This window comes from Pan paniscus, chromosome 2 (assembly GCF_029289425.2).
Source record: "Pan paniscus chromosome 2, NHGRI_mPanPan1-v2.0_pri, whole genome shotgun sequence".
NCBI lineage: Eukaryota > Metazoa > Chordata > Mammalia > Primates > Hominidae > Pan > Pan paniscus.
The window spans coordinates 46,732,118-46,800,618 of NC_085926.1; the positions used below are offsets into that span (position 1 = coordinate 46,732,118).

Here is a 68,501-nt window from a genome sequence, read left to right on the forward strand (position 1 = left end):
GTTGAAGCAAGAGGATCTCCTGAGTCCAGGAGTTTGAGGTTATAGTGAGCTATAATCACACCACTGTACTCCAGCCTTGGTGATAGAGCAAAACTCTATCTCAAAAAGCAAAACAAAACAAAACAAAAAAACAAATTAGGCATAGAAGGAATGTACCGCAACATAATAGAGTCCATATATGACAAGTTAACATCATACTCAACAGTGAAAAGCTGTCTTATTCCTCTGGGATCAGGAATAAGACAAGATTGCCCACTCTTGCCACTTCTATTTAACATAGTACTGGAAGTCTTAGCTGGAGCAATTAGGCAAGAAAAAGGAATAGAAGGCATCCAAATTGGAAAGGGGGTAATTAATTTTCTATGTTGGAAAAGAAATAATCTTACATATAGAAAACCCTAAAGATGCCACAAGAAAATGATTAGAACCAATAAAGGAATTCAGTAAAGTTGAAGGATACAAAATCAACATGCAAAAATCAGTTATTTTTCTACACTCTAACAACAAGCTATCCAAAAAAGAAATTAAGAAAACAATCCAGCCAGGCGTGGTGACTCACGCCTGTAATCCCAGCACTTTGGGAGGCTGAGGCAGGTGGATCACAAGGTCAGGAGATCGAAACCATCCTGGCTAACATGGTGAAACCCCATCTCTACTAAAAATACAAAAAATTAGCCAGGCATGGTGGCGGACACCTGTAGTCCCAGCTACTTGGGAGGCTGAGGCAGGAGAATGGTGTGAACCCAGGAGGCGGAGCTTGCAGTGAGCCGAGATCACGCCAATGCACTCCAGCCTGGGCGACAGAGCAAGACTCCATCTCAAAAAAAAAAGAAAGAAAGAAAACAATCCCACTTACAATAGCACCAAAAATAATAAAACACTTGGGAACAAATTAACAAAGTAAAAGATCTATATATGGAAAATTATAGATAAAAGAAAACATTGATAAAAGAAATTGGAAAAGACATAAATAAATTGAAAGATATTCTGTGTTCATGGATTGGAAAAAATAGTATTGTTGAAATGTCCGTACTACCCAAAGTGATCTACAGATTCAGTGCAATCCCTATCAAAATTCCAATGTCATTTTTTTCAAAGCAATAGAAAAAGCAATCTGAAAAGTCATGTGAACCACAAAAGACATTGAATAACCAAAGCAATCAAGAGAAAGAAAAAACAAAGCTGGAGGCATCACACATCCTTATTTCAGACTATATTACAAAGCTATAGTAATCAAAACAGTTTGGTACTGGCATAAAAACAAACACATAGACAAACGGAAAAGAACAGAGAGCCAAGATATAAACCCACTCATATAGAGTCAACTAATCTTTGACCAGGATGCCAAGAACACTCAATGGGAAAAGGATAGTGTCTTTGATAAATTGTGTTGGGAAAACTGGGTGTTGACATGCAAAAGAATAAAATTAGACCTTTATCTTAAATCATATACAAAAATCAACTAGAAATTGATTAAAGACTTAAATGTAAGACCTGAAACCATAAACTCCTAAGAAAAAAAATTAGGGAAAAAGCTCCTTGACACTGGTCTTGGCAATGATTTTTTGCATATGACAACAAAAGCACAGGCAACAAAAGCAAAAATAAACAAGTAGGACTACATCAAACTAAAAAGCTTTTGCACAGCAAAGGAAATAATCACTATATGAAAAGGCAACCTGTGGAATGGGAGAAAATACGTGCAAACCATATATCTGATAAGGGGTTAATATCCAAAATATATAAGGAACTCATAAAACTACACAGTTTAAAAAATAACCCAATTTTAAAAATCAGCAAAACCAGGTGCAGTGGCTCATGCCTGTAATCCCAGTACTTTGGGAGGCCAAGGCAGGGGGATCGCTTGAGGATAGGAGTTTGAGACAAGCCTGGGCAACATAGGAAGACCCTATCTCTATTTTAATAATAATAATAATACAATTTAAAATAGTCAAACTCATAGAGGCAGAAAGTACAATGGCAATTGCCAGGGGCCGAGGGTTGGGGAAATGTTAGTTAAAAGACCTGAGCAGATATGTTTCCACATGGCCAATAAGGAAATGAAAAGGTGTTAAGCATCACTGCTCATCAGGAAGTTGCAAGTCAAAACCACAATGAGCTATTACTCCATACCCGTTAGGCTGGCTATTATCAAAAGAATAAGAGATAACAGGTGTTGGCAAGGGAGCTGAGGAAAAGACACCCTAGGACACTGTTGGTGGGAATGTAAACTGGTACAGCCATACGAAAGAGTATGGAGGCTCCTCAAAAAATTAAAGCTAGAACTACCATGTGATTTAGCAATCCTAATTCTAAACATACATCAGAAAGAAATGAAATCAGTACCTTGAAGAGATATTTGCAGTCCCATGTTCACTGCAGCATTATTTGCAACAGTCAAGATATGAAAACAATCTAAGTGTACATCAATGGATGAATGGATAAAGAAAATGTATTATTCACACACCCACACAAACATACACACATATACACATTTTACATATTACATATATTATATTTATACGTTATATGTGTATATTTTATAGGCCCATATATACATTGAAATACACACAGACTCATATGCAATGGAGTATTATTCAGTCATAAAAAAGAAGGAAATACATGGCCAAGCATGGTGGCTCACACTGTAATCTCAGCACTTTGGGAAGATTGCTTGAGTCCAGGAGTTCAAGCCCAGCCTGGGCAACATGGTGAAACCCTGTCTCTATAAAAAATTTAAAAATTAGCTGAAGGTGGTGGTGCATGCCTGTGATCCCAGCTACTTGGGAGGCTGAGGTGGGAGGATTGTTTGAGCCCAGGAGGATGAGGCTGCCATAAGCTGTGATCACACCACTGCACTCCAGCCTGGGTGACAGAGTACTATCCTATCAAAAAAATAAATAAATAAGGAAATCCTGTCCTTTGTGACAACATGGATAAACCTGGAAGACATTATGCTATGAAATAAGCCAGGCACAGAAAGACAAATATTGTATAATCTCACTCATATGTGGAATCTGAAAAAGTCAAACTCATAGAGGCAGAAAGTACAATGGTAATTGCCAGGGGCTGAAGGTGCCCCAGATAAATGAGAAGACGTTGGTTAAAATTTCAGTTATAAGGTTTATAAGCTCTGTAGATCTAATGTACAGCATGGTGACTATAGTTAATAATACTCTATTGTTTACTTAAAATTTAGTAAGAAAGAGTTGTCACTACACACATACCCAAAATGGTAATTATGTGTATAGATGTGTTAATTAATTTGATTGTGGCATTCATTTTACAATTTATATGTACATCAAATCATTATGTTGTACACCTTGGATATATACAATTTTTTTTGTCAGTTATCTCTCAATAAAGCTGACAGCAAAAAAAAAAAGAAAAGAAAAAGAAACACAAGGGACTCAGAACAACCAAAACAATTTTGAAAAAGAATAACAAAATTGGAGGCCTCACTGTTTTTGAGACTTCATATCCAGAATACATAATATATAATAAATATTAGAAGTCAAAAATAAGTCCTTTGCTGCTTAGAAATGTCTTCTATGAGATTGCTATTTCATCACTCTTACATTCAGCTTTCCACAAAGCTCAAGGGCATGGACACAATGCAGCCAGGTTTTTTGCTACTATATAACAAGGGTGGCCTTTACTCAAGTTTCCAGTAAGCTATTCTACATTTCCATCAAAGAACTCATCAGAATGGCTTTTACTGGTCATATTTCTATCAGCATTCTGGTCATGACCACTTAACCAATATCTAGAAAGTTCCCAACTTTCCTTAGTCTCATTTCCCATTTACTGGACCCTCACCAAAAAATCACCCTTAGTACTCCATTCATGAGAATACAGGCTTTTTCTAGCCTGTTCCTCCTAATTCTTCCAGCTACAACCCATTACCCAGTTTCAAAGCTGCTTTCACGTTTTCAGGTATCTGTATAGTAACACTCCAGTCTCAGTACTAATTTCCTGTCTTAGTCCATTTTCTGTTGCTATAACAAAATATCTGAGAGTGGGTAATGTATAAAGGAAAGAGGTTTATTTAGCTTACAATTCTGGAGGCTAGAAGGTCCAAGATTGGGCAGCCCCATCTGGACAGCCTCTGTGAGGGCCTCATGCTGAATCATAATATGGCGGAGAAGCAGGAGTGTGCAAAGTGGGCAAAACATGAGAGGCAACCTCGCTTTATAACAACCTACTCTCATGGGAGCTAATCCATTCCCAAGAGAACTAACACAGTGTTATGAGAAACACATCAAACCATCTTAATGACCTAATCACCTCTTAAAGGAACCACCTCCCCACACTGCCATATTGGGCAGCCTCAACCAAGCCTCAACAGGAGTTTTGGTGGGAACAAATCATATTTTAACCATAGCTCTGTTAAATAAATTTAATAAAAAAGTAATAAACTTCCAAAATAGCATCAGGCCCAGATGGGTTAATAAGATAATTTTACCAAATACTTAAGGAAGAAATTAAACCAACTGTAACTGGTATAATCTCTCCTAGAAAATAGAAACAGAGGGAATACTCCCTAACCCATTCTATGAGGCCAGCATTACCCTAATATCCAAACCAAAGACATTATAAGAAAGGAAAACTACAGACCAATATCTCTCATGAACATAGATGCAAAAATAATCAACAGATATTAGCAAACCTAATATAATAATGTGGACAAAGATGATACACCATGACTACGTGGGATTTATCCCAGGTATGAAAAATCAGAAAATCAGTTAATGTAATCCATCACATCGACAGGCTAAAGAAGAAAAATCTCATAGTTATGTCACTAGATGTAGGAAAGTCGTTTGACAAAATCTAATATTCATTTATGATTTTAAGTTTCTCAGAAAGCTGGGAATAGAAGAGATTCTTATTCAACTTGATAAGGAACATCTATTTTTTAAAAGACCTACAGCAAACATCATATTTAATGGTGACAAACTAGATGCTTTCCCACTAAGATCAAGAATGAGTCAAAGAGGTCCACTCTCACCATTCTTATTAAACATCCCTCTGGGAGTCCCGGTAAATGCAACAAGAAAAGAAATGACATGAAAAATATACAAATTGGGAAGGAAGAAATAAAACTGTCTTTGTTCACGGATGTCATGAATGTCTGTAATGGAAATCCCAAAATATCAACAAAAAAGCTCCTGAACTATAGCAAGGTTGCAGGATATAAGGCTAATAAACAAAAGTCATACTCATGTCTCTTTGGGCCTGAAAAAAGACCCAAAGAAATGAAAAAAGAAATTTTTTAAAAGTCAATTTCTTTCTTTTATACCAGCCATAAACAATTGGAATTTGAATTTTTTTTTTTTTTTTGAGATGGAGTCTCACTCTTGACGTCCAGGCTGGAGTGCAATGGCGCAATCTTGGCTCACTGCAACCTCCGCCACCTGGGTTCAAGTGATTCTCCTGGTTCAGCCTCCCAAGTAGCTGGGATTATAGGTGCCCGCTGCCACACTCGACTGATTTTTTATTTTTAGTAGAGACGGGGTTTCACCATGTTGGCCCAGCTGGTCTCAAACTCCTGACCTCAGGCAATCTGCCCACCTCGGCCTCCCAAAGTGCTAAGATTATAGGTGTGAGCCACCACGCCCGGCCAAAATTTGAAATTTAAAATGTAATACCATTTACATTAGCACCCCCAAAAATCAAATACTTAAGTATAAATCTAACACAATATCTACAAGATGCATATGAGGAAAACGACAAAACTTTGATGAAAGAAATACATGTTAAAAACAAAGATCTAAAAACAGAGAGATGCTCCATGTATATATATGAATTGTACATTGTCAAGAAGTCAGTTCTTCTCAACTTGACCTACAGATTTGATGCAATTCCAACCAAAATCCTTGCAAGTTATTTTGTAGTGGCAAACTGATTCTAAAATTTATATGGAGAGTCACAAGACCCAGAATGTCCAACACGATATTGAAGTAGATCAAAGTCAGGATCAACACCACTCAACTTCAAAACTTACTACAAAGCTACATCAGTCAAGACAGTGTGATGCTGGTGAATGAATAGACAAATAGATCAATAAAGCAGAATAGTAAGCCCAGAAATAGACTCATACAAATAATATAATCAACAGATTTTTAACAAAGGAACAAAGGCAATTCAAGTAAGAAAGGATAGTCTTTTCAATAAATAGTGCTGGAATCCATATCCACGTGCCAACACAAGGAGAACATGGGGGAGGGCAGAATCCAGTCACAGACCTTGCATCTTTCACAAAAATTAGCTCAAAATGTATCACAGATGCAAAATTATAAAACTCCTAGAAGATAACATAGGAAAAAATCTAGGGACCTTGGGTTTGACAATGACTTTTTAGATACACCAAAAGCATGACCCCATGAAAGAAAAAAAATATGGTAAGTTGGATCTCATTAAAATGAAAAATGTTTGCTCTGCAAAACACACTGTTCAGAGAATGAAAAGACAAGAAGCCATAGACTTGAAGAAAATATTTGCAAAGCTCATATCTGATAAAGGACTGGCATCCAAAATATACAAAGAACTCTTAAAACTCAACAATAAGAAAACAACTAGATTTACAATTTTTAAGTAGATTTCAAAACAGACAAAAGATCTGAACACACACCTCACCAAGGAAAATGCACAAATAGAAAATAAATATATGAAAAGATGCTCCATATCATATATCATCAGAGAAATGCAAATTAAAACAATAATGAGATACCACTATACACCTATTAGAATGGCTAAAATCCAAAATACAACACCAAATACTGTTAAAGATGTAGAACAGCAAGAAGCTTCATTTATTAATGGTGTGAACACAAACTGGTATAACCACTTTGGAAGACAGTTTGGCAGTTTCTTATAAAACTAAATATATTTTGCCATATGATCTGGCAATTGCACTCAGTCTTTTTAATCAGGTGAGTTGGAAGCTTATGTCCAAACAAAAACCTACACACACATGTTTATAGCATTTTTTTAATAATTGACAAAACTTGGAAGGAACCAAGATATACTTCAATAGGTAAATAAATAAGCAAACTGTAGGATAGCCATACAACAGAATATTATTCAGCAATTTTAAAAAGAGCTATCAAGCCATGAAAAGACATGGAGGAACTTTAAATGCACATTGCTAAGTTAAAGACACCAATCTGAAAAGGCTACATACTGCATGATTCCTACCGTATGACATTCTGGAAAGGGCAAAACTATGAAGACAATAAAAAAGATCAGTTGTTGTCAGGATTCGGGGAGTGGGGAAGAGGGAAGGTGAGATGGATAGGGAAGACAGGGTATTTTTAAGGCAGTGAAACTATACAACATGATACTCTAATTGTGGATACATTTTATTATACATATGTCTAAAGTTATAGAATATACCAAACAAAGAGTAAACTCTATGAGCTTAGTCAATAATGTGTCAATATTCACTCATCAATCGTAACAAATGTACCACACTAATGCAAAATGTTAATAAAAGGGGAAAGTGGATGGGGAGGTTAAAAGAATATATGTGAACTCTGTACTTTCACTCATTTTTTCTGAAAAACTAAAACTGCCCAAATATAGAGTCTGCTAATTTTTAAAAGATAGAAATGAAAAATAGGTCAGTAGTTTCCAGGGGTTGGTGGCTATGTGTGGTTGACTATAAAAAAGGATGGCATAGGGAAATTTTTAGAGTGATAACACTGTGCTACATGGTACAGGGTGTTTGATACACAGGCTCTACGCATAGAACTGTACATCCACAAAGAACAAATTTGAAAGTGGGAATATTTTAAAATTCAACCAAGAAGTCAGGAGGTCTTGGTCTGAAACACAGACTGTGATGAAATAATCTAACTATATTACAAATGTTGACATAATCTTACTGAAGGGGATGTGGGAAAAGGTAACCGACTTAAGTAAGTTTGGAAAAATGGTATTTGACTGGAATCTCTACAGAGTTAACACTAGTTTGTAAAGTTTTTCTCACAGAGGTACAGGTTACAATTCTGAAACTGCTTTACATGTACAGTGGAGTAGAAAAAATGAATACTGTCATGTACTGCAGAGCAACCATTTGGTCAAGGATGGACCATATATATGACAGTGATCCCATAAAATTATAATAGAGCTGAAAAATTCCTATTGCCTAGTGATGTCATAGCCATCGTAACATCATAGCGCAATGCATAACTCACCCGTTCGTATTAATGCTGGTGTAAATAAAACTACTGCGCTGCCAGCTTCAGCAGACTTAAACATTCCTGCCTGCCAGCTCTGAGAGCAGCAGATCTCCCAGCACAGCTCTTGAGCTCTGTTAATGGATAGACTGCCTCCTCAAGTGGGTCCCTGACCCCCATGCCTCCTGACTGGGAGTCACCTCCCAGCAGGGGTCGACAGACACCTCATACAGGAGAGCTCTGGCTGGCATCTGGTGGGTGTCCCTCTGGGATGAAGCTTCCAGAGGAAAAAGCAGGCAACAATCTTTGCTGTTCTGCAGCCTCCGCTGGTGATACCCAGGCAAACAGGGTCTAGAGTGGACTTCCAGCAAACTCCAGCAGAACTGCAGAAGAGGGGCCTGACTGTTAGAAGGAAAGCTAACAAACAGAAGCAATAGCATCAACATCAACAAAAAGGATGCCCACTCAAAAACCCCATCCGAAGGTCACCAACATCAAAGACCAAAGGTAGATAAATCTACAAAGATGAGGAAAAACCAGCACAAAAAGGCTGAAAATTCCAAAAACAAGAATGCCTCTTCTCCTCCAAAGTATCACAACTCCTCGCCAGCAAGGGAACAAAACTGGACGGAGAATGAGTTTGACGAATTGACAGAAGTAGGCTTCAGAAGGTGGGTAATAACAAACTCCTTCAAGCTAAAGGAGCATGTTCTAACCCAATGCAAGGAAGTGAAGAACTTGAAAAAAGGTTACAGGAACTGCTAACTAGAATAACCAGTTTAGAAAGAACATAAATCACCTGATGGAGCTGAAAAACACAGCACGAGAACTTCGTGAAGCATACACAAGTTTCAATAGCTGAATCGATCAAGCAGAAGAAAGGATATCAGAGATTGAAGAGCAACTTAATGAAATAAAGTGTGAAGACAAGATTAGAGAAAAAAGAATGAAAAGGAACGAACAAAGCCTCTAAGAAAAATGAGACTATGTTAAAAAGACCAAACCTACATTTGATTGACGTAATTGAAAGTGATGGGGAGAAGGGAACCAGTTGGAAAACGCACTTTAGGATATTATCCAGGAGAATTTCCCCAACCTAGCAAGACAGGCTGACATTCAAACTCAGGAAATACAGACAACAACACAAAGACACTCCTTGAGAAGAGGAACCCCAAGACACATAATCTTCAGATTCACCAAGGTTGAAATGAAGGAAAAAATGTTAAGGGCAGCCAGAGAGAAAGGTCAGGTTACCCACAAAGGGAAGTCCATCAAACTAACAGTGGATCTCTCGGCAGAAACTCTACAAGCCAGAAGAGAGTCGGGGCCAATGTTCGACATTCTTAAAGAATAGAATTTTCAAGCCAGAATTTCATATCCAGCCAAACTAAGCTTCATAAGCTAAGGAGAAATAAAATCCTTTACAGACAAGCAAATGCTGAGGGATTTTGTCACCACCAGGCCTGCCTTACAAGAGCTCCTGAAGGAAGCACTAAATATGGAAAGGAAAAACCAGTACCAGCCACTGCAAAAACATACCAAAATGTAAAGACCGTCGACACTACGAAGAAACTGCATCAACTAACGGGCAAAATAACCAGCTAGCATCATAATGACAGGATCGAATTCACACTTAAACAATATTAACCTTAAATGTAAATGGGCTAAATGCCCCAATTAAAAGACACAGACTGGCAAATTGGATAAAGAGTCAACACCCATTGGTGTGCTGTATTCAGGAGACGCATCTCACGTGCAAAGACATGCATAGGCTCAAAAATAAAGGGATGGAGGAATATTTACCAAGCAAATGGAAAGCAAAAAAAAGAAAGGATTTCAATCCTAGTCTCTGATAAAACAGACTTTAAACCAACAAAGATCAAAAAAGAAAAAGAAGGGCATTACATAATGGTAAAAGGATCAATACAACAAGAAGAGCTAACTATCCTAAATATATATGCACCCAATACAGGAGCACCCAGATTCATAAAGCAAGTTCTTAGAGACCTATAAAGAGACTTAGACTCCCACACAATAATAGTGGGAGACTTTAACACCCCACTGTCAATATTAGACAGATCAATGAGAGAAAATTAACAAGGATATTCAGGACTTGAACTCAGCTCTGGACCAAGCAGACCTAATAGACATCTACAGAACTCTCCACCCCAAATCAATAAAATACACATTCTTCTCAGCACCACATAGCACTTATTCTAAAATTGACCACATAGTTGGAAGTAAAACACTCCTCAGCAAATGCAAAAGAATGGAAATCATAACAAACAGTCTCTCAAACCACAATGCAATCAAATTAGAACTTAGGATTAAGAAACTCACTCAAAACCGCACAACTACATGGAAACTGAACAACCTGCTCCTAAATGACTACTGGGTACATCACAAAATTAAGGCAGAAATAAATAAGTTCTTTAAAACCAATGAGAACAAAGACACAATGTACCAGAATCTCTGGGACACAGCTAAAGGAGTGTTTAGAGGGAAATTCAAAGCACTAAAATGCCCACATGAGAAAGCGGGGAAAGATCTAAAATCAACACCCTAACATCACAATTAAAAGAACTAGAGAAGCAAGAACAAACACATTCAAAAACTAGCAGAAGACAAGAAATAACTAAAATCAGAGCAGAACTGAAGGAGATAGAGATACGAAAAATTCTTCAAAAAATCAATGAATCCAGGAGCTGGTTTTTTGAAAAGATTAACAAAATAGATAGACCATTAGCCAGACTAATAAAGAAGAAAATAGAGAAGAATCAAATACACACAATAAAAATAATAAAGGGGATATCACCACTGATCCCACATAAACACCTCTATGCAAATAAACTAGAAAATCTAGAAGAAGTGGATAAATTCCTGGACACATGCACCTTCCCAAGACTAAACCAGGAAGAAGTAGAATCCCTGAATAAACCAATAACAAGTTCTGAAATTGAGGCAGTAATTAATAGCCCACCAACAAAAAAAAAAGGCCAGGACCAGATGGATTCACAGTCAAATTCTACCAGAGGTACAAAGAGGAACTGGTACCATTCTTTCTGAAACTATTCCTAACAATAGAAAAAGAGGGACTCCACCCTAACTCATTTTATGAGGCCAGCATCATCCTGATACCAAAACCTGGCAGAGACACAACAAGAAAAGAAAATTTCAGGCCAATATCCCTGATGAACGTCAATGTGAAAATCCTAAATAAAATACTGGCAAACCAAATCCAGCAGCACAATAAAATCTTATCCACCACAATCAAGTGGCTTCATCCCTGGGATGCAAAGCTGGTTCAACATATGCAAATCAGTAAACGTAATCCATCACATAAACAGAACCAATGACAAAAACCACATAGTTATCTCAATAGATGCAGAAAAGGCCTTTGATAAAATTCAACATACTTTCATGCTAAAAAAAAAAACACTCAATAAACTAGGTATTATGGAACACATCTCAAAATAATAAAAGCTATTTATGACAAACCCATAGTCAATATCATACTGAATGGGCAAAAGCTGGACGCATTCCCTTTGAAAACTGGCACAAGACAAGGATGCCTTCTCTCACCACTCCTATTCAACATAGTATTGGAAGTTCTTGCCAGGGCAATCAGTCAAGAGAAAGAAATAAAGTGATTCAAATAGGAAGAGAGGAAGTCAAATTGTCTCTGTTTGCAGATGACATGATTGTCTATTTAAAAAACCCTATCGTCTCAGCCCCAAAACTCCTTAACCTGATAAGCAACTTCAGCAAAATCTCGGGATACAAAATTAATGTGCAAAAATCACAAGCATTCCTATACACCAATAATAGACAAACAGAAAGCCAAATCATGAGTGAACTCCCATTCACAATTGCTACAGAGAAAATAAAATACCTAGGAATACAACTTACAAGGGATGTGAAGGACCTCTTCAAGGAGAACTACAAAACACTGCTCAAGGAAATCAGAGAGGACACAAATGGAAAAACATCCCATGCTCATGGATAGGAAGAATCAATATAACAAAAATGGCCATACTGCCCAAAGTAATTTATAGATTCAATGCTATTCCCATCAAGCTACCATGACCTTCTTCACAGAATTAGAAAAAACTACTTTAAATTTCATATGGAACCAAAAAAGGGCCCATATAGCCAAGACAATCTGAAGCAAAAAGAACAAAGCTGGAGGCATCATACCACCTGACTTCAAACTATACTACAAGGCTATAGTAACCAAAACAGCATGGTACTGGTACCAAAACAGATACATAACCAATGGAACAGAACAGAGGCCTCAGAAATAATGCCACACATCTACAACCATCTGAACTTTGACAAACCTGACAAAAACAACCAATGGAGAAAGGATTCCCTATTTAACAAATGGTGTTGGGAAAACTGGCTAAGCCATATGCAAAAAACTGAAACTGCACCCCTTGCTTACACTTTATACAAAAATTAACCCAAGATGGATTAAAAACTTAAACGTAAGACCTAAAACCATAAAAACTCTAGGAGAAAACCTAGGCAATACCATTCAGGACATAGGCATGGGCAAAGATTTCATGATTAAAACATCAAAAGCAACTGCAACAAAAGCCAAAATTGACAAATGGGATCTAATTAAACTAAAGAGCTTCTGCACAGCAAAAGAAACTATCATCAGAGTGAACAGACAACCTACAGAAAGAGAGAAAATGTTTGCAATCTATCCATCTAACAAAGGGCCAATATCCAGAATCTACAGGGAACTTAAACAAATTTACAAGAAAAAAACAACCCCATCAAAAAGTGGGCAAAGGATATGAACAGACACTTTTCAAAAGAAGACATTTATGCAGCCAACAAACATATTTAAAAAACTCATCATCACCGGTCATTAGAGAAATGCAAATCAAAACCACAATGAGATACCATCTCACGTCAGTTAGAATGGTGATCATTAAAAAGTCAGGAAACAACAGATGCTGGAGAGGATGAGGCAAATTAGAACACTTTTACACTGTTGGTGGGAGTGTAAATTAGTTCAACCATTGTGGAAGACAGTGTGGCAATTCCTCAAGGATCTAGAACCAGAAATACGGTTTGACCCAGCAATCCCATTGCTGGGTATATACCCCAAGGATTATAAATTATTCTACTGTAAAGACACATGCACACATATGTTTATTGCAGCACTATTCACAATAGCAAAGACTTGGAACCAACCAAAATGCCCATCAATTATAGACTGGATAAAGAAAATGTGGCACATATACACCATGGAATACCATGCAGCCATAAAAAAGGATGAGTTCATGTCCTTTGCAGGGACGTGGATGAAGCTGGAAACCATCATTCTCAGCAAACTAACACAGGAACAGAAAGCCAAACACTGCATGTTCTCACTCATAAGTGGGAGTTGAACAATGAGGACATATGGGCACAGGGAGGGGAACATCACACACCAGGGCCTGTCGGGGGGTTGGGGCAAGGGGAGGGATAACATTAGAACAAATACCTAATCTAGATGACTAGTTGATGGGTGCAGCAAACAACCATGGCACATGTATACCTATGTAACAAACCTGCATGTTCTGCACATGTATCCCAGAACTTAAAGTATAATAAAAAATAAAAATTTAAAAAAAAACTACTGCACTGCCAGTCATATAAAAATATAGTTCATACAATTATGTACAGTACATAATACTTGATAATGATAATAAACAATGATGTTACTGGTCTATGTATTTACAATACTATACTTTTAATCATTATTTTAGAGCATACTCCTTCCACTTATTTTTTTTTAAGTTAACTGTAAAACAGTTTCCGTTAGGTCCTTCAGGAGGTATCTAGAAGAAGGCATTGTTATCATAGGTGATGGTTCCATGCGTGTTATTGCCCCAGTGGAACAAAATGTGGAGGGAGAAGACGGTGATATTGAAGATCTTGACCCTGTGTAGACCTAGGCTAATGTAAGTGTTTGTGTCTTAGTTTTTAACAACAACAACAACAAAAGCTTAAAAAGTAATAAAGAAATTAGCCAGGCGTTGTGGCTCATGCCTGTAGTCCAACACTTTGGGAGGCTGAGGCGGGTGGATCATGTAAGCCTAGGAGTTTGAGACCAGCCTGAGCAACATGGCTAAACCCTGTCTCTACAAAAAAATACAAAAAAGTTAGCTGGGCACAGTGGTGGCACTTGTGGTCCCAGGTAATTGAGAGGCTGAGGTGGGAGGATCGCTTGAGCCTGGGAGGTAGAGGGTGCAGTGAGCTGAGATGGCACCATGGCACTCCAGCCTGGGTGACAGAGTAAGACCCTGTCCAAAAAAGATAAAAAATAAAAATAAATTTAAAGTAAATGAATAATTTTTAAAATAGAAAAAAGTTTGTAGAATAAGGATGTAAAGAAAGAAAATATTTTTGTATAGCTGTACAATGTGTTTGTGTTTTAAGCTAAGTGTTATTACAAAAGAACCAAGTTTTTAAAAATTTAAAAGTGTACAAAGTTAAAAAGTTATGTAAGCTTGCCAGGCACAGTGGCTCACGCCTGTAATCCCAACACTTTGGGAGGCCGAGGTGGGCGGATCACCTGAGGTCAGGAGTTCAAAACCAGCCTGGCCAACATGGTGAGACCCCCGTCTCTACTAAGAATAGAAAAATTAGCTGGGCATGATGGCAGGTGCCTGTAATCCCAGCTACTTGGGAGGCTGAGGCAGGAGAATCGCTTGAACTCAGTAGGCAGTGGTTGCAGTGAGCCAAGATTGCACCACTGCACTCCAGCCTGGATGGCAGAGCAAGACCCTGTCTCAAAAAAAGAAAAAAAAAAGTTACAGTAAGCTACGGCTAATTTATTATTGAACAAAATATTTTTATATATTTAGTATAGCCTAAATGTACAGTGTTTATAAAGTCTACAAGAGTGTACGGTAATGTCCTCAGCCCTCACATTCACCCACCACTCACTCACTGACTCACCCATAGCAACTTCCAGTCCTACAAGCTCCACTCATGGTAAGGGCCCTATACAGGTTTTCCATTTTTTATCTTTTATACCATATTTTACTGTACCTTTTCTATATTAGATAGGTTTAAATATACAAATATTTATCATTGTGTTATAATTGCCTACAGTATTCAGTACAGTAATATGCTGCACAGATTTGCAGCCTAGGAGCCATAGGCTACACCAGATAGCCTAGGTGTATAGCAGGTTTGTGAAAGCACACTATGATGCTTACACAATGACTAAATTGCCTAATGATGCATTCCTCAGAATGTTTCCCCATCATTAAGCAGCACATGACTGTATATAGATAAATACAGAAATGATAATATGTATGTGTGTTTACTTGGGTTAGTATATATATCCTAGCTCTGTCTGCTGAAAGGTCTAATTTCCCCACTCACTTTAGTGTTGGCAAGACTTAGTAACTTGCTTCCAAAGAATTGGATATTGAAAGAGTTTTTTTATATGTAGAAATGTAACTTTAAAGTACAGAAACCTGGCAAATATAATCTTAACCAAAGACAAAAGTTAAGATCACCAGTGATGCCATGCTGATAGGATGTAACCTCTGATACAATGTGACAAGAAGGGTACTTCATCTCTGTGGTATTTTCCCCCAAAACCCATAACTCCAGGCTAATCATAACAAAAACATTAGGACAGTGGACATCCAAGACTCCAAGATGGTGTCAGTTCTACCAGTTTAGGAAAAGAATTGTACTCAATGGATGTCAAAATAGAGGGATGACACGCTGGATACTGATGTGGGATTTCATCCCTAAAGGCACTGTTGGGGCATTTCAATACAGCCACAACTGGTATTACAAGTATGTCAAAGTGAAGAAAGGGAGCACTCTCAGGGTTTCTATGCTGTTGGCAGCTTACATGTTTTTCAACTACTGCCTTTCTTACAAGGAGCTCAAACTTAAAGGTTATACAAGTACTACTGAAGTGGAAGCCAATGCAAAGGACATACACTGCATTTCTTACTGTGACTTTCTTTGCCCCGGCATCATTCCTTGAGGAATACAGTTGTTATTGAAACTTTTCCTATCTTAATTGAGAATTTATGCCTATGATGATAAATTGTATGTGTCAGCTTGACTGGGTTAAGGGATATCCACATAGCTGGTGAAACATTATTTCTATTGATGGTGTTTTTGGAAGAGATCAGTATTTGAATCAGTAGACTGAGTAAAGATCTGCCCTTGCCAATGTGAGTGGCATCATCCAATCCAATTAGGGCTCAGACAGAACAAAAATGTGGAGGAAGGTCAAATTCTCTCTCTGTCTCCTTGAGCTGGGACATCCATTTTCTCCTGCTTTTGGACATCAGATCTCCTGGGTCTCTGGCCTTCAGAGTCCAGGACTTATTCCAATGCACCACTGGCATAAGAACTTATTTCTCACCCCCAGGTTCTCAGGCATTTGAACTCTGAATGAATTACACCATCAGCTTTCCTGTTCTCCAGCTTATAGATAGCATTTCATGGGACTTTTTGACCTCCATAATTGTACAAGCCAATTCCCATAAGTATCCTGTTACATATACTTAATATATCCTATTGGTTCTGTTTCTCTGGAGAATCCTGACTAATATAATGCCCAACAAAAAATAACCAGTATATATATTTTTTTAAAAATCAGACAAACCCAAGTTGAAGGACATTCTACCAAATATTTCATCAGAAGTCCTCAAAACTGTCAAAGTCATCAAAATAAGGTAGGACTGAGAAGACCAGAGGAGACTGAGGAAGAATTGTGACTAAATACCATGTGTATCCTGAACTGGATCTTAGAACAGAAAAAGAACATTGTGAGAAAAACTAGTAAAATTTGAACACAGTCTGAAGTTTAATTAATATTAAGGTACCAGTGTTGATTTCTTAGTTTTGACAAACATACCATGGTAATATAAGTTGTTAACATTAGGGAAACCTGATGAGAAGTATACAGGAACCTCCCTGTACTATCTTTGCAACATTTCTGTAAATCTAAAATTATTCCAAAGTAAAGCTTTTATTTTAAAAAATGCATGAAGCAAAAACTGATAGAAGATGAAGAAGAAATAGCCAATCCACAATTATAGTCAGATATTTCAAGACTCCTCTATCAATAATTGATAAAACAGGTAGAAAAAAGCCAGTGGAGAAAGGGAAGATTTGAACAATATTATCAACAAGTGACATTTATAGAATATGCCACTCAACAGCAGAATACACATCCTTTTCAAGTTTTCATAGAACTTTTACCAAGAAGGGTCATATTTGGAGTAAATTCATAAAAAATCTGTCATCTCATCACAGTGGAATTAAATTTGAAATAAATAACAGAATAATATTTGGGAAATCTCCGATATTTGGAAACTATATAACACAATTCCAAACAACTGATGGGTCAAAGAATCAAAGGGAAAATTACAAAGTATTTTTAAGTGAATAAAAATGAAACCACAACATATCAAAATTTGTGGGATGCCTCTAAAGAAGTACACAGACAATTACAAAACATTGCTTAAAAAAATTAAAGGAGACCTAAATAAATGAAGAGATAGATCAAGTTCATGGGTTGAAAAATATCAATATTGTAAGGTGTCAATTCTTCCCAAATTGATGTACTACAGATCCAATGCAATCCCAGTAAAAATTCCAGCATACTTTTTTTGTAGAAATCAGTAAACTTATTCTGAGGTTCATATGAAAATGCAAAGAACCTAGAATGCTTAAGCAATTTTGAAAAAGAACACAGTTGGAGGACTAATACTACCTCACTTCAAGACATATTATAAAGCTACAGTAATCAAGTTGTTGTGGTATTATCATAAAAACTGACAAATTGATAAATAGAACAGAATAGAGAAAGAGTCCAGAAATAGACCCACACATATAGGGACAGCTACTTTTTGACAAAAGTGTAAAGACAATTCAATGGCAAAAGGATAGTATTTTCAACAAATGGTGCTGGAACATTTAGATATTCATGTGCAAATAAATAGATAAACTTCAATCCATTCCTCATGATATATAAAATGTTTGACTTAATATGCATCATAAACCTAAATGTAAAACCAACAACTATAAAACATATAGAAGAAAGCATAAATGAAATCTTTTACCTTGGGTTGGGCAAGATCACATTGATAAACTGGACTTCATCAAAATTACAAACATCTACCCTTCTTAAAATATTCCTATGGTAATGAAATGGCAAGTCACAGATTGGGAAAAAATAATTACAAACCATGAATCTGATAAACAAGTTGTATCGAGAATATATAAACTCTCAAAGCTCAGTTTAAAAAGATTTAAACCCCAATTTTTAGAAATAGGCAAAAGATCTGAACAAACACACCAAAGAATATATAGAGGCAAATAAGCACAAGAAAAGGGGCATATCATTAGTCATTAGGAAAATGCCTTCTTTTGAGAAGTGTCTGTTCATATCCTTCGCCCACTTTGTGATGGGGTTGTTTGTTTTTTTCTTGTAAATTTGTTTGAGTTCATTATAGATTCTGGATATTAGCCCTTTGTCAGATGAGTAGGTTGAGAAAATTTTCTCCCATTTTGTAGGTTGCCTGTTCACTCTGATGGTAGTTTCTTTTGCTGTGCAGAAGCTCTTTAGTTTAATTTGATCCCATTTGTCAATTTTGGCTTTTGTTGCCATTGCTTTTGGTGTCTTAGACATGAAGTCCTTGCCCATGCCTATGTCCTGAATGGTAATGCCTAGGTTTTCTTCTAGGGTTTTTATGGTTTTAGGTCTAACGTTTAAGTCTTTAATCCATCATGAATTGATTTTTGTATAAGGTGTAAGGAAGGGATCCAGTTTCAGCTTTCTACATATGGCTAGCCAGTTTTCCCAGCACCATTTATTAAATAGAGAATCCTTTCCCCATTGCTTGTTTTTCTCAGGTTTGTCAAAGATCAGATGGTTGTAGATATGTGGCGTTATTTCTGAGGGCTCTGTTCTGTTCCATTGATCTATATCTCTGTTTTGGTACCAGTACCATGCTGTTTTGGTTACTGTAGCCTTGTAGTATAGTTTGAAGTCAGGTAGCGTGATGCCTCCAGCTTTGTTCTTTTGGCCTAGGATTGACTTGGCGATGCGGGCTCTTTTTTGGTTCCATATGAACTTTAAAGTAGTTTTTTCCAATTCTGTGAAGAAAGTCATTGGTAGCTTGATGGGGATGGCATTGAATCTATAAATTACCTTGGGCAGTATGGCCATTTTCATGATATTGATTCTTCCTACCCATGAGCATGGAATGTTCTTCCATTTGTTTGTATCCTCTTTTATTTCATTGAGCAGTGGTTTGTAGTTCTCCTTGAAGAGGTCCTTCACGTCCCTTGTAAGTTGGATTCCTAGGTATTTTATTCTCTTTGAAGCAATTGTGAATGGGAGTTCACTCACGATTTGGCTCTCTGTTTGTCTGTTATTGGTGTATAAGAATGCTTGTGATTTTTGTACATTGATTTTGTATCCTGAGACTTTGCTGAAGTTGCTGATCAGCTTAAGGAGATTTTGGGCTGAGACAATGGGGTTTTCTAGATATAGAATCATGTCGTCTGCAAACAGGGACAATTTGACTTCCTCTTTTCCTGATTGAATACCCTTTATTTCCTTCTCCTGCCTAATTGCCCTGGCCAGAACTTCCAACACTACGTTGAATAGGAGTGGTGAAAGAGGGCATCCCTGTCTTGTGCGAGTTTTCAAAGGGAATGCTTCCAGTTTTTGCCCATTCAGTATGATTTTGGCTGTGGGTTTGTCATAGATGGCTCTTATTATTTTGAGGTACGTCCCATCAATACCTAATTTATTGAGAGTTTTTAGCATGAAGGGTTGTTGAATGAAAATGCTAACTAGAACCACAATGAGACCATTATAAACTTATTCAAATGACTACAAATGGGAAAGACTGACCATACCAACTAGTGGCAAGGATGTACAGGAAATGGAACTCTCGTACACTGCTGCGAACCTAAAATTGTACAACCACTTGGAAAAAAAGTTTGGCAGTTACTCAAAAATGTAAATATACACTTATTCTATGATCCATCCATTCCACTCCCACGTATTTACCTAAGAGAAATGAGAGTAAGTGTACATGCAAAGACTTGTACACAACATGTTCATACCAAGAGGAAAAGGTATTCAAACTTCAGCACAATTTAAGACAAAAGTATAGTATTTCTTCAGTGTAGATTTATTAAATGCCTATAGAACAGGGTTTTGATTTGTTTTTTCTGTTTCTTGAAAGAGCTAATGCAGTTGTTGAAGCTTCTAACCAAGACAGAACTTAAGTAATTGGGAGACTTGGTCCCCTTGTTTTCAGGGCTGTGCCTATAACTCCCTCCCCACCTTTGGATATTGCTTAAATATGGCAAAAGGATTTCTAGTTTTTATAACCAATAGTTTTTGTTTGTTTGTTTGCTTGCTTGCTTGCTTGCGGATTTGCATAATCATTGATGCTTACTATTGCTGATTCATAATATAAAGAATGACTCCTGTCCTCCATATTTATGCATGTGCTAGAAATAGTATACATGATATAAAGAGTATGAAGTTTTCGTAAGCCTTTATATTTCAAGCTCTTTATTTAAACATTGTTGAAACATGTGGCATAAACCTTGTTTCATTTATTTAATAAACTAGAGTAGTATAAAATAATTTAAAAACAGATACTTGTACACAAATGATCATAGTAGCTTAATTTGTAATAGTATAAACCTGGAAACAACCCAAATGTCCATCAATAGATGAATGGGTAAACAAATTGTGGTATATCCATACAATGAAATACTACTCGTCAATAAAAATAACATATTGATACACACTGCGATTGTGGATAAATTTCAAAATAATTGTGCAGTGTGAAAGAGGCCAGACCCCCCTGAAAAAGAATACTCTATGTTTCCCCTTTACATAAAATCCTAGGAATTACAAACTAATGAATAGTGACTGAAAACAGATCACCAGTTGAGGACAGAGGAGCAACCAAAAGGGCTGGGAAAGAGGGATTACCAAGGCTAACAAAGAAACTTTTGGGGGAAATGTTCATTTTCATGATTACAGTAATAGCTGCAGATGTGTGTCCATATATCACAACTTATCAAATTGTACATTTTAAATAAATGCAGTTTATTGTATGTCAATCATACTTCAATAAAGCTGTTTTCTTTTTTTAAAAAAGTATGCCAAAAATTTGAAAATCTAGATTAAATATATTTCTAAAAAAAATTAAAATATCAATAATAACACAAGAAGAGATTGACAACCTGAAGACCAATAACCATGAAATAAATAAATAATAAAAGGCTCCCCCCATCCATCCCCACAAAGCTTCACATAATAGCAGTTTTAAAGATGAGTTCCACCATTTTCCTTTTACCTTTTACATGTTTAAAAAAAAATGATACACAAAAACCATTTCATTTAAGTAATTATTTTAAGGGGGCCATACTTGTAACTGCAATTTTGGTCAAGAAATAGAGCTATGCCAATCATGCTTGAAGCCCTTCCCTGTGCCTTCCATAACACAATTGCCTTCTGTCTCTCAAATATAACCTATTAATCTGACTTTTAAGTAATTCTTTCCTTGTGTTTCTTTATAATTTAATCACCCAAATGTGTTTTCCTGAACACTACACTTTTGTCTTGCTATGACTGTTTCATATTTGATATGTCTTTAGAGACACTCTTCACTTATAATTTTCCCCTGTATTGCCTTACAGTTCATCTGTTGAAGAATCTGGGCTGCCTGACGTGTAGAGTCTCCCACAATCTGGACTTTGTTAATTGCCTTCATGGTGTGGTTCAACATGTTCTGTTTTCTGTATTTCCTGTAAATCAGCAGCTAGTCTCAGGTTCAATCCCTTTGTCAACATAGTAGGTGTTGCATTCTTTCACTTGGAGACACACAATGTCTGGATGGGCTCATTTTCTGATGTTATCAGCTGTTGATTATTTTTGCCTGGATCTACTAATTCACTGAAGGTTGAAAAATAGTAATCTAATGGTATCATTTCTCTTTTTGAGGTGGAAAAGTTTTATGAACATTTTGGATTTTAACATATTTTATGAGTTTTTATGCATTGTAATTGTTATGCTTACTGTGGTAGATTAGAAAATATGGACACAATATTTTGCATATTCTCCCATCAAGAAATGAAATTTAGTTCTCCATCCTCATTTAAACTGAACTGGCCTTGTGACATGCTCTGACCAACAGAATGTGGTAGAAATTAAGTTTTACAACTTCTGAATCTAGGCATAAAGAGGCCTGGCAATTTCTGCTTTCACCCACTTGGAGCACTGTCCTGAGTCCACCCGATCTAATCTACAGGAGGATGAAAGGCCTTTGGAGGAAAAGTTAGGGCACCCCTACCTATATTCCCATATAACTACTCACCATTTGAGCAAGAGCATCTTGGGACATCCCCACCATGCTTGAAGTGTAACTACAGGAATTAGCTCAGACTAGACCAGCAGAACTGCCAACTATTCTACAAAATTATGAGGAATACAATTGAATCTCATTATTCACAGAAGTTATGTTTTATAAAGTCATCATGAGGACTGAATGCGTGAATACTGAATCATTGCTCCTAGAGGAAATGTAGGGTTAGATTCCTGTGAGCCTCTAGTCAAAAGAGACTCATCAACCAGTCAACATATAACCTTGTTTTATGTATGTTCCTTTAAAGACATCTCCTTTAGCACACTCGACTGGTTGAACTCCCAGGCAACAGAACTATGCATGCCTAAGCAAAGCTTATCTAACATGCCTATTTTTCCTCCATAAGGCACATCACAGCCTTATTGCACTTAGGAGCACTAACCAGCATTTCAGCAGTACTCTTGGGGTCCTTTTATTTATTTATTTTGAGATGGAGTCTTGCTCCGTCACCCAGGCTGGAGTGTAGTGGCATGATCACAGCTCACTGTAACCTCCGCCTCCCAGGTTCAAGCAATTCTCCTGCCTCAGCCTCCTGAGTAGCTAGGATTACAGGCATGCGCCACCATGCCCAGCTAATTTTTGTATTTTTAGTAGAGACCGGGTTTCACCATGTTGGCCAGGCTGGTCTCGAACTCCTGACCTTATGATCTGCCCGCCTTGGCTTCTCAAAGTACTGGGATTACAGGCGTGAGCCACCGCACCTGGCCCCAGGGCCCTTTTAAACAGCAAAATCACCAACAACGAGCACAAAAATGTTTTTTTAAAAGTGACAGTTAAGAGATGACAAAAAAGATACTTGTTTACAGTAAGAGAGATGAAAGCAGACAAAATAGCACATTGTACAGCCTCAGCTAGGAACTTAGGCATCAGAAAACTCAAATTTTTCCACTGCCCTGGGCATGTCCAAAAATCACTCCGAGTACTGATTTGGGGGTTAAAATAAATTTCAGCAAGTAGGTGAATTTGCAAGTACGAATGCTTGAATAATGAGAATTGACCATAATACAATGTGTTGTTTTAGGCCACTGAGTTTGGGGTGATTGTTACACAGCAATAGAATCCTGAAACACACAAAGACATCTTTTGCCAGGCAGGGTGACTTAGATTGGGTTCCCTGAACATAGGCTCTGAGAGAGAATTCTGTCCAACGGTTTGTTGAGGAGTGCTCATAGGAGAAGCTGCTCACAGAAGGCAGTTGCAACTGACATCTCAGCTGATCCTACAAGAGGCCTTTCCAAGTTGTCCCAAATTGAGGGAAGAAGACTGGGCCTTTATATCTCTGCATAGCAATTATTTGCTATGGGATACCCCTGTGAAGAGACTTAATCTTGAGGGAATCAGTTCCCTGAGGCTGAGTGCCCATTTTGTGAGGGGTGCAGCTGTGAATCAGTATCTTCAGAAGCTGAGGGATGGCTGTGATTTCTCTGCAATGGGATCTAGCAGGAACACCACATGTCAGAACACAGGGTGCCTCTTCTGATTGGTTCTGAGTCCTGTTGACATGATATCTTCCTTGCTATCTGGTATGACAAGAAATTTCAGGCTTATTTTATACATTTCCTGTTTCATACCTGTAAATTTTTCAAGCCATTTCTCCAAGAAGCCCTGGTTTCTTTTGGTGGCAAACAGTATTTCTTGTTGTTGTTGTTGTTGTTGTTGTTGTTGTTGTTGTTGTTGTTGTTTTGGGGGGGATGGAATTTTGTTCTTGTGGCCCAGGCTGGAGTGCAATGGAGCGGTCTCGGCTCACTACAACCTCTGCCTCCCAGGTTCAAGAGATTCTCATGCCTCAGCCTCCCAAGTAGCTGGAATTACAGGCACCTTCCACCACGCCTGGCTAATTTTTTTGTATTTTTAGTAGAGACGGGGTTTCACCATGTTGGCCAGGTTGGTCTCAAACTCCTGACCTCAGGTGATCCACCCACCTCAGCTTCCCAAAGTGCTGGGATTACAGGCATGAGCCACCGCGCCTAGCTGGCAAATGGTATTTCAAGACCACTAAAAATGCTTATTGCGCCCTATGTCACTTGCCCCTTATGACTAGAAACCCATAGGGAATTTTGTTGTTTGTTTTTATTTCCTTTTTGTTCAAGTCTGGCATTTTTAGTAAAACTGATTGCCTGCCAGTCAACAACTCCTCTCCCTGTGTCATCTATCTCTTTCAGGTTCTACCCAGCCACCAAGCTCCTTACCTAGGAGTCCTCCTAATGACCACCTCTATCCCCCAACTGCCATCTACATCTTATCTGTGGATGAAGGCCAGTGCCTCATTCATAAAAGATAATTCAAAATTTTTGTTGGAAAGAGTAAAATCGACTAACGTTTACTTGGCACTTGATGTTTTGTTCCCTGGGGGGCCATGCCCATCTTTTCTGGTAGCCAGAGGCTATTCCTCAGTAGCCAAGATGCTTGAATGGAATTTCTATTCTCCTATAACAAGAAACATGCTCTAATATTGGCAGACCAAAGGGCACCCCATCCAGAACCATAAACTTCCTGGAGCCTGGGACTTTCCCCACTGCAGGGGCTGTAACCCTTGCCTACCCAGTTGTGTTTTTTCCCCCTTCACGAAGGCAACCTGGAAAGCAAAAGGAGGACAAAGCAATGAGGTGAAAGGGCAGAGAGAGAAAAAAGTAAGGCAATAGAGGATATATGAGCACCTAATTATCTATATATGAGCATCTAATTATCTATTATCACTCACTCACTCACCAAATAGTTCCTAAACTCCTGCTCTGTTCCACACCTGGAGCTGGAGGATGGAAGATAAGGAAAGATTAGACAGAGTCCCATGGCCATGAGGAACAAAATGTCAACCAGTGGAAACAGAGAAATTAACAGGCACAGAGACTGCAGAGTTCAGGGAGCCCAGAAGAAGGCACATTACATTACACAGCCCAGCAGAGTCCACAGGAGTGGTTTGTGGAAAGGGGGAATGCTTATACTGGGGCTGAACTGATGAGGAAGAAGAAAGAAGGAAATGAGAAGCCATACTGGCATTCCCCGCAGATGGAACATGGAAAAGGGTCAGTCAGTCTGTTCTGAAAGAAAGCTGCAAGTAACAGCAATATGTGGCAAGTCTTGGGCATCCAACTCTTCTTCATGGGCATTTCTGTAGGTCATGACCTAGGACTTGCTGGGTTTAGCTGTAACCATGTAGAGTTTGAAAAGCAGAGTGTTTTCACTCACTGAGCCCCAGCTCCCTCAGGCAGCAGGTTTTCTCTCTCTCTCTCTCTCTCTCTCTCCCCCCCCACTCTCTCTCTCCCCCCTCCCCCTCCCCTCTCTCTCTCCTCTCTCTCTCTCTCTCCCCTCTCTCTCTCTCTCCCCCTCCCCTCTTTCTCTCTCTCCTGCATGCACACACAAACACACACACACATACACATACAAAGAGAGAATGAGCTCTTCCTTCCCACCCTCCTCCCTGTGGGTACTCAGCTCTCTGGGCTCAAGGACCAGCCCATAGTCCATTTTGTCTCCTCAAGGCACACTTGTTATAGAGCAGCAAGGAGAAGCAGGAAGGTGTCTGAGTGTGCTACACCCCAGTCTCTGTCCCTCTTGATGCCCCACTCCTGATGCAGGGTTTGTTAAACTCAAGTACCACACTCCCAGCTACAGAGATGCTGATGGAAAAAAAAAAAAAAAAACAGGCAGCAGGACCCACTGGGTAAAGCCACCTGTCAGACTTAAATGAGGGCAGACAAGCTCCTCATCCCTGGCTCTGCCAGAGTTTAATAAAAACCATGAATATCTTCCTAATAAATGGGAAGCCAATTCTTTACAGAGTATGTTATATACAACCTCACACCCCAGTGAGCAGAGCTTCAGAAACACAGGAGACTCCCCAAATATTTATTCAGTTGATTTCCGAAAATTCCACACCCCATTAACAGACTCAATACAATTTGTAGTGTCCCTGAAAGTGGCCACTAGGGCACTGAGGAAAGAGGTGCAAGAATGGGTTGCCCCAAGAGAGCTGGTGTGGCAGAGGCTGTCCACTCACAGATGGATCCACACTGGGCTGCAGGGGAACTTCTCCCAGCACCAGACTACTGAGCCAGAGTGGAAGTCCCAGGCCTCACACGTCTGCAGGGACCTGGTAACGCCTCCTTCTCTCTCTGTGAGCAATCACCCAGCTGGCTGGTTTCACAAAGTCTCAGGTGAGAGCCCTGAAACCAGAACCACGTCTAACGCTTCCTTCACCATTGATGATGTCTCTTCTTTGATAGATGTTCCTCCAGATATTGATGAGTCACCGTGGCCCACTTGGCAGGGAGGCTGGCCCTCTAGCTGGAATCGGTTCACTCCCTCCTTCCCACCAGCCAGAGCACAGCCCTGGTGCAGGCATGGCTGAGGCAAGTGACCAGAGCACCAGGCAGGGGCACTTTCCAGGCCCCAGTCTCCCTGCCATGCTCTATTGTACGGATCTCCAGAGGGCCCGTGGATTCCAACTGGGATTTGTGGAAAGGGCATTGAGAAGGAGTGGGAAGTTGGTCAGAGGAGACATCTAAGTGTGAGACTCAGAAACAACAGAAGAGTGGAATGGGGTCTGATCACGAGGTCACCAGGATGCCCAGGGGCATCACCAGACACAGGACTAGGATGAGGAAGTCTTTGAATTCAAACAGGAAGCTTGTCTCAGGTGATCAATAATCCATTTCTTGTAGAAACTAACTTCTGTGTAAACTCCAGGGTATCCTTTGCGACCACAGCCAATGCCCCAGCTCACAATCCCCACCTGGACCCCTGTGCCATTTAATTCACAGACCAGGGGCCCTCCAGAATCTCCCTGGAAAAAGAAAGACAGTCACTGTAGGAAAGAAATAGGATCCACATCAGAGCAGGCTAATTGCACTGCAATGCGCTACAGAGCTAGGCACTCAGGGGGCTTCCCCAGGAACCCCTAAGACCCTCCTAGCCTTAGGTATCTGTCAATATGAGATCTGAGAATTGATAATTTCCAATAAACCAAAATCATGTACCTACTAAAAAGGCGTGTTCCAAAAAACGGAATATACCTAATGAAATCGTGCCTACTCTGAGACAATAATGAGTCAAGTGCTAACCTGAGTACACTGCCTGTCACACAGAAGGGTCCCAAAACATGAAGCATGTATTGTTGGTGGGACCTGCCTGATTCACCCCTCCTCCCACTCCAGGCTGTGTCAGCTGCTCTCTTTTGAAGGATCAGGTAGGCTGCCCAGGAAAGCCTTGGTGGCTTGTCCTCACGTCCCATTACCATGAATAAGGGTAAACGGAGGGGCTAGGAGATAACCCAGTCCCTACTGGTTGGGGATGAGGAAGCTTTGAGGAGACAACTGCAATGCTGAGGCAGCAAGAGGCCCATGAGCTGACCTGACAGGCATCCTTCCCTTGGTCATTATAGCCACAGATGGTCCCTTTCTTGACCATTTCACTCCTCATTCTTATCTTTTCCTTGAGCACCTCATTACATTTATCATGAAGAATAATGCTTAGCTCAGCCTCCTGAGGCTCGGTTACTATCTTTTCTGATGAATCTACAGAGAGACAATTTACAACTGAGTGGGTGTGTATAAGTGGGACAGGACAGGAGAACCCCATACCCACTCTGGGTCTCAATACCATGTGTTCACACACAGACACGCTCTTAGGCATTGGATATTGTCCCATTTGACAAAGGAAGATATGAGGCCCAATGTTGACATGGGGAGATAAGGACATAAGATCCAAACCAAAACAGGGGAAATAAGAACAGACAGGAAAGGGAAGGCAAGGCGTTACCACCCTGAGAAACCAAAACCAAGCATCTGTCACTCTGAATAGTAGTACTAATAGTGACACAGTATCCTGTACATCAGTAAAGCATCTATACTTTCTAGAGCAGGATCACAGACTGTCAGACAGGTAATGCCCCAAAGGTACCAAATCCAGCCTCTCCCCAAGGATAGGAGGCCCTACACCTCTCTGAAAGGTCTCTGGCCTCTTCTCACACACAGGAAGCTTCCTATCTACCAAGACAGGTACTTCCAGGGAGGGACAGCTTAAAAGGGCAGACAGCTAGCTCATCGCCCCCAGAGGTAAAATCCACCCTAGAGAGAACCCACCATGCCTGGCACCCAAATCCCCAGGTCCTGACAAACCAAAAGAATTTCATAGACCAGCTGTTAAAATTATTCCCAGGCAGCATCTACTGCACCCTCCTCCCTGACTTACTAAAAAAATCTGCCTCTCTGTCCCTCCCTTTAGCTTGTAGATCAACCCCAGGGCACCGAGCAACATTTTCCCTGGTCTGGGGCTGCTGTAGTCTTGCTTCATAGTCTCACCTGTTTCATTTACTTTGCCCCATCCGGTCACCCAGCAGTTCGTACCAGCTTGCACCATGAAAGCCTGTTCAGGGAGGCACACAGCCTGGATGTGCGTGGAGTAATTCACAGGGAAGTCAAGCAGAGCAAGGGCAATGTCATTTTCAATTATTCCAGGAGACGTAAAATATCGGTGGATAACGACGTCACGAACTGGGACCACAAGTGCTGTTTTGGAGCGATGATGCACATTTGTGTCTCCCAGCTTCACTGTGTATTCCAGATGGCTGCAGGAAGATCCTCCAGGGTCTACACTCTGCTTCCACACCTTCGAGGTGCTTCCCGCCTGGTACCATCTTCCTATGCCAGCCAGCAGCTACCTCCCTCTCTCCAAGCCACATCCCTCCAGGACCCCTGACCACTTTAGCCAGTGGTCCCCAGATCAGCGGCGGCGGCAACACCCAGAAACTTGTTAGAAATGCAAATCCTCAGGTCTCACCCAGACTGGATAAAAACTATGGGGCTGTCACCCCCTTTTACAGATGAGGAAGAGGAAGTTCAGGGAGGGGGACAGACTGGCTCCAGGTCCCACAGCCTGATCAGGTCCCAAGCTCTGAGCCCCAAACCCTCACCCAGAGATGCAGTGAGCGGCAGTGAGTACCCAGTGCCTGGCGATAAGGGAGCCTCCGCAGATGTGTCTGTTGCTGGTCTGCAGGCTCACCTGCCAGGGCCACTTCCTGTCTGGGGCCGGCAATCCTCCAGTTATCCTTGAAGTCCGCTGGCCACAGGCTGGGGCAGGTCAATGAAAGGAAGGGACTAAGAGTAACGCTGCTGCAGCACCTTCACCAGAGCCAAATGCGCCTCGGAACCCTCAAAGTAAGGCCTGCATCCCCTGAGGCTCTTCGGAAAATGGCTGTGTCCTCCCAGGTCTCAGGGAGCCGCCCCGCCCCTGGACAGATCGTGTCCCCTGAGCCCCTCCTCCTCTAGGGCAGGTCCCCTCCCCCTCAAACCAGGCCAGTTCTCTGCGGCTGGGCATGGCCCAGAAGCGTCACCTGACGTTTAATGCTACTGTCCCTTTGGTCCATGTTGATGATAGTGTGTGTGGGATTGCCAGAGCCTGGTAAGAATCAGACTCACCTGAGGGAAGTAACACCGAAGCGGGGCGCACTGCGTTCCCCCTGGACTGGGGGGCCGCTGGGGATCCTGGAGCCCCTACAGGTGGCGGCTCCCATCCGCTCGCTCCGGGGTCCTGGCCGCCTGGCCCTGAGGGGAGCGCGGAGGGGAAGAGCAGTGCTACGCCTCCCTGCGCACCCACCCTGCCTGCCCGGGCCTCTTCGAGCCATGGCTGAAGAAGCAAGAACCAGGCCAGGAGCCCCAGGGAGCTGCCGCTCTGGGACGCCATGGATACTGCCGGCGACCTCAGCCTCCGTCGTGGCGCCGCCTCGCAGCGGTTTCCACGCCGGCCATGGGTTCTGGCGGCAACTTGGAGCGCCCGGGAGGGACGAGGGGGCGGGGCGGGGCCACCAGGCCGTCCGAGGGGCGGGGCCTGGGCGGGGTCGCGCCGTGCAGTCCTGACTCAGATGAGTCCTCTCTCTCTTCGCAGCTCTCCGTGGACTCAGGGCCCTCCACCTCATCGGGAGCCTCCCAGGCACTCAGCGTCTCCTGGCCTAGGGCCCTCGCCTCAGAGTGGCAGCTGTCTAGCCCTTTGTTCACACAAAAATGCGACCACTACTCTACGGCAGAGCTTCCTCCAGCCAGGGCTTTAGAGTCTCCTTCCCTTACTTGTTTGCAATAAAAATTAAAACTCTTTAACGTCCATGTTGCACTTAACATTACTAACCACTGCGTTAGAGACGATACTGCTACCTTTTTGAAAATCAACACCCACATTAGAGACGACACTGCTACCTTTTTGGAAATCAACACCCACGTGAGAAAGGGGGCATTGAGACTCTAAAGCAGTAGACAATCCCCAGATACCATCTGTAGAGTTGGAACTGCATTATTTTAAAGTTTTATATGCATATATTTTAGGGTTGTAGACTTACTTTCCTATTTTGTGTTCCAAGGCTTATTCTTGAGCACAAAATGATAATCATTACATTTATACATCACCTTTTTTACTTTTCCAAGCCCTTTTACAGCTCTTGGCATTTTCCTCACCCAGGCCTGTGAGGTAACTGGGATTGCACCTTTTATACCAGAAACCTGAGGCAGATGAAATTTATTTCCATCTAGGACTAGAAAAACTGGTACAGCAGCTGCAATTGGAGTCACCACTTGGTTAAACTTATGATAATCCACTGTCATTCTCCTAGATCCATCTGCCTTCTGCACAGGCCGAATGGGAGAGTTGAACAGGGATGTGGTGGGAATCACCACCCCTGCATCTTCAAGTCCTTGATGGTGGCACTGATCTCTGTAGTCCCTCCCGGGATGCAATATTATTTTTGATTTACTATTTTTCTACATAGAGGCAGCTCTAAGGGCTTCTATTTGGCCTTTCCCACCATAATAGCCCTCGCCCTACCAGTCAGAGAGCCAATGTGGGAGTTCTGCCAGCTGCTAAGTATGTATATGCCAATTATGCATTCTGGCACTGGGGAAATGACCACAGGACGAGTCCAGGGACCCACTGGACCAAGGTCAGACCTGAGCTAAAACTCTATTAATTACCTGACCTCCATAAGTCCCTACTTTAACTGGAAGACCACAGTGACATTTTGGGTACCCTGGAATCAATGTCAGCTCAGAACCAGTGTCCAGTAGTCCCTAAAATGTCTGACCATTTCCCTTTCCCCAGTGCACAGTTACCCTGGTAAAAGGCCATAGGTCTCCTTGGGGAAGGATGGGAGAAGTATTAACAGCATAAGTTGTCGGTAGTGTAATGGGGTCCTTCCTCAAGGGGACCCAGCCTCCCCTTCATTCAAGAGGTTCTAGGTCTGTAAACTGGCTCAAGTTTGGAAATTGATTGAGGAGCCGTGATTCTGTATGTTTATAATTCAAATTAGTCTGTTGTCCATCCGATCTAGAAGTTTTCTGCTTATATAAATTAAGTAGGAATGCAGTGGGCTTCCTATCAATTTCACTTCTAGAAACACCTTGATTAATTACCCAATGCCAGAGCTCTACACGAGTCAGACTATTCTGATTGCTGCTTTGCCTCTGCTGCCCATTACAGTAGCTATGCCCACCTTGCCTTTGATGGTTGAGTGCCACCACTTGGCCCCTGCCACCTTGGGATCCAATTATTCCCAATGTATTTAAATTTTGTAGTTTAGTGACTGCAGTTCCCACTGTTAGATCTGACATACAGAGAAGAACAATTACAGGACCCTTCAAAGATGCAGGTACTGCCCTCACAAATCTATTTCACAAGGCATTGATCAAGGGTATATCTTCTGGACCCTCTCAGCTGGGATGAGTAGATCTAAACTGACTAATCCACTCCACCATCTCAATCTCCCTAAGCCTTTGGATGCCTTTTTCTATATTAAACCAAGGGAGATCAGGCATTTCCAGCTCCCTCACAGTGGGCCATCTTTTAATGCATATTTCAGCTAACCAAGCAAATAAACTATTAGAACCTTATTTTAACTCACTGAGCTGCAACATTAAATGCAGAGTCCCTACTTAGTGGGCCTGAAGCAATAAATTCAGCCTGACCCAACTCTATGTTCCTTCCACCATTATCCCATACCCTTAATATCCATTCCCATGCCTATTCTCCAGATTTCTACTTATACAAATGAGAAAACTCAAGTAGTTATTTTCAAGTGTAGTGCACCTTCTCATGGGTCACACTCTCAACCTCACCTCTAAGGGCCCACCAGTACTTTAGTCTAGTTACAGGTCTAGAAGCAAATGGGGGTGTTGGGGGTGGCTCCAGAGGAGAATCAACATTACATTGTCTGGCAACTGCCTCAGAAGAGGCCATCACTTTTGCCTCAGGCAGCACAGGGTTTATCTCCTTAGACAAAGGTAGAAAGGCTGATGGCAGCATGGGTCAGGGAGGGGATGTTGTCACTACTGGGGATGGGAAAGCTTTTCTTCTAGCCAAAAAGGTTCAGCAGAGTTTACAAATTCAGTGTCCCCAGCTTCATCAGGGTCCTCTCACAAGTCCCCATTCCAAGTTGCAGGGTCCCATTCTTTTCCAATCAATGCCCTCACTTTAGCAGTAGACACCTCAGGTGGCTGTGCGTGCATCTTTTGTTGCAGGTCAGCCACTCGCATAATAAGCGCTTATGTCTGTTTTTCCACAATTTCAGCTCTTTCTCTACAGGAGATAAGACTCTCACTCAGGGCAATCTTGGCAGATTTGAGGCTCAGTATCTGCTTCTGAAACTGGGTGTTAGAATCCCTGAGTTCATCATTTTCTTTCATCACTTTGTCCACTGAACTTAAGAGCAAACAACCAGCTTCATTACGTTCCTTGGCTCTCCACATATGGTCAAAGGTTTTATGTATAGAGTCACTAAAGTCCTTGCCTTTTATGAGGGGTGAATCAGGAGTGTCAAATGCATTTATTTTGCATAACTCTCTAAACAGTTCATGCCGAGGACTATCATGTTCTCCATACTATTAGTAGAGTCCTGCTGGGCATGGTAGCTCACGCTTGTAATCCCAGCACTTTGGGAGGCCAAGGCGGGCGGATCACGAGGTCGGAGTTCAAAACCAGCCTGACCAAGATGGTGAAACCCCGTTTCTACTAAAAATATTTTAAAAATTAGCCAGGTGTGGTGGCCCGTGCCTGTAATCCCAGCTACTCCGGAGGCTGGGGCAGGAGAATCGCTTGAACTCGGGAGGCGGAGGTTGCAGTGAGCCGAGATCGCACCACTGCACTCCAGCCTGCGCAACAGGGTGAGACGCCATCTCAAAAAAAAAAAAATTTAGAAGTAGAGTCCGCATTTTTGGGACTAATCATATTAAGCAGCCAACTCCAGAAACCCCAAAACCAATGAAAGAACTCCATCCTTAATATTCTGTTCCTTTAGAACCACTCCTGGTACCAAAATCTGTATTAGTCAGGGTTCTGTAGACAGGAGACATATATATACATACATACATATATATATGAGAGTTTGTTAAGTATTAACTCACACGATCACAAGGTCCCACAATAGGCCATCTGCAAGCTGAGGAGCAAGAAAAGCCAGTCCAAGTCCTAAAACTGAAGAACTTGGAGTCTGATGTTCGAGGGCAGGAAGCATCCAGCACAAGAGAAAGATGTGGGCTGGGAGGCTAGGCCAGACTAGTCTTTTCATGTTTTCTGCCTGCTTTATATTATAGTTGTCCTGGCAGCTGATTAAATGGTGCCCACCCAGATTAAGGGTGAGTCTGCCTTTCCCAGCCCACTGACTCAAATGTTAATCTCCTTTGGCAACACCCTCACAGACACACCCAGGATCAATACTTTGCATCCTTCAGTCCAATGAAGTTGACACTCAGTATCAACCGTCACAATCCCCCATTCATGAGTGGCCCTAAAAGACAGTGGTGAGGGGAAATCCTGTATGTAGAGCTTCACACAGTACACCTGGTCATCAGCTTGTTGTAAAGGGAGAAGTGGCCTGAGTAAGAATACATATGGACCCTCAAGCAGTGATGAATGGCTTGTCTGGTTGGTTGGGCCTTAGAGCAAAATTCAAACATCTGGGGAAGAAGCACATGGCTAGACCTATAGGAGTGGATATAATATGTGTGGCTTTTTAAAATCTCATACCAATGCCCACCAATGGGTATCCGCTGAAGAGGAAGCACTCAACAACCAAGTGGATAGGATGACTCCTCCAGTAGAGGTCAGCTAGCTCCTGTCCTTGTCAACCTCTGCACTACACACTGTGCTCAGGAAAAGAGTATAATTGTGTTGGCAGGATTGGAGGCTTTTTATTCACCCAATAAAACAGCACCAGTTTCCTCTGAACAAAGGTGATCTAGCTACTACTGCTCTGAATGTCTAATCTGTCAGCATCAGAAAGCAATTCCAAGCCTTTGATGTGCTACATTCCTGAAGGAAACCAACTAGATATTTGGTAGGAAGATGATTATATCAACCCCCTTCTACCCTGGAGGGCCAATATCTCATCCTTACTGGGGTTCATACATATTATAAAAAAATACATATATGTATATCTTATAAATAATCTTTGTAAAATTACTAATTTATTAAGTATTGATCTTTTAATGCACATGCATTTAATTATTTTGTGTGATGAAATGGCAAGTATGCATAAAGCACTGCTGCTGTACACAGAAGTATGATGCTGACTCAAGAAAACACATGTGCAGTTGTTTGAGTTGTGAACTGAACTAGCTGGTTTTATCATGGGACATCATTTTTACTTTCAAAGAATGAATCGCAATAGAACTATTGTTATTTTGACCTAAGTATTTGGCAGGCTTTTTCTCAAAAATAAACTAAGTTAGAATCTGTGACTTTAAGAAAAATGACTGAAAGTATTTGTTGCCAATATTAAAATTTGAGCTTTCAAGTGAAAATTTGAATTTTGGAAAATGTGTATGTGCTACCATGAACACAACAGCTTTCCAATAATTAAAGACTTTTCTGATGACACTGGTGGTGATATGAGTGAAGGCAATTCTTTTTTGATATTGTACAGTACTGTATAATGAAATGTGTCAACTTTTGGAAAATCTGCATAACTAAGTAAACCAATATTTTCCAATGATTTTACAAAGTTATGCATGGGTGAAAGGCCCATTCACAGTGAAGGGCCAACTGATTTTAACGTAATGAGTACAAAAGTTCAGTTTTATATTCTACATGACAAAAATCTACCACTTGTCAAGTTCTGGCAGAGTGTAAACAGTAATTTGAAAAGGCACAATTACTTGAAAAGGCTATTAAACTACCCCTTCACTTCCAACTGTGTATCTGTATGAGGCTAGGTTTTCTTCATAAACTTCAATCAAAACAATAAACAATGCAGAAGAGACATTAAGCCTGACATTAAGGAAATTTGAAAAACTAAAAAGTAATACCATTCTTTTCACTAATTTTTTTCTTCTGGGAAATATAGTTTTTTCATAAAAGTCCGTGATTCATGTTTACATGTATGAGTTTATTTTTATTCTTAAATAAATAATAAAATAACTTTTTAATTTCTGTTTTAATTTCTAAAGCAGTAAACATTGGTAGATATATAACACATCAACCAGATTCTAGGATTCTCAATAATTTTTGAGAGTGTAAGGTGATCATGAGACCAAAATGTTTGAGAGCTTCTTCTCTATTTGTTATCCATTTACTGTTTCATTGATTTTCATTTCAGTCTTTATTTCCTTCCTCTTTTTCATTTGAGAATAATTTTCTTTTTCTAGCTTCCTAAAGTGGAAGTTTGGATAATGAACTTAAAATCTTTCTTCTTTTTTCATAGGCATTTGAAGTCATAAATTTATATCTTAAGCATTGCTTTAGCTACATCCCACAAAATTCGATATTTTATGTTTTCATTATAACTCAGTTCAAAATATTTTCTAATTTCCCTTGTGATTTATCTTTGATACATAGGTTATTTGGAAGAGTATTCTTTAATTTTCACATATTTGGGGATTTTTCAAGATATCTATTTGTTACTTTTTTATTCCATTCTCATCAGCAGACATACTATTAATGATTTCAGTCATTTCACATTTATTAAGACATGTTTTATGGCTCAGGACATGATCTTTCTTGAGAAATATTACGTGTGCACTTGAAAAGAATCTGTTCTGCAGTTGTTAGATGAAGTATTCTATACATGTCAACGAAGTCAAATTGTTTAATAGTGCTACTCAAGTCTTCAACATCCTTACTGATTTTCTGGTCTACTTGTTCTATCTATTATTAAGAGAGGAGTGTTGAAATCCCCTATTATAATTATAGATTTGTCTATTTTTCTTTGCAGTTCTGTCCATTTTTGCTTTATTGCTTTTGTTGAAACTCTGTAATTAGGATTATTAAGTGTTCTTGGTGAATTACACATTTTATCATTATGAAATGTCCCTCTTTGTGTATGGCTATCTTCCTTTTCCTGACGTCTACTTTTCTAATATTAATATAGCCTTACATCTTTCTCATTATTAGTATTTGCATAGTATATCATTTTTCTTCCTCTTACTTTTAATCTAATTATGACTTATATTTAAAGCGCATTTCCTGCCAGGCACAGTGGCTAACACCTGTAAATCCAACTTGAGGAGGCCAAGGCAGGAGGAGCACTTGAGCCCAGGAGTTCAAGACCATCCTGGACCACATGGTACAATCTCATCACTACAAAAATTTAAAAATTAGCCAGGTGTGGTGGCACTTGCCTGTGGTCTCCGGTACTCAGGAGGCTGAGGTGAGAAGATCACTTGAGCCTAAGAGGTTGAGGCTGCAGTGAGCCATAATTGCACCACTGCACTCCAGCCTGGGCAACAGAAAGATTCTGTCTCAAAAAAAATTTAAAAAAGGGCATTTCCTGTAGACAGCATATTGTTGGGTCTTTCTTTTTCCATCTAAAAATGTGTCTTCTAAATGGATTATTCAGCTTCTTTACACTTAATGTAATTATTTATGTGGTTGAGTTTAAGTTTACCATCTTGCTATTTCTTCTCTATTCCATTTGTTCTCTATCCCATCTTTTCTCTTTTCCTGCCAAATCTTGGATTAACTGTTTGTTTGTTTGTTTGTTTGTTTGTTTGTTTTAATTCATTTAATATCCTAAACTGCCTTATTATATATATATCCATTTTATTTTTTAGTGGTTGCTTGAGTGTTTTCAGTATGTCTTTAAATTATTACAGCTTACCTTCAAATATTGATATGACTTGGCTCTGTGTCCCCACCCAAATCTCATCTTGTAACTCCCATAATTCCCACGTGTTGTGGGAGAGATCCGATGGGAGATGATTGAATCATATGGTGGGTCTTTCCTGTGCTGTTCTCATGATAGTGAATGGGTCTCATGAGATCCGATGGTTTTTAAAAATTGGAGTTTCTCTGCACAAACTCTCTCTTTGCCTTCTGCCATCCATGTAAGATATGAATTGCTCCTCCTTGCCTTCTGCCATGATTGTGAGGCTTCCCCAGTCACATGGAACTGTAAGTCCAATTAAACCTCTTTCTTTTGTAAATTGCCCAATCTCAGGTAAGTCTTTATCAGCAGCATGAAAACGGGCTAAACAATATTATACCACTTCGCATTTGATGTAATTTTCTAAAGAATTTTTTCTTTTTTTTTGAGACGGAGTCTTGCTCTGTCGCCCAGGCTGGAGTGCAGTGGCACAATCTCGGCTCACTGCAAGCTCCGCCTCCCAGGTTCACGCCATTCTCCTGCCTCAGCCTACCGAGTAGCTGGGACTACAGGCACCCGCCACTACGCCCAGCTAATTTTTTGTATTTTTAGTAGAGACGGGGTTTCACCGTGGTCTCGATCTCCTGACCTCGTGATCCACCCACCTTGGCCTCCCAAAGTGCTGGGATTACAGGCGTGAGCCACCACGCCCGGCCTAAAGAATTTTTTAAACAAATTAGATGGGCATGGTGGTGTGTGCCTGTAGTTCCAGCTATGTGAGAGGCTGAGGTGGGAGGATCACCTGAGCCTGGGGAGGTCGAGGCTGCAGTGAGCCATAATCATGCCACTGCACTCCAGCCTGAGCAACAGAGCAAGACAATCTCAAAAAATAATAAAAAAGAAATTTTAAAACAAAGGCTTTAATATTTACTAACAAAGCTATCATTTCTGGTCCACTTCATTTCTTTGTACAGATACAAATTTCCACCTGGTATCATTTCTGTTCACCCTGAAGAACTTCCTTAACATTGCATGAAGTCCAGGAAGGTATTCACTCAGCTTTTGTTTATAAAGGTTTTTATTTCATTTTCAATTTTGAAAGATACTTTTACTTAATAATGGAATTCTACATTCACTTTTTTTCCTTTCAGCATTTGATGATACTCTACTGTCTTCTGACTTGCATTGTTTCTGGAGAGAAGTCTGTAATCATTCTTATTTTTGTTTCTCTGTCTATGTCCTTTTAAACTCTACTACTGAGTTTTAAATAGCAATTCAATTATTATGTTCTGTAGTGTGGCTTTGTGTTTACCTTGCTTGAGATTCACTGTGCTTCTAGAATCTGTGGCTTTTAGCTTTTATCAAATTTGAAAATTTTTAGCTATTATTTCTTCAAATATATATTTTTGGCTCCTACTATTTTCTTCTGTCATTCTGTACTCTAGTTTTTCACATGTCACACTACTTGCTATAGACCCCCAGGTGAAATTATCATACTTAATTTTTTTCAAATTTTCTGGTCTGTACTTCAGTTTGGATAGTTTCCATTGCTATGCCTCCAATTTCATTAATATTTTCTTCTGCAGTGTAATCTATGGCTAAAACCATCCAGTTAATTTTTCATTTCAGATGTTGTATTTTTCAGCTCAAATGGTCCCATTTGGCTCTTTTTACATCTTGAATGTCTCTCCTAATTATGTTAATGTTTTCTTCTAAATCCTTGATCAAATTTATAATATTAATAATAGATATATTAAAGTATTTGTCTAAAATTTCATAATCTCTGTCACTTCTGTGCCTGTTTCTATTAAATAACTTTCCTCTCAATTACAGGTCACAATTTCCTGCCTTCTCACATATCTATAATTTTTAATAAATGCTGACCACTGTTAAATGTTACATTGTTGACTATTTCAATTACATTGTCTTTCTTTAAGAAATGTTGAAATTTGGCAGACAGCTAAGTTACTTGCAATTCATCTTGATCCATTTGAGGTTGATTCTGAAGTCTGTTAGGATGAGTCTAGAGCAGACTTTATGCTAAGACTACTGCATTAGTCCGTTTTCACACTGCTATAAAGAACTACCTGAGATCAGGTAATTTATAAACAAAAGAGGTTTAATTCACTCACCATTCCACATGGCTGGGGAAGACTCAGGAAACTTACAATCATGGCAGAAGGAAAAGGGGAAGCAAGGCATGGCTTACATGGCAACAAGAGAGAAAGTGAGTGAGCGGGGAACTGTCAAACACTTTTAAACCATCAGATCTTGTGAGAACTCACTCACTATCACAAGAACAGTATGGGGGAAACCACTCCCATGATCCAATCACCTCCCACCAGATGCCTCCATTGACACATGGGGATTACAATTTGAGATGAGATTTGGGTGAGAACACAGCCAAACCATATCATTCTGCCCCTGGCCTCTCTCAAATTTCATGTCCTTCTCACATTTAAAAACCAATCATGAGCCAGGTGCAGTGGCTCACACCTGTAATCCCAGCACTTTGGGAAGCTAAAGGGGGTGGATTGCTTGAGGCCAGGAGTTCAAGACCAGCCTGGCCAACATGGAGAAACCTCATCTCTACTAAAAATACAAAAATTAACTGGGTGTGGTGGCACATACCTGTAATGCCAGCTACTCTGCTTGAGAAGCTGAGACATGAGAAGCACTTGAATCTAGGAGGTGGAGCTTGCAGTGAGCCAAGATCATGACACTGCACTCCAGCCTAAGCAACAGAATGAGACTGTGTCTCAAAAAAATAAAATAAAATAATAAAAAAACAATTATGCCTTCCCAACAGTCCCCCAAAGTCTTAATTCATTCCAGCATTAACTCAAAAAGTCCAAGTCCAAAGTCTCATCTAAGACAAGGCAAGTCCCTTTCATCTATTAGCCTGTAAAATCAAAAACAAGTTAGTTGCTTCCTAGATAAAATGTGGGTACAGGCATTGAGTAAATGTTCCCATTCCAAATGGGAGAAATTCGCCAAAACAAAAGGCCTACAGGCCCCATGCAAGTCTGAAACTCAACGGGGCACTCTTAAGGCTCCAAAATAATCTCTTTTGACTCATGTCTCACATCCAGGGCACACTGATGCAGAATAGGCTCCCAAAGTCTTGGGCAGCTCCAACCATGTGGATCTGCAGGGTACAGCCCCCGCAGCTGCTTTCATGGGCTGGCATTAAGTGCCTATGGCTTTTCCAGGTACACAGTACAAGCTCTCAGTGGATCTACCATTCTGGGGTCTGGAGGACAGTGGCCCTCTTCTCACAGATCCACTAGGCAGTGCCCCAGTGGGGACTCTTTGTGGGGGCTCCAACCCCACATTTCCCTTTTGCACTGCCCTAGCAGAGGTTCTCCATGAGGGCTCTGCCCCTGCAGGAGACTTCCACCTGGACATCCAAGCATTGCCATACATCCTCTGAAATCTAGGTGGAGGTTCTCAAACCTCAACTCTTGTCTTTTGTACACCCACAGGCCCAACACTATGTGGAAGCTGCCAAGGCTTGGGGCTTGCACTCTCTGAAGCAATGGCCTCAGCTGTACCTTGGCCCATTTTAGCCATGGCTGGAGTGTCAGCAACTGGGACACAAGGCATCATGTCTCAAGGCTGCACAGAGCATCAGGGTCCTGGGCCTGGCCCACAAAACCATTTTTCCCTCCTAGGCCTCCAGGCCTGTGATGGGAGGGGCTGCCATGAAGATCTCTGACATGGCCTGGAGACATTTTCCCCATTATCTTGGCTATTACCATTTGGATCCTCCTTACTTATGTGGATTTCTGCAGCTGGCTTGAATTTCTCCCCAGAAAATGGGTTTTTCTTTTCTGCCACATGGTCAGGCTGCAAATTTTCCAAAGTTTTATGTTCTGCTTCCCTTCTAAACTAAGTACTAATTTCAGATCATCTCTCTATGAATGCATACAGCTGACTCTACACTTTCAGAAAAAGCCAGGTCACCTCTTGGATGCTTTGCTGCTTAGAAATTTCTTCCACCAGACACCCTAAATCATCTCTCTCAAGTTCAAAGTTCCAGAGTTCTCTAGGACGGGGACAAAATGCCACCAGTCTCTTTGCTAAAGCATAGCAAGAGTGACCTTTGCTCCAGTTCCCAATAAGTTCCTCATCTCCATCTGAGACCACTTCAGCCTGGACCTCACTGTCCATATCACTATCAACATTTTGGTCAAAAGCATTCAACAAGTCTCTAGGAAGTTCCAAACTTTCCCACATCTTCCTGTCTTCTTCTGAGCCCTCCAAACTGTTCCAACCTCTGTGCATTACCCAGTTCCAAAGTTGCTTCCACATTTTCAGGTTATCTTTAGAGCAGTACCCCACTATTCCAGTACCAATTTTCTGTATTAGTCCATTTTCACACAGCTAAAAAGAACTAGCTGAAACTGGGTAATTTACAAACAAAAGAGGTTTAATTGACTCACAATTTCACATGACTGGGGAGGCCGCAAGAAACTTACAATTATGGTGGGAGGCAAAGGAGAAACAATGCACAGCTTACATGGTGGCAAGATAGAGAACAAGCAAAGGTGGAACTGCCAAACACTTTGAAGCCATCAGATCTCATGAGAACTCACTCACTATCATGAGAACAGCATGGGGGAAACCACCACCATGATCCAATCACCTCCTACCAGGTTCCACCATAGACACACAGGGATTACAATTCAAGATGAGCTTTGGGTGGAGACACAGAGCCAAACCATATCAGCTACCTTACCCTTGATATTAAGGTATGAATCTTGTAGGATCTCTACTGATCACCCAAGTATTCAATGAGATCCCTCCTCTCTGGTTGGATGAAACTTGAATGTCTCCTGGTACTGTGTAAGTTCTGATAATTGCTCAGCTTATGGCTCCCTAGCATTTGTTCTTTGCCTAGTCATCTGGAAATTTACCCTATTCATGTGCAAATTAACATTCAGCCAAAGACTAAAAGGGAGTGCTCTGCAGATTTCTGGAACTTTCTCTGTGTATCTTCATCCTATATAGCAGGGTTTGGCAAACTTTATATATAGCTAGATAGTAAATATTTGAGGCTTTGTAGGACACACATAGTTTCTGCTATATTCTTTTTTTAAAAAACAAGTCTTTTAAAAGTGTATAAATCATTCTTATCTTAGGCCTGTAAAAAAAAAAGACTATGTCTTGAATTGGTCCACAACCATAGTCTGCCAACCTCTGCTCTACAGTATTCTGATCTGCAAACTCCAGATACCTAGCCTTCCTGAACTCCAATCTCTGTCTCCTTCACTTAGTGATATCAGTGCTCTATTTGGGTTTCCCTCTCTGTGCCATCTGAAAATTGCCTCCACAAAGGAGGCCAATATAATTATAGAATTCACTTCACTTGTTTTCCTTCTCTCTAGGATCACAGTCCTATACTGGCTATTGTCCTAATATCTGAAGTTATTTATTTTATTCTGTCCAGTTTTTTCTAATTGTTTGTAGTGGGAAAGCAAGTTCTTTAGTGAATATTCCTTAATGGCCCTACAATATCATTTTGTGTCTTTTAAAAAATAGGTAATAGAATAATGCTTGGACTGATTTCTAGGTCTCTTGATCTGAAATTTCCACATCACTCTTTTTGTTTTTAAAAAAATGCCTAACCAAAGTCTAGAGTTAGCCCAGATTTTGATAAATTCCTAATCAATCTGGTGATGAAGTTATCTCAGAATCTCTTTGGCTACTCCCTTCTCCTCCCATACCCCTTGCTGTGAGACATCTGACTTTCTTAGATAAGGCAATCACATAGAAATGTAGGAAAGAAAAGAAGTTGGGTAACTTCAGAATCTTTGTTCTTTCCTTTTCATTACTCCTCCAGCTACTCAAGACCCAAGTGTTTAATGGTCTGAAATTTCTGTTTTGCAACTGGTGACCCGCAGGAAAGTAACATGTGTGAAAGGTAAAGCTAGCTTTTTATGTGTGTGTAAAAGGTAAAGCTAGCTTTTTTTTTTTTTTTTTTTTTTTTTTGAGACAGAGTTTTGATCTGTCGCCCAGGCTGGAGTGCAGTGGCGCAATCTCGGCTCACTGCAACCTCCACCTCCCAGGTTCAAGGGATTCTCCTGCCTCAGCCTCCCAAGTAGCTGGGACTACAGATGCAAGCCACCACACCTGGCTAATTTTTGTGTTTTTAGTAGAGACAGGGTTTCACCGTGTTAGCCAGGATGATCTCGATCTCCTGACCTTGTGATCCGCCTGCCTCGGCCTCCCAAAGTTCTGGGATTACAGGCATGAGCCACCGCTCCTGGCCAGTAAAGCCAGCTTTTAAAGCTCATGCTGTTGACCTATAGGAGGAACCTTAAAGGTCATTAAGTGAAGACACAGCACTTGCACCAAAGAAGTCATCAAGGACAAACGTGTGGTGAGGGACAGTCCCTAACCTGCAATAGGAAAGTCCTCAATTGTTCTGCTAACTTGGAAGACTACTTGCAATCTAAATTGAGGGAGTCTAATTTCTTTCACTCAACATAATGTTTTTTAAATTTCATCCATGTTATTTTGTGTATTCATAGTTTATTTTTATTCTTTTTCTTACTTTTTAAATGTTATTTACTTTTTCTTTTCATTTTTTTTAAATAAACAAAAGTTTATTATTTTATTGCTGAGTAGTATTTCATTGTTTATCACTCAATTGTTGACATTAGGATTGTTTCCAGATCCTGGCTGTTATGAATACAGATGCGATAAACATTCATATATAAGTCTTTGAATGGTGACAAAAGTTATTTGCCTGGCCAAACTTTAGTCAGGCTTCTAAATCTTCTCCTCTGTCTGTCTGTGCACTTCCTCATAATATCTACTTTTAGCAAAAGAATTCTGCTAAGTCCATTTAGCCAGAACTCCCATTCTTGATATCTGATTATCCTCATTATCTGATCAGGTTCCTCATCCTCTCCCGTCCCCCAGGTGATGTCTGATCACTCTGGTCTATCTTAAGCAAGAATTCTGTTAGGTCAGATTAGCCAGGATCCCCCTTACCCCTTACTATGGTTTCACTGTGTCCCCCAAAGTTCATGTGTTGGAAACTTTATCCCTAAAGCAAAAATGTTTGGAGATGGGCCTAATGGGAAGTGTTTAGGTCATGAGGGCTCCACCAATTAATACATTATAATCAAATTTTATAACAGAATTAATGCTGATTATGAAAGGGCTTCAGGTTATAAGTTATCTCTCTTTCTCTCTCTCTCTCACCCTTCTGCCTTCTGCCACAGGATGACACAGCAAGAAGGCCCTCACAAGATGCCAGCACCTTAAGACTGGACTTTCCAGCCTCCAGAACTGTAAAAAATAAATCTTCTTTTATAAATTACCCAGACTGTGGTATTCTGTTAAAGCAACACAAATGAACTAAGACACCCCTGATGTTTCTTCTCAGTAATTTTCCATCCACTGATCCCCACACTGCTCTTTGGTTATAAATTCCCACATGTCTACGCTGCATTCAAAGTTGAGTCCAGTCTCTCTTCCTCATCCTGGGAGACCCTATTGCAGTGATCCCTAAACCTGTTTTAATGGTCTTCAATAAAGTCTTCCTTGCTGTGCTTTAATAAATATTACTGAATAATTTTTTCTTTAACAGTGAACATTGTTGCTATTTTCTTCAAGTCTGTGGCTTTTACTTTCATTTTCTTAATACTGTCTTTCTAAGAGCAGAAGATTTTAATTTTGTTAAGATCCAACATATCATTCTTTTCTTATGTGGTACATACTTTTTGAATCTTATTTAAAGAATTTTTGCCTACTAAAGATCAGAAAGATTTTTCTTCAAGCTTTCTTAGAGAAGCTTTATAAATTCAGGTTTTACATTTAGTTCTATAATATGTTTTGAGTTAATTTTTCTACATAATGCAAGATAAGGACCAAGGCTCATTTTTTTTTTTTTTTTGCATAGGAATATCGCATCATTCCAGCACCGTTTATTAGACTTACCCTTTCCCCCAATTAATTACCTCAGCACTTTTGTTGAAATCAATTGGCCATATGGGTGGGGGCCTATTTCTGGACTCTCTATCCTGTTTCATTGATATATATACGTATGGCAAATGCACCTGAAAGCAATAATTTAACTTAAGCATACCTGGAGAATGACCCTACCATCTAAGAAGAATGTGTATTCAAAGTCCTGAGCTAAGGAATCCAGGAGTGGCCATCCTAGAGATTTCCTCCTTATCTATGAAGGACATCTGAACCTCCAGCCCATCCCTTGGAACACAGGCCATATAGGGGGATCAAGGCCCTTTGTTTTGGATTAGATGGAGGTTGCTAGGTGGTGGGTGCTAGGTGAAAATGCATGTTTCTTACAAACAGTAGCAGTTCTCCTGTCCAGCCTGCTGCCACTGGACCACCCCTGTATGTAAGTCCCCCCAATAAACCCTATGTCTCATTCACTGCCTCCAGCTCTTTTCTTCAGCCTCGTGGATACAGTGTCATCCCTATTAGAATCAACAGGGCTCCAGCACAACACCTTATGCCAATACAACTCTGTCTTAATTACCATACCTTTATAGTAGGTCTTGAAATCCAATAGTTATCTGCATCGGTTAATTCTAGGTCCAATATGGATGAATCTCAAAAACAATGTGTGGAAAAAATATGTGGAGGGTAAGAAGCCAGACACAAAAGAGCATTTGCTATATGGCTCCATTTATATGAGGTTCAATAACATGCAAACCTAATCTGATAGTAATCAGAACAGTAGTTATCCGCCAATCTCTACCCTTTTTTTTTTTAAACAGAGTCTTACTCTGTTGCCCAGACTGGCGTGCAGCAGCACAATCTCGGCTCACTGCAACCTCGACCTCCCAGGTTCAAGCAATCCTCCCACCTCAGCCTCCTGAGTAGCTTGGACTACAGGCATGCACCAACATGCCCAGCTAATTTTTGTATTTTTAGTGAAAAGACGGGATTTCACCATGTTGTCTGGGCTGGTCTCGAACTCCTGGGCTCAAGAAATCTGCCTTCCTCAGCCTCCCAAAGTGCTGGGATTACAGGTGTGAGCCACTGTCCAGCCTCTACCAATCTTTATTCAAGTAAATATTCACATGCACCTTCTTTCCATAGGCAAAACACACTAATCCTCTCCTAAAAGGAGGCAACTTCAATGTTTCATAAACAAAGAAGGAAACTGGAAGCAATAATGGGTTCTGCATCATATCAAAGAACTACCCTGGGACCCATAGGGTAATGAGGGAAATGAGCCAGAATCAGTAAGCACCCCAACCTGTCATCTCCCTAACCCTCAGCCCTGTGTTTTCCATAGAGCCTGATTAAAGTGATCTGGTGCTCAAGGCTTGGAGAAGGAGGGGCAGAAATAGGCAGAAAATGGAGGTTGCAGTTTGGGGTGTAGTGCCCTGACCACTCTCTTGCTTCCAGTTTCTCTCGCTTCCTCCTTCCCAGATGCAATGACTAGCAAACTCAGCTACAAAGCTCCATGCGGAAATGCTGATGGCCATGGAGAGCATAGGCAGCAAAACCCGACTATCTAAAACCATCCATCCAACTCACAACTGGGCAGGCAGAGTCTTCCTCTCTCACTCTTTAGTTTAAAAAGAATCATCAACATCTTCCTAAGCTTAATGTGAGGTAAGTTGTCTTCAGTGTCCCCAGTAACCAGGCCAGTAGACATGGAGAACATAGGAGACTCTCCAAACATTTATTTAGTTGATTTCTGAAAACTCTGCACTCCATAACTGCCTCAATACAACTTGTAGTGTCCCTGAAAGTGGCCACTAGGGCACCGAGGAAGGGGGTGCCAAGAATGGGTTGCCCCAAGAGAGTTAGTGTGGCAGAGGCTGTCCACTCACAGATGGATCCACACTGGGCTGCAGGGGAACTTCTCCCAGCCCTAGACAACTGAGCCTAGAGTGGAAGTCCCAGGCCTCACACCTCTGCAGGGACCTGGTAATGCCTCCTTCACGCCGAGCAATCACCCAGCTGGCTGGTTTCACAAAGTTTTAGGTGGGAGCCCTGAAACCAGAACCACATCTAACACTTGCTTCACTGTTGATGATGTCTCTTCTTTGATAGATGTTCCCCCAGATACTGATGAGTCACTGTGGCCCACCTGGCAGGGAGGCTGGTCCTCTAGCTGGAATTAGTTCACCCCCTCCTTCCCACTAGCCAGAGCACAGCCCTGGTGCAGGCATGGCTGAGGCAGGTGACCAGAGCACCAGGCAGGGGCACTTTCCAGGCCCCAGTCTCCCTGCTGTGCCCTATTGTATGGATCTCCAGAGGGCCCGTGGATTCCAACTGGGATTTTCAGAAACGGCATTGAGAAGGAGTGGGAGGTTGGAGGAGAGGCCTAGTATGAGACTCAGAAACAAAAGGGGAGTGGGCTGGGGTGATCACTGGGCCACCAGGATGCCCAGGGGCAGCACCAAATGCAGGACTAAGATGAGGAACACTGCTGGATACAAACAGGTAGCCTGATCCACCACTGCAATCAGCCACTTACTGTAGACACCAATTTCTGTATAAACTCCAGGCAACCCTCAGCGACCACAGCCAATGCCCCAGCTCACAATCCCTACCTGGATCCATGTGTCATTATATTCACAGGCCAAGCGGCCCCCAGAATCTCCCTGGAGAAAGAGAAAGAAACGAACTTCAGAAATTGAATAGGATCTATATCAGAGCAGACTGACTGTACTACAAGGTGTTGAGGAGACAGGCACACATAGGGCTTCCTCTGGCACCTCAAAGGCCCCACCACCCAGATTTCTGTGAATATGACAACTGAATATGTGAGCATGGGAACTAAAAAGTTAATGGGAAAACTTTAATATGCTCTGAGAAAATGATGGCTTCTCATTTTCCAAACTATAGTGGCTGTTAAACGTCTTGAACCTCTGCATGGCAGCCCCCTAAATCCTCATATTTAGCCTGAAGTTTCTCTACAACTCCTAACCTACATAGCCAGCTCCCTCCATATTTTCAGTTCCACTCTCAGACAGCCCCACACCCTCCAACTAAAGCAGAATTCTGCGTGTCCTTTCCCAAGCCTCCTCTGCTGACCAATCGTCTCAGTCAGAAAAACAGGGTCCTCCTGAACCTCTCCCTCACCCCCACCCCTACATGCAGTCAGTCAACAAGAATGAATGCGTCAAACTCAAAAACACCTTCACCAGCCTCCCTGCCCCAGGCACTGCTCAGGACTCCATTTATCACAGCCTAGGTGATGAAAACAAGCATTTAGACTTCTATCTATGCACCACACAGCTCAGGGAGTCATTTATCTAAAAGGCAAATCTAATTATGCTCACCAAGCCTCCCTCCCAAGTCCTGCCAGAGCAAAATCTAGAAACTTGGCACCGCACTCCAAGCCCTACACATTCTGACTCCAACCCACTTCTCAGCCACATTTGCTGCCTCATTTCTCCAAATGTGTAAAGTGTCCCTTAACATGAGAAGTTCCCTCAGACCTCTGAGCCACTGTACATGCTATTCCCTCTTCTTACAATGCTGTTTTCCTCTTTCCAAGAAATCCAAATACTCATTCTCTAAGACCCAGCTCTAATGCCCCCTCCTCAGGAAGGCAGCTTGGTGCCAAGGGAACAGCATGGGTCTGGGAGTTGGTACTCACAGGAGGATCCTGAAGTAATGTCCTTGGATATCACCTTTCACATTCATCCAAGGGGTGTGATGTTTATGTTGCGGGGTTGTGGTGTGGTTTAACTGAGATAATGAGGGTTAATGTCCACACTGGCATGGTGAGCGTCACATAGGAGAACCTCAATTAGTACAGCATATGTTATTAGCATTACCCACCCCAACTTTCCCACATGCCAGCAGTGCCCCCAGGCAGTGCAATCTCCTTTTTGAAAGAACAGACCAGGCCAAGTTAGGGCAGCCATGGCAGGTTTCCCTCTATGAATCTCTTTAACTCAACTAGGTGTGAATAGAGGAAGCAGCAAATAACCCAGACTCTGCCATCTGAGAATGGGGAAAGGATCCATGAATTTACCTGACAAGAATCCTTTCCTTGTTCTTTATAGCCACAGACCATCCCTTTTATTATTACATCCTTAGTAGATGACAAGGCCTTCTGTATTATCTTATTACATTCCTCATAGCACATGATGTATTGGTCCACCTCCTGAAGAATTTCTGATGCAAGTTTCTCTCCTATCAAAGAAGATCATCAGATCTGCACAAGTGGACAATAGGCCCCTAAGCACCCAGCATCCCTCTGGAAAAAGGCCAAGGCAGTGAGTATTATTCTCATTTGACACAGAAGGCCCAAAGTTGACATGGAGAGAGGAGGATGTAAGAAACAAAACCAAGACAGGAACAGGAAGAATATTTCAGGAGAGGGAGAGGCAAGGCCTTGCCAACCTGAGAAATGACAACCAAGTATCATCACTCTAAGTATCAGTAGTAATAGTGAGAGTGTGTCCTGTGCATCAGTAAAGCATCTTTACTGTCTAGAGCAGGATCACAGACTCTCAGGCAGAAAATGCCCCAGAAGTACCAAATCCAGCTTCTCCCCAGGGATAGGAGGGCATACACCCCACCCATAGGAGTCTTCTGGTTCTCTCTACATCCCCAGGAACAGGAAATACCCTATCCACCAAAGCAGGTGCTTCGAATGAGGAGCAGCTCTGACTGGCAGACAGCTCATCACCCTCTGAGCTGTTCCTGGGGAGAACTTTATAGCATCTTGCTCTGTCCAGGGAACCTAAAAATCCCCCAAACCAGTCAAGCACAGTGCCCCCACGAATCCACAGAAGGAGATGTTGCCCATGTGTTTCTTCTTCTCCTGGCTGAGCAACTCCAGTTCCAGGACAGAAGTCTTCCTAAATGGCTGCCATCAAATATTTGTGTTGCAACAAAAGAACTCAACCCAGTTTCTGATGTCACCCAAGCCAACCAGGAACCATGACCCTGACTGCTGCTAAACTGCGTGCCCCTCACCACCTGCCACCCACCAGGCAGTTTGCCTCCCTGCCCCTTTCTGTGGCCTTCATGTCTACTTCAGGAGTAAGGGTGCCTCCTCTCTGCCCCAAGTTTGCTTCCTGCCTTGAAGTCTCACCACGTTCTGGTGTTTTGCCCCATCTGGTCACCCAGCACCTGGTCCTACCTTCCACCTGGAAATTCTCCTGAGGGATGCAGATAGGCTGGATGTTTGAGGTAAAATTCACAGGATGTTGGAGCTGGAGAAGGGCAAGGTCATTTCGAATGGTTGTAACTGTTGAGAACTTAGGGTGGACAAAAGCTCTTTGGACTGGGACCACCACACTTGTGTTTTCATTATAGACACTCCGATCTCCCATCTTGACACTGTAATGGAAACGGCTGTGGAAGAGAGGACATGCCTCTAAGAGAAGGCCTGGGAAACATCCTTTGTGCCTTTTCCATACATTTCCAATGTTTCTGAAACTGGCCTCAACCTCCCGGGCCACTGTCCCTACCACCCCATCGCCATCACCAAAAACCCTTCCTTGATCACTCTCAAACTTGGTTTGTCTGCCCGACTTAGACATGCCTACAGCAAGACGATGCACTCCGGCTTCACTGTGAGTTTTGTTTCTTTGTCGCCAAATTGCAGGGGCAATGGAACTGTGTGTGCTTGAGGGGGCCGGCCTGGCCCCAGAAGGCCCCCCAGCCCCGCGTGCCGCTCCTCACCTGGAAATGCAGTGGCCTGCCATCAGCACCCACGTGGCGGTGACCAGGGTGCCGCCGCAGATGTGCCTGCCTTTGGTCCTCACGCTCACCTGCCAGGGCCACCTCCCTTCCTCCGCGTCCACTCCTCCCACGATTCTCAGAGGGGTTCGGCCACACACTGGGGTGAGGATAGTGTAGGATGAAGAACTCACTCAAAGACACAGGACTTGACTCCCCCGGGCGCCCCAACGACAGCCAAGAAGGAGGCCGTGTCCCCCGGGGCTCCCGAGCCACGCTTCAGATTCCCCGGGCCGCGGACCGCAGGCTCCCAGGTAGCACCTGCCCCAGCCTGGCGCCCCAGCCTCCGCCTCCGGGCCTCCCACACAGTGAGTCACCTGGAAAGGACGTAAACAGATTGAGTGGGGGGCCCGCCTCAGGTCCTGGAGCCGGGCTCGCTTCGGGGTTCTCGCCGCCCTCCTCTGAGAGGAGAGGGGACGGGAGGCGTGGCGCCGCCATGCCCGCCCAGTTCTGCCCGGGCCAGGGCTGAAGGAGCAGAAGCCACGCCAGGAGGCCCCGGGAGCCGCCGCCAGAGGACATGTCATGGATACCGGCTGCCCCTCTCCAGACAGCTCGCGCCCCTGCCGGGGGTTGGCTGGAACCTGCCGGGGGTTGGCTGGGGCGCCTGCAAGGGACGAGGGGGCAGGGCCGGTGCCTAGAGGGGTGGAAATGGCCGAGCCGACTTGTTGGTCCCCGGTCCTGCTAGATTCCTTGTCTGAATGGGAAATGTCGTCCTCGCGGTTTCACTCAGATCCTCACTCCAGACTATGTCCAGCCAGAACCCTGCCCAGGGCCAAGGGGTTAGGGTACTTCTGAGGAAACTGCCCCTGATGGAGAACTCCCGCTTTAGGGTTGGCACTTAGGAGGCCGGTGCGATGCTGCCCCTGACCTTGTAGGCATGGAACCTGGCCTGGAGCTGGTCAGGATGGGCCTTCTGGGAATTCATCGAGGAGCCCTCATTCTCCATAGCGTCCTCAAATCAGGGCTTCATTCACCAGACCTAGATATCGGGGTAGGAGGGCTTTACAGATTAAGCAGGCTAGACAGAGGAGTGGGCTGCTCTTCTGTTTCAGTCGCAGGGACATCTTTTAAACAGCCCGCAGGTCAATCCACTCTTATTAGCTCTGTGTCCCTAATGTCTAATCTGTCTGTTCTGGTAGCTCATCCTTTTGTCTGCTGCCCAAGAGCTACTACCAAGACTCTGCCTCTCCTGGCTTCATCTTTGTTGAAGTTGGAGGAAAAACAACAACAATAACAACTTTTGAATTGCTGTATGTTCCACTTTTTCCTGTCCAAAAGTGGACAGCCATGACAGTGTTTTCCACGGATGCCAGTGCTCTCCTCACCAATTTATTGTTCTAAGTCTTGGTGAAGGGGGCATTCTCTATGGCCCTCTTGGAGCTCAGAGGAGTGGGCGAGCAGGTCATACATCATGAATCCATCCCAATATTTGCCCCTCTCTAACTCTCTCTCTACATTGAACAAGTGTAAGGACCAGCCCTACCAGGCCTGTGGGTTTTTCTCCTCGTGTGCGGAGACAAGAGATCGTAGAAATAAAGACACAAGACAAAGAGAGAGACAGACAGCTGGGCCCGGGGTACCACTACCACCAAGACGCGGAGACCGGTAGTGGCCCTGAATGCCTGGACTCGCTGCTATTTATTGTATTCTAGGCAAGGGGGCAGGGTAAGGAGTATGAGTCATCTCAAATGACTGATAAGGTCACGCAAGTCACGTGTCCACCCGACAGGTAGCCGAGGGAGAGAGGAAAGGGAGCATACATCAGCATTTCTTCTATGCACTTATCAGAAAGATCAAAGACTTTAATACTTTCACTAATTTTGCTACTGCTATCTTCTAAGAACTTAAAAGGAGGAGCCAGGCGTACAGGCGGAATATGAAAGTGGACAAGGAGCATGACCACTGAAGCACAGCACCACAGGGAGATGTTTAAGCCTCCGGATGACTGCAGGCAGGCCTGGCCTCCCACAAGAGCTGGTGGAGCAGAGTGTTCTCTAACTCTTCCAGAGAAAGGGAGACTCCCTTTCCCAGTCTGCTAAGTAACAGGTGCCTTCCCAGGCACTGGGACTACTGCTAGACCAAGGTCTGCTAAGTAACGGGTGCCTTCCCAGGCACTGGCGCTACCACTAGACCAAGGATCTCTCAAGAAGCCCTTATCTGGGCATGACAGAGGGCTCACGCTCTTGTCTTCTAGTCATCTCTCACAGTGTCCCTTCAGCTCCTAATTCTGTATGGCCTGGTTTTTTCTAGGTTATAATTATAAAACAGAGATTATTATAATAATAGAACAAAGTAATACTACGAACTAATGATTAATAATAATCATACCTATATCTTATTTCTAGTATAACTTTTCTTAATTTAATTATTTTCTTTATTATACTGGAACAGCTTGTGCCTTCAGTCTCTTGCCTGGGCACCTGGGTGGCTTGCCGCCCACAAACAAGGAATTTCTGACATATCACACTTGGTAGTCAAGTGTGGGCCACCACTGAGTTCAGGTTTAAAACAACCAAGTAGCAGCCAGGTGCGGTGGCTCACACCTGTAATCCCAGCACTTTGAGAGGCCAAGGCAGGAGGATTGCTTGAGCCCATGAGTCATGAGTTCATATCCAGCCTGGGCAACATGGAGAAATCCTGTACCTACAAAATATAAAAAGATTAGTTGGGGGAGGAGCCAAGATGGCCGAATAGGAACAGCTCCGGTCTACAGCTCCCAGCGTGAGCGACGCAGAAGACGGGTGATTACTGCATTTCCATCTGAGGTACCGGGTTCATCTCACTAGGGAGTGCCAGACAGTGGCCGCAGGACAGTGGGTGCGCGCACCGTGCGCGAGCCGAAGCAGGGCGAGGCATTGCCTCACCTGGGAAGCGCAAGGGGTCAGGGAGTTCCCTTTCCGAGTCAAAGAAAGGGGTGACGGACGCACCTGGAAAATCGGGTCACTCCCACCCGAATATTGCGCTTTTCAGACCGGCTTAAAAAACAGCGCACCACGAGACTATATCCCACACCTGGCTCGGAGGGTCCTACGCCCACGGAATCTCGCTGATTGCTAGCACAGCAGTCTGAGATCAAACTGCAAGGCGGCAGCGAGGCTGGGGGAGGGGCGCCCGCCATTGCCCAAGCTTGCTTAGGTAAACAAAGCAGCCGGGAAGCTCGAACTGGGTGGAGCCCACCACAGCTCAAGGAGGCCTGCCTGCCTCTGTAGGCTCCACCTCTGGGGGCAGGGCACAGACAAACAAAAAGACAGCAGTAACCTCTGCAGACTTAAATGTCCCTGTCTGACAGCTTTGAAGAGAGCAGTGGTTCTCCCAGCACGCAGCTGGAGATCTGAGAACGGGCAGACTGCCTCCTCAAGTGGGTCCCTGACCCCTGACCCCCGAGCAGCCTAACTGGGAGGCACCCCCCAGCAGGGGCACACTGACACCTCACACAGCAGGGTATTCCAACAGACCTGCAGCTGAGGGTCCTGTCTGTTAGAAGGAAAACTAACAAACAGAAAGGACATCCACACCGAAAACCCATCTGTACATCACCATCATCAAAGACCAAAAGTAGATAAAACCACAAAGATGGGGAAAAAACAGAACAGAAAAACTGGAAACTCTAAAACGCAGAGCGCCTCTCCTCCTCCAAAGGAACGCAGTACCTCACCAGCAACGGAACAAAGCTGGATGCAGAATGATTTTGATGAGCTGAGAGAAGAAGGCTTCAGACGATCAAATTACTCTGAGCTACGGGAGGATATTCAAACCAAAGGCAAAGAAGTTGAAAACTTTGAAAAAAATTTAGACGAATGTATAACTAGAATAACCAATACAGAGAAGTGCTTAAAGGAGCTGATGGAGCTGAAAACCAAGGCTCGAGAACTACGTGAAGAATGCAGAAGCCTCAGGAGCCGATGCGATCAACTGGAAGAAAGGGTATCAGCAATGGAAGATGAAATGAATGAAATGAAGCGAGAAGGGAAGTTTAGAGAAAAAAGAATAAAAAGAAATGAGCAAAGCCTCCAAGAAATATGGGACTATGTGAAAAGACCAAATCTACGTCTGATTGGTGTACCTGAAAGTGATGGGGAGAATGGAACCAAGTTGGAAAACACTCTGCAGGATATTATCCAGGAGAACTTCCCCAATCTAGCAAGGCAGGCCAACGTTCAGATTCAGGAAATACAGAGAACGCCACAAAGATACTCCTCGAGAAGAGCAACTCCAAGACACATAATTGTCTGATTCACCAGAGTTGAAATGAAGGAAAAAATGTTAAGGGCAGCCAGAGAGAAAGGTCGGGTTACCCTCAAAGGGAAGCCCATCAGACTAACAGCGGATCTCTCGGCAGAAACCCTACAAGCCAGAAGAGAGTGGGGGCCGATATTCAACATTCTTAAAGAAAAGAATTTTCAACCCAGAATTTCATATCCAGCCAAACTAAGCTTCATAAGTGAAGGAGAAATAAAATACTTTACAGACAAGCAAATGCTGACCGATTTTGTCACCACCAGGCCTGCCCTAAAAGACCTCCTGAAGGAAGCGCTAAACATGGAAAGGAACAACCGGTACCAGCCGCTGCAAAATCATGACAAAATGTAAAGACCATCGAGACTAGGAAGAAACTGCATCAACTAACGAGCAAGATCACCACCTAACATCATAATGAGAGGATCAAATTCACACATAACAATATTAACTTTAAATGTAAATGGACTAAATTCTCCAATTAAAAGACACAGACTGGCAAGTTGGATAAAGAGTCAAGACCCATCAGTGTGCTGTATTCAGGAAACCCATCTCACGTGCAGAGACACACATAGGCTCAAAATAAAAGGATGGAGGAAGATCTACCAAGCAAATGGAAAACAAAAAAAGGCAGGGGTTGCAATCCTAGTCTCTGATAAAACAGACTTTAAACCAACAAAGATCAAAAGAGACAAAGAAGGCCATTACATAATGGTAAAGGGATCAATTCAACAAGAGGAGCTAACTATCCTAAATATATATGCACCCAATACAGGAGCACCCAGATTCATAAAGCAAGTCCTGAGTGACCTACAAAGAGACTTAGACTCCCACACATTAATAATGGGAGACTTTAATACCCCACTGTCAACATTAGACAGATCAACGAGACAGAAAGTCAACAAGGATACCCAGGAATTGAACTCAGCTCTGCACCAAGCGGACCTAATAGACATCTACAGAACTCTCCACCCCAAATCAACAGAATATACATTTTTTTCAGCACCACACCACACCTATTCCAAAATTGACCACATAGTTGGAAGTAAAGCTCTCCTCAGCAAATGTAAAAGAACAGAAATTATAACAAACTATCTCTCAGACCACAGTGCAATCAAACTAGAACTCAGGATTAAGAATCTCACTCAAAGCCGCTCAACTACATGGAAACTGAACAACCTGCTCCTGAATGACTACTGGGTACATAACGAAATGAAGGCAGAAATAAAGATGTTCTTTGAAACCAACGAGAACAAAGACACAACATACCAGAATCTCTGGGACGCATTCAAAGCAGTGTGTAGAGGGAAATTTATAGCACTAAATGCCCACAAGAGAAAGCAGAAAAGATCCAAAATTGACACCCTAACATCACAATTAAAAGAACTAGAAAAGCAAGAGCAAACACATTCAAAAGCTAGCAGAAGGCAAGAAATAACTAAAATCAGAGCAGAACTGAAGGAAATAGAGACACAAAAAACCCTTCAAAAAATCAATGAATCCAGGAGCTGGTTTTTTGAAAGGATCAACAAAATTGATAGACCGCTAGCAAGACTAATAAAGAAAAAAGAGAGAAGAATCAAATAGACACAATAAAAAATGATAAAGGGGATATCACCACCGATCCCACAGAAATACAGACTACCATCAGAGAATACTACAAACACCTCTACGCAAATAAACTAGAAAATCTAGAAGAAATGGACACATTCCTCGACACATACACTCTCCCAAGACTAAACCAGGAAGAAGTTGAATCTCTGAATAGACCAATAACAGGAGCTGAAATTGTGGCAGTAATCAATAGTTTACCCACCAAAAAGAGTCCAGGACCAGATGGATTCACAGCCAAATTCTACCAGAGGTACAAGGAGGAACTGGTACCATTCCTTCTGAAACTATTCCAATCAATAGAAAAAGAGGGAATCCTCCCTAACTCATTTTATGAGGCCAGCATCATTCTGATACCAAAGCCGGGCAGAGACACAACCAAAAAAGAGAATTTTAGACCAATATCCTTGATGAACATTGATGCAAAAATCCTCAATAAAATACTGGCAAACTGAATCCAGCAGCACATCAAAAAGCTTATCCACCATGATCAAGTGGGCTTCATCCCTGGGATGCAAGGCTTGTTCAATATATGCAAATCAATAAATGTAATCCAGCATATAAACAGAGCCAAAGACAAAAACCACATGATTATCTCAATAGATGCAGAAAAAGCCTTTGACAAAATTCAACAACCCTTCATGCTAAAAACTCTCAATAAATTAGGTATTGATGGGACGTATTTCAAAATAATAAGAGCTATCTATGACAAACCCACAGCCAATATCATACTGAATGGGCAAAAACTGGAAGCATTCCCTTTGAAAACTGGCACAAGACAGGGATGCCCTCTCTCACCGCTCCTATTCAACATAGTGTTGGAAGTTCTGGCCAGGGCAATCAGGCAGGAGAAGGAAATAAAGGGTATTCAATTAGGAAAAGAGGAAGTCAAATTGTCCCTGTTTGCAGACGACATGATTGTTTATCTAGAAAACCCCATCGTCTCAGCCCAAAATCTCCTTAAGCTGATAAGCAACTTCAGCAAAGTCTCAGGATACAAAATCAATGTACAAAAATCACAAGCATTCCTATACACCAACAACAGACAAACAGAGAGCCAAATCATGAGTGAACTCCCATTCACAATTGCTTCAAAGAGAATAAAATACCTAGGAATCCAACTTACAAGGGATGTGAAGGACCTCTTCAAGGAGAACTACAAACCACTGCTCAAGGAAATAAAAGAGGATACAAACAAATGGAAGAACATTCCTTGCTCATGGGTAGGAAGAATCAATATCGTGAAAATGGCCATACTGCCCAAGGTAATTTACAGATTCAATGCCATCCCCATCAAGCTACCAATGACTTTCTTCACAGAATTGGAAAAAACTACTTTAAAGTTCATATGGAACCAAAAAAGAGCCCGCATTGCCAAGTCAATCCTAAGCCAAAAGAACAAAGCTGGAGGCATCACACTACCTGACTTCAAACTATACTACAAGGCTACAGTAACCAAAACAGCATGGTACTGGTACCAAAACAGAGATATAGATCAATGGAACAGAACAGAGCCCTCAGAAATAACGCCACTTACCTACAACTATCTGATCTTTGACAAACCTGAGAAAAACAAGCAATGGGGAAAGGATTCCCTATTTAATAAATGGTGCTGGGAAAACTGGCTAGCCATATGTAGAAAGCTGAAACTGGATCCCTTCCTTACACCTTATACAAAAATCAATTCAAGATGGATTAAAGATTTAAACGTTAGACCTAAAACCATAAAAACCCTAGAAGAAAACCTAGGCATTACCATTCAGGACATAGGCGTGGGCAAGGACTTCATGTCCAAAACACCAAAAGCAATGGCAACAAAAGCCAAAATTGACAAATGGGATCGAATTAAACTAAAGAGCTTCTGCACAGCAAAAGAAACTACCATCAGAGTGAACAGGCAACCTACAACATGGGAGAAAATTTTCGCAACCTACTCATCTGACAAAGGGCTAATATCCAGAATCTACAATGAACTCAAACAAATTTACAAGAAAAAAACAAACAACCCCATCAAAAAGTGGGCGAAGGACATGAACAGACACTTCTCAAAAGAAGACATTTATGCAGCCAAAAAACACATGAAAAAATGCTCATCATCACTGGCCATCAGAGAAATGCAAATCAAAACCACTATGAGATATCATCTCACACCAGTTAGAATGGCAATCATTAAAAAGTCAGGAAACAACAGGTGCTGGAGAGGATGTGGAGAAATAGGAACACTTTTACACTGTTGGTGGGACTGTAAACTAGTTCAACCATTGTGGAAGTCAGTGTGGCGATTCCTCAGGGATCTAGAACTAGAAATACCATTTGACCCAGCCATCCCATTACTGGGTATATACCCAAAGGACTATAAATCATGCTGCTATAAAGACACATGCACACGTATGTTTATTGCGGCACTATTCACAATAGCAAAGACTTGGAACCAACCCAAATGTCCAACAATGATAGACTGGATAAAGAAAATGTGGCACATATACACCATGGAATACTATGCAGCCATAAAAAATGATGAGTTCATGTCCTTTGTAGGGACATGGATGAAACTGGAAACCATCATTCTCAGTAAGCTATCGCAAGAACAAAAAACCAAACACCGCATATTCTCACTCATAGGTGGGAATTGAACAATGAGATCACATGGACACAGGAAGGGGAATATCACACTCTGGGGACTGTGGTGGGGAGGGGGGAGGGGGGAGGGATAGCATTGGGAGATATACCTAAGGCTAGATGACGAGTTAGTGGGTGCAGCGCACCAGCATGGCACATGTATACATATGTAACTAACCTGCACAATGTGCACATGTACCCTAAAACTTAAAGTATAATAATAATAATAAAAAAAAACCCAAAAAAAAAAAAAAAAAAAAAAAGATTAGTTGGACATGGTAGCCTGTGCCTGTAGTCCTAGTTACTCAGGAAGCTGAGGTGGGAGGATCCCTTAAGCCTGAGGGTTCCAGGCTGCAGTGAGCCATGATCGCACCACTGCACTGCAGCCTGGATGACAGAGCAGGACTCTGTCTCAAAAATAAAAATAAACAAGTAAACATGTAAAGCAAGGGTGTCCAATCTTTTGGCTTTCCTGGGCCACACTGGAAGAAGAATTGTCTTGGACCACACACAAAATACGTTAACACTTATGATAGCTGATGAGCTTTAAAAAAAATCACAAAAAATTAATGTCTTAATAAAGTTTATAAGTTTTTGTTGGGCCACATTTAAAGCCGTCCTGGGCTGTATGTGGCCCATGGGCCGCAGGTTGGACTAGCTTGATGTAGAGTCACTTTCACCTGCCTGTTTGGTATCTACAAATGGACACCAGCAAACTGAATTCAGAATTTCTGGTAAATGTACTCTTGGTAAATTTAGGCCCAAGCCTCTCTAATCAAGAGTCTGTAGAATCCAGTCCTGTACATATCTCCAATGTTCTTTCCCATGAAAGTTAGCAAAATCTTGCAGTTCTTTTTGTAAGGAAGCCTTCTCCCCCTGGGTTATACTTTGTATCTGTCCTTCTAGAGTATGCTGGGATCTGACTGTACTTATTAGGTGTAGAGGCAGTAAAGATTTGCTGGGGTGGTACAGGTCTAGAGGCAGTAGACCTTTAGACCTACTAGAGGTAGGTATGGAACTGGCATGCCCTTATCATGTAACTTCCTCAGTTGAAGTCAATACAGTAGCTCTAGGGTAGAGAAGACCACCCTTGTCAAAACAGAAGATGCACTGCTTCTGTTAGCAAGGGAGGTTCAGTGTGGCTGGGGGTCAGATGTCCTAAATCTATCCAAATATGCCTCATTGAAATTTTCATGGTCTCACTCTTTCCCAATCAATGCCCTGACTTTTATGTAAGAATTATAATGAAGCTGTTAATTCCATTTATGTTGAAATTCAGCAACCTAAAAGATGAGATACTACATTTTATTTGCAACTACATCAATCCTGCAGTGACAAGGAATATGAAATTATTTCAGGAAATCATAGAAGCTTTTAATCCAAGAAACTAAAATTCAATATTGCCATTTGCCTTCTTTAAAATTTTCGTGTAGTAATAAGTAACCAGTCCTCCCCACAGTCCTTATATCTTTCATTTCCACAATAACATCTATTGTGGCAGCCTGTTATCTTTTAATGAACTGTGAAAGGCAGAGTGTGGCCTAGAGTAAGACTTTAGAATTTGTGGGAGCTGCAAACGTGAAGCAAATTTGCATCTACTCACAGGCCCTTCTCCACAAATTTCCACCAGGTCTTCAAGAGAAAGATTAGAGGAAGGGCAAGAGACCAAAGAAAGCCTTGCCCGCAGTGCAGTCTTTGGGGAGGTGAGCAAAAGCCACTGTGGGAAAGTCATGACATCTGGCCTGGATCCTCTACTCTGATTCCCAGAAACCCCACCACCACCACTAACACTACCACTACCACACACACACACACACACACACACAAAATACACCAGCCCTATGCCACTGGGGTGGAGAGGGGGCATAAAAATGTCACTTCCAGGGCACAGGTAAAAGCCTGTTATAGCTGGGTGAAGATAACATTAAATACCCTCTATTTCTCGGGGAGGAGTAGCAAACTGTCCTGCTCCAAACTTTTAAAGATTATCTATTCTGGGAGAGGGGCAAGGTCACTTAGAAGGCCCCGTGACTAACAGCCAAGAACATAGCACTTGCCTAAGAGTGAGGCTGAGCCAGAACAATAAAGAAAGCCCCCCAGTACCAGGATAGCAAGTGTCCAGGAACAAGTAACAGCAGTCTACTGCTGGAAGAGTGAGGGTAAAAGCACAGAAAGATATCCTCTCTTAGACATAGGCACAAAGAAAAGACCAATAACTGTGATTTGAACAGACACTGAGAAAAACTCTCCAACAAACCAGCCACTAAGCAAAAAAATAATACTGGAAGAATTTGAATTATGTACTTTTTGAGAGTAACCATACTAACAACAAAACCTGACAGAGTTGTCTCAATGCCTCCTCCTTAAAGAAAAGGCATGTCCATTTCTGGACATAAATACTGTTTACCCAAGTCTCCACTAGCCTTCACAAGAAGGCTTTAGCTTTCAACCAAAAATTATGAGACACATAATGAAACAAAAAATAACACACTATCAAGAGACAAACCAATCAACAAAACCAGACTCAGCTGTGACATGGATTTTGGAACTATTACACTGGGAGTTGAAAACACTATGATGGATATATCTGTAGACTCTAGTTCATAGGTCAACAAATGTTTTCTGCAAAGGGCCAGATAGGAAACATTTTAGGATTTGCAGACCATGAGGCAAAACTGAGGATATTATGTAGGTTTTTATATAGCAACAAGACAATTTTCCCACAAAATTATAGTCATAATACTAATTGCATACAATATTTGCTGATTCAGATCTACTAATGAGAGGAATAAAATTGTTTTGAGGGGAGTATAACATTTTACTTATTGGGGTTCAAGTTAGTGTTCTCTATTGTCAAAATCAATTGCACATTTTCTGTTAATGGTGAGCTGTAATGATATTTTGTGCACTTCATCTTTTCTTTTTTTATTTTTTATTTTTACTTTTTTAAGACAGGGTCTCCGTCTGTTGCCCAGGTTGGAGTGCAGTGGTGCAATCTTAGCTCACTGCAGCCTCTGCCTCTCTGGCTGAACATGGGGGGAAATAGTAAATTCTCTAAACTGTGAAGCAGTCTCCCAGCCACACACACATCCAGTGGTAAATAGTGGAAGTAAAACTGACTAAAGGAGCTTACCTACAACCACCAACAAATAAGTGATGCATGAAAATTGAGAGGGAAAATGGCTTCACATAATTATCTCACCCAAGTCACTAAACAAACAAAAGACCAAACAAACAACAAAACAGGTTGGGGGCAGCAAAAGGCAGGAATTAGTGCCTGGGCTTGCTACAGTATATCATCTAAGATGTCTTCTTCGAAACGGAAAAATTACAGAACAGGCAAAGAAACAGGAAAGTTTGGTCACTTCACAGGAGAAAAAAGCAAGGTAATAGAAATTAACTTTGAAGGGCCCCCTATCTTCGGCATAGTAGACAAAGACTTCAAAATGACTATTTTAAGTATCTTCAAAGGACTAAAGAAAAGCATGTTTTAAAATTAAAGGAAGGTATAATAATGGTGATTTATAAAATAGACAATATTTAAAAGAACCAAATGGAATCAAGTGAAGAAGCACAATAACTAAAATGAAAAATTCATGAGGTGGCCTCAACAGTGGATTTGATTTGGATCAGTAAACTTGAAGATAAGTCATCAGAGATTTTACAATATGAAGAAACAAAAACAAAACCTCAATGTAGAAAAATGAATAGAGGCTGAGCATGATGGCTCATGCGTGCAACCCCAACACTTTGGGAGGCTGAGGCAGGAGGATTGCTTGAGACCAGGAGTTTCAGACAAGCCTGGGCAACATAGCAATACCTTATCTTTTAAAAAAAAAAAATTTTTTTTTTTTTTAGATGGAGTCTCGCTCTGTTGCCCAGGCTGAAGTGCAATGGCATGATCTCAGCTCACTGCAAACTCCGCCTCCCGGGTTCATGCCATTCTCCTGCCTCAGCCTCCCGAGTAGCTGGGACTACTGGTGCCCGCCACCATGCCCAGCTAATTTTTTTGTATTTTTAGTAGAGACGGGGTTTCACTGTGTTAGCCAGGATGGTCTTGATCTCCTGACCTCGTGATCTGCCTGCCTCGGCCTCACAAAGTGCTGGGATTACAGGCGTGAGCTGCTGTGCCCGGCCACAAAAAAAAATTTTTTTAATTAGCCAAGTATGGCGGCATATGTCTGTAGTCCTAGCTGCTCTGGAGGCTGAGGAGGGAGTATCACTGAAGCCCAGGAGTTTAAGGTTACAGTGAGCTATGATCATGCCCCTACACTCCAGCCTGGGTGACAGAGCAAGGCCCTGTCTCTGAGAAAGAAAGAAGGGAGGGAGGGAGGGAGGGAGGGAGGGAGGGAGGGAGGGAGGGAGGGAGGGAGGGAGGGAGGGAGGGAGGGAGGGAGGGAAAGGAAAGGAAAGAAAGAAAGAAAGACAGACGGATGGACGGAAGGAAGGAAAGAAAGAAAGGGAAAGAGAAGAAGGGAAAGAAGGGAGGGAGGAAGGAAGAAAGGAAGGAAGGGAGGGAGGGAGGAGGAGGGAGGGAGGAAGGAAGAAAAGAGGGAGGCAGGAAGGAAGGAAGGAAGGGAAAGAAAGGGAAAGGGAAAGGAAAGGAAAGAAAGGAAAGGAAAAGAGGAAATCCAGCCAATCAAGAGGGAGGGAGGGAGGAAGGGAGGAAGGGAGGGAGGAAGGGAGGAAGGGAGGAAGGACGGAAGGAAGGAAGGAAGGAAAGAAGGAAGGGAGGGAGGGAAGGAGGGAGAAAGGAAGGAAGAAAGGAGAAAATGAATAGAGCCTCAGAGAAATGTGGAACACCATTAAGCACACAAACATAAACATAATGGCAGTACCAGAAGGAGAGAGAAAGGAACAGAAAAATATTTGAAGAAATAATGGCTGGAAACTTCCCAGATTTTATGAAAAACATTAAGCTACACATCGAACAAGCTTAATGAACTCCAAGTAGAATAAACTCAAAGAGACCTATACCCACACATCAGAGTCAAAATGTTGGAAGCCAAAGATAAAGAGAACATGTTGACAGCAGTAAGAGAAAAATGACTCATCACATACAAGGGAACCATAATAAGATTATACCTGAGTTTTTACCAGAATAAAATGGAGGGCTGAAGATAGTGTGACAACTTACTTGAAGGGCTGAAAGAAAAATGTTCAATCCAGAATGTTATATCCAGCAAGTCCATGTTTTTAAAATGAAGATGATGAAAGTGAGACATTACTACTGATTTTACAGAAATAAAAAGAATTAAAATAGAATACTATGAACACTGTACACCAATAAACTGAATAACCTAAAAGAAATGGATGAATTCCTAGAAATACACAATCTACCAAGATTGAATCTTGAAAAAATAGAAAATCTGAGTAGACCTATATCTAGTAAGGAGACTGAATTAGTAATCAAAAATCTCCCAACAAAGAAAAACTGTGGATCAGATGGCTTCACTGGTGAATTCTATCAAACATTTAAAGAATTAATACCAACCCTTCTCAAACTCTTTCAAACAATTCAAGAGGGGGAAACATTTCCTAACTCATTCTATAAGGCCAGTACTAGTCTATTACTAAAGCTAGACAAATACATTATAAGAAAAAAACTACAGGTGCATATTCCTTATGAACATTGATGCAAAACTCCTCAGTCACATACTAGCAAAATGAATTTAGCAGCATATTAAAAGGATTATACCCAATGGCCAAGTGGAATTTTTCTTTTAATGAAACTAGAGATGGGCTCTCACTGTATTGTCCAGGCTGGTCTTGAATTCCTGGACTCAAGTGATCCTCCTGCCTTGGCCTCCCAAAGTGCTGGGGTTACAGGCATGGGCCACCATGCCCAGCTAATCAAGTGGAATTTATTCCCCAAAAGCAAGGATGATTCAATATATAAAAATCAATCAATGTAATATGCCACATTAATATAATGAAGGGGAAAAAATCACTTGATGATCTCAATTGATACAGAAAAGCATTTGACAAAATTCAACACCCTCTCACGATAAAAACACTCAATAAACTAGGAATAGAAGGAAACTTCTCCAATGTAATAAAGACCACATACGAAAAACCACCATCTAACATCATGCTCAATGATTTAAGACTAAAAGTTTTTCTCTCAAGATCAGGAACAAGACAAGGATGCTTATTTTCACCACTTCTATTCAACATTGTATTGGAAGTTCTGGCCAGAGCAATTAGACAAGAAAAAGAAACAAAAGGCATCCAAATTGGAAAAGAAGAAGTAAAATTATCTCTGTTTGCAGGTGCCATGATCCTATATTTAGAAAACCCCAAAGACTCCACCCTAAAACTCCCACAAAAGCCTGTTAGAGATAATAAACAAATTCAGAAAAGTTGAAGGATACAAAATCAACTTATAAAAATTAGTTGCATTTCTATAACTGTGAATGATCAAAAAGGAAATTAAGAAAACAATCCCATTTACAATAGCATCAAAAAGAATAAAACACTTGGGAATAAATTTAACCAAAGATGTGAAATACCTGCATACTGAAAACTGTACAACACTGCTTAATGAAATTAAAGAATACTTAAATAAATGGAAAGATGTTCCATATTCGTGGATTGGAAGACTTAATATTATTAAGGTGACAATAATTATCCAAATTAACTCAATTCAATCCCTATCAAAACCCCAATGACTTTTTTTGGCAGATATAGAAAAACCGTTCTAAAATTCATTCGGAATCTGAAGCACCCCAAATAGCTAAAACAATCTTGAAAAAGAGAACAAAATTGGAAGACTCACACTTTCTGATTTGAAAATTTACTATAAAGCTATATTAATTAAAACAGCATGGTATTGGCATAATGACAGACATACAGACCAATGGAATAGAGAACCCAGAAATAAACCCTCTCATATATGGTCAAATGATTTTCAACAAGGATGCCAAGAGCATTCAATGGAGAAAGGACAGTCTTTCCAAAAAATAGTGCTGGGAAAAATGGATATCCACAAGCAAAAGAATAAAGGTAGAACTTTACCTTGCATCATATACAAAAATTAACCCAAAATGTATCAAAAACCCCATGTACGAGTTAAACTTAAAACTCTTAGAAGAAAACATAGGAGAATATCTTCATGATATTGGATTTGGCAATGATTTCTTGGATATGACACCAAAAGCACTGCCACAAAAGAAAAAAGTAGACAAACTGGACTTAATAAAAATTGGTAGCCTTTGTGCTATGAAGGACACTATCAAGAGAGTAAAAAGATACCCCACAGAACGGGAGAAAATATTTTCAAATCATATACCTGATAAGGGATTAATATCCAGAATATATAAAGAACTCCTACAACTCAAAAACAAAAGGACAATTCTATTTTAAATGGGCAAATAAATTTGTAAATAAACCTCTTCTCCAAAGAATATAAATAATGGCCAGTAAGCACATGAAAAGATGCTCAACATTGAGATACTCAATCATTAGGGTAATGCAAATTAAAACTAAAGTGAGATAACACTTCATACCCACCAAGATGGTTAATTAAAAAGAAACGAGCAGAACAGAAAATAACATGTATTGGAGAGGACATGAAGAAATTGGAATGTCGTGCCTTGCTGGTAGGAATGTCAAATGGTGCAGTGACTGTGGAAAACAGTATGACAATTCCTCAAAAAGTTAAACATAGAATTACCATATCATCCAGTAATTCTGCTTCTAGGTATATACCCAAAAGAAGTGAAAGCAGGGATTCAAACAGATACGTGTTCATGTACCCAAAATCTGTGAATATGTTACTTTACGTTGTAAAAGGAAATTTATAGATGTGATTCAGGTTCAGGACCTTGAAATGGGGATATTATCCTGGATTATCTGGAAAAGCCCAGTCTAATCACATGAGTACCCAAAAGTGGAGAATGTTTCACAGGGAGATAGGACTACCAAAGGGTCAGAGAGATGTAACATTGCGGCTTTGAAGATGGAAGAAGGGGACCAGAAGCTAAGGAATGCTGGTGACCTCTAGAAAATCAAGGAAACAAATCCTCCTCTTGGCATCCAGGAGGAACTGGCCCTACCTGGCTAATTTTATTTATTTATTTATTTATTTATTTAATTTTTGTAGAGGTGGGGTTTTGCTATGTTGCCCAGGCTGATCTCGAACTCCTAGGCTCAAGCAATCTTCCTGCCTCAGCCTCCCAAAGTATTGAGATTACAGGCATAAGCCACCAGACCCAGCTGCAAATGTTCTGTAACAACCATTCTCAGCTCATGGGCTAACAAGAAGCGGCCAGATGTGGTCTATACTCAAATATTACCTCCTCAATGAAGCCCTCCTAGGACACCCTCAAAAACTGTGTCCCCCATCCTTCCAAATCCTCCTTATCCTCCTTTAATTTTTCCCATAGTACTTCGCACAGTCTAACATACTATGTATTTTTCTCACACATATTACGTTTTCTGGGGCAAAGATTTTTACGACTACTTTCAATGGTGAAAATCGCAATTACTTTTGCACCAACCTAATACATTGGGTATCTTCCTCTTTCATAAATTCTTCTTCTTGTAAACTTTATGTGGGCAGATTTTTTTGTCTGTCTTGCTTATTGCTGTATTCCCAGCACCTGAAACATGTCTGGCACTCGATAAACATCTGTTAAATGAATGAAT

At 41.5% G+C, this 68,501-nt stretch overlaps 1 protein-coding gene across 2 annotated transcripts; it reads right to left on the reverse strand.

Annotated features, from left to right (window-relative positions):
• Window positions 1-42,838: 42,838 nt before the first annotated feature.
• On the reverse strand, window positions 42,839-51,936 carry PRSS42P (serine protease 42). 2 transcript variants are annotated; one of them, XM_055109791.1, is made up of 5 exons: window positions 51,704-51,936; window positions 51,330-51,486; window positions 50,785-50,999; window positions 49,669-49,829; window positions 42,839-48,286 (listed from the first exon to the last, which is right to left on the reverse strand). In XM_055109791.1, exons 1-5 carry the CDS (start codon window positions 51,903-51,905, stop codon window positions 48,197-48,199), a joined length of 825 nt encoding a protein of 274 aa, XP_054965766.1. In that variant the 5' UTR covers window positions 51,906-51,936; the 3' UTR covers window positions 42,839-48,196. The 2 variants fall into 2 exon arrangements, with proteins under 2 accessions (XP_054965766.1, XP_054965765.1); XM_055109790.1 differs by having other exon boundaries at window positions 42,839-49,829.
• Between the last annotated feature and the right edge of the window lie 16,565 nt (window positions 51,937-68,501).

Excerpts from the sequence above, each read along its gene's own strand:
- PRSS42P (XM_055109790.1), bottom strand. The coding sequence starts at position 51,905 with ATGTCCTCTGGCGGCGGCTCCCGGGGCCTCCTGGCGTGGCTTCTGCTC. Across the intron at positions 51,487-51,703 it reads TCTGTTTACGTCCTTTCCAG|TGTGTGGCCGAACCCCTCTG; the intron begins GTGACTCACTGT and ends TCCTCACCCCAG. Across the intron at positions 51,000-51,329 it reads GCAGGCCACTGCATTTCCAG|CCGTTTCCATTACAGTGTCA; the intron begins GTGAGGAGCGGC and ends TCTCTTCCACAG.